The 72,089-nt window shown below is 40.1% G+C and overlaps 4 protein-coding genes and 1 long non-coding RNA gene across 7 annotated transcripts; 3 read left to right on the top strand and 2 right to left on the bottom strand.

Annotated features, from left to right (window-relative positions):
• The first annotated feature begins 2,461 nt into the window (after window positions 1-2,461).
• Window positions 2,462-8,111, top strand: LOC131140535 (uncharacterized). Its single transcript, XR_009132425.1, has 3 exons — window positions 2,462-2,944; window positions 7,279-7,339; window positions 7,468-8,111. It is a non-coding gene; the product is annotated as an uncharacterized LOC131140535 (long non-coding RNA).
• An 11,403-nt stretch (window positions 8,112-19,514) lies between these two features.
• On the bottom strand, window positions 19,515-38,981 carry wdr43 (WD repeat domain 43). Its single transcript, XM_058091044.1, has 18 exons — window positions 38,705-38,981; window positions 37,068-37,202; window positions 36,300-36,421; window positions 35,107-35,227; window positions 32,725-32,843; window positions 32,540-32,642; window positions 32,349-32,413; window positions 29,921-30,080; window positions 29,551-29,637; window positions 29,176-29,301; window positions 28,203-28,355; window positions 25,826-25,912; window positions 25,691-25,722; window positions 23,955-24,018; window positions 23,573-23,686; window positions 22,944-23,013; window positions 21,251-21,309; window positions 19,515-20,301 (listed from the first exon to the last, which is right to left on the bottom strand). The coding sequence occupies exons 1-18, from the start codon at window positions 38,909-38,911 to the stop codon at window positions 20,167-20,169; spliced, it is 1,959 nt and encodes a 652-aa protein (XP_057947027.1). The 5' UTR covers window positions 38,912-38,981; the 3' UTR covers window positions 19,515-20,166.
• Window positions 38,625-42,303, top strand: trmt61b (tRNA methyltransferase 61B). 2 transcript variants are annotated; one of them, XM_058091046.1, is made up of 7 exons: window positions 38,625-40,231; window positions 40,355-40,415; window positions 41,088-41,278; window positions 41,385-41,476; window positions 41,712-41,911; window positions 41,982-42,047; window positions 42,134-42,303. In XM_058091046.1, exons 1-7 carry the CDS (start codon window positions 39,497-39,499, stop codon window positions 42,166-42,168), a joined length of 1,380 nt encoding a protein of 459 aa, XP_057947029.1. In that variant the 5' UTR covers window positions 38,625-39,496; the 3' UTR covers window positions 42,169-42,303. The 2 variants fall into 2 exon arrangements, with proteins under 2 accessions (XP_057947029.1, XP_057947028.1); XM_058091045.1 differs by having other exon boundaries at window positions 38,631-40,231; window positions 40,355-40,457; window positions 42,134-42,296.
• On the bottom strand, window positions 42,200-45,919 carry spdya (speedy/RINGO cell cycle regulator family member A). Of its 2 annotated transcripts, none has more exons than XM_058091047.1 (7): window positions 45,347-45,495; window positions 44,732-45,000; window positions 44,574-44,632; window positions 44,421-44,506; window positions 43,652-43,823; window positions 43,188-43,530; window positions 42,200-43,067 (listed from the first exon to the last, which is right to left on the bottom strand). In XM_058091047.1, exons 1-7 carry the CDS (start codon window positions 45,427-45,429, stop codon window positions 42,919-42,921), a joined length of 1,161 nt encoding a protein of 386 aa, XP_057947030.1. In that variant the 5' UTR covers window positions 45,430-45,495; the 3' UTR covers window positions 42,200-42,918. The 2 variants fall into 2 exon arrangements, with proteins under 2 accessions (XP_057947030.1, XP_057947031.1); XM_058091048.1 differs by lacking the exon at window positions 45,347-45,495 and adding an exon at window positions 45,735-45,919 and having other exon boundaries at window positions 42,205-43,067.
• Window positions 45,920-47,931: 2,012 nt separating this feature from the next.
• Window positions 47,932-53,412, top strand: pcare1 (photoreceptor cilium actin regulator 1). Its single transcript, XM_058091418.1, has 2 exons — window positions 47,932-51,521; window positions 52,257-53,412. Exons 1-2 carry the CDS (start codon window positions 48,253-48,255, stop codon window positions 52,375-52,377), a joined length of 3,390 nt encoding a protein of 1,129 aa, XP_057947401.1. The 5' UTR covers window positions 47,932-48,252; the 3' UTR covers window positions 52,378-53,412.
• Window positions 53,413-72,089: the final 18,677 nt, after the last annotated feature.

Genomic DNA, 72,089 nt, shown 5'->3' on the forward strand with positions numbered 1-72,089 from the left:
CCTATTAAACCAAACTATCTCTGTTCTAAAGTCTTGCTCTTAAGTATTTATGTGTTCTATAACTCACCTCCAAATGCGACTTTAGCCTGGTTTTAAAATATACAACACAAGTTTTATATTGCTAGTAAACCAGTCTGTTGACCTGTGCACCCATTTACGACATGGACACTTTTCCGTACATTTTACACCACCCAAGGTTGTACATTTGGAGTGGTGGGCGCCTCACGCCAAGCCTCAATGACAATAAATACAATAAAAAGGCAGATGGCTACTTGTTAAAACAGCATGACAATTTGTATATTTCTAATAAATGATGCACCAAGTAGGAATACATTGCATACATGAATACATTGTGTTTTGTGGATGTTATGCATAAAGTTTTGCTGAGGTCAGTTACTTTCCCTCAGCCTATCATAGCAAAACCATCAGCAATATTATTTCTGATTATTTATCAACAATAACTCTAATTAGTTATAAATAATTGAACAAACCCTGATTTCACATTATTCAAGATTTATTCCCCCTGTTCTTACTTTGTGATGTACTCATGCGATTTGAATAGATGAAAAAAGTTTTAAAAATGAAATGAAATTAGTGAGTGTGGTGTGAATGGTTGTCTATATGTGCCCTGTGATTGGCTGGCAACCAGTCCAGGGTGTACCCCGCCTTTCGCCCGAAGACAGCTGGGATAATCCCCAGCATGCTAGGATAAGCGGTACAAAATGAATGAATGATAAAATTACATATATCATACAAAATGAAAATGTATAAATGCACACAAAAGCAGCTGATAATATTGCAACTGATTGTCTTTTTGCTCCTGACCGACTGATCCTAATGGGCACATTATGCACTCAAAGCTTCAAATATGGAAGCCAATGAACATAATAAGATTAACTTTATTTTTCTCTCCTTGCTCCATGCTGAATGAGCTCATCAAGCTTATCACCAGTATGCTCGTAAAGCTTGAAGCAGCCTTAGATCAAATAATTACAACCCCACAAAAACAGGAAGTAACAACAGTGGCATGCGAAGAGACCATTAATATGCATAGGGTATTTGCTATTTTTAATTTTGGTGTATATGTGGAGGAGACCTTTAACACATGTTCACAGTGGCTGATTTTTTTCCCTTGCTAGTCAGTGCCCCCTAGTGGACAATACATTTAAGTTTTCGCTCTCACGCCCACTGAATTCAACTACAAAGTACACTGACAACAAATCCGGCCCAATATATCCCCCATAATAATGGCTTGATTGTGTATTGGCTGCATTATCATTGTATTAGCACTTAATGATTTTACTCGTTGTACTCTGCTGCAACTGCAACTGCTGGCCGGAGCTGTAAAGAACAAGTGTAGAGCAACAAATGTGACTAATAAACTATTTTAATGTATCACTAACGGCAGAGGCTGGAGGTTACAACTCAAACTGAGTGCACAGTGTAGAATCTCATGCTGTTCAATGCACAGTGTATAATATTTTTATTAAATTATAAGGAAGTCATTAATTTTGTTTTGACCAGGACAATGGTTCAGTAAGAAGATAACACAATGTTATACAAGAATGCGTTCAAATATATGAAAAAAAAAAGGCAAACAGGTTTATTTTTTGGTTCAGTCTACAAGAAATGACATTAATGGTTTATTTTTTGATTAATTATCTGACTCCAGCTTCAGCAAGATATGCATAGTTTATTTTTTCCCAGCCTCTAATGCCATTTTTTATGTCCAAATGAAAGCCTGTTGTGTTGTTATATAGGACGCTACGCTCCTGGGAGCTCTATTCAACCAGTAATGCTACAACGTGACATTTTCTCAGCCACACGGGAGCTCTAGTACAAGAAATGGGCTTCTTCTTGCCACGCTTTCAGACTAAAGGGTGAGATTAGAATTTTGAAAAAGGATCACCAGGAGATCAATGATTCATCTCACTTTATTTCCACTATGCATAAGTCATGACCCAGGGGTTTCATTAGGCTCCTCTAAACTTTTACATCTTGTGCACTAATGCAGAAGTGTCTGATAGAATGAACACAAATGTTAAATGGGACTGTATGCAGCAGATTCTTCCAGCTGCCAAGTGGGCACCAACATTTGAACGTTCAAATAGCCAATGATATGCAGCGAAATTCATGGCTAGTGACGTACTGACATCTTCAGAAAACATATTTTTGTTATGTTGTCTGTGTTGGATCACAGAATTCAGATGCAAGCAGGGGCAATTAGGAGTCTTTTAATGTCCACACGTAGCAAAACAAACAAAGGTAAGGTATAAAAGGGATTAACTAAGGGCGCTGGTGGTAGCAGTTGGCTGCACACCAGGGAAGCAAACAGGTAAATGAAGAGAAGGTCTGGCTGGGGAGGCAGGGACAGCTGGACTTAGCCTGGCTCAAGGTGAGGCAGGAAGGAGCATGGATGTGGCGAGGATGCTGGTTGGAGAGCCATGATATATGACGGCTTCTGCAGTGGAGTGAGAAGAACCAGCAGCTCCCAGCTGCCTCCACCCAGCCTAAGTAGCAGGGCGGCCCAATTGGAATCAGGTGTGTCCAGCTGTCCCAGCTCTGGCCAAGCGTTAAATTGTGGAGAGCACCACAAGGCACAATTTATTTTCCTTTTCTGTGCATTCTAGAGTGTGAAAACAAGTTAATATGAGCAAGCTAACAATGGACGTCATGGGAAATACGCTAAAGCCATCATAAAATACAAAATTACATAACAGACTTCTATATTAACTAAGTTACAGCGATATTGTCATTGTAGCAGCTAACACAAAAAAACGCCTTGCTAGCGGTTTCTTGTCAGCGTCACTCACAGACAAAAGCGTGGATACCTAGATCTCAATTCCGCTACGAAGACTCAACAAGATGCTCGTTTGCTGTCAGCGAGGACTGGAGCACACTTCTCGTGCTGGAAGAAACAGCCATTCCAAGGACAGCGGACATTGTAAGTGTTGTCGCTGTTATTGACGGATGTAGCATGAGCTAAATGCTCGATGATAAATCAATGTGCAAGGAAAAAAAAATCAGTAATATTTTATTCATTCATTCATTCATTTTCTACCACTTATCCTCACGAGGGTTGCGGGTGTACTGGAGCCTATGGAGTTACAGGAGTTTACTGGAGTTTTGTAAGTCTGATCACTTCCTGGTGAGCTTGGCAGTTTGACTTGCTGCTGTCAAAGCAGAAAAAGTTCTTTTTTCCTCTCTATGGAAGGACAGCCGTGCCAAATACCTTCCAGCTCACACACACTCCTTTTTTATTTTGCCCACAACCATTTTGTGAGACATGAAGACACGCCTTTCTCTACTGTGTTCTAAAGATATAAAAACAGATAAAAAGAGGCTGATCATTAATTCACATAATGGGACACACCTATGCCACCAATAAAAACCGCTAAACAACTTCTTTGCTCAGTTTGAGATACACACCTGGACCAGAAGCTGCTGCTGGCTTTCTACCGGTTGCCGATAGAGAGTATATTAATATTCTATCTCAATGTGTGGTATGCAGGCTCCACAAGAACGCAGTACAGAGAGTTATAAAATCTGCCCAGAAGATCATTGGCTGCCCTCCGCCCACACTGGAACACCTGTTCACATCCTGCTGCCTCAGGAGATTAAATGCTATCACAGGAGACCCCACACACCCCACACACTATTCAACCTGTTGCCCTCTGGGAGACGCTTCAGATCAATTAAGTCCCGCACCAGTAGGCTGACAAACAGCTGCTTCCCTTGGATTATCCGTACTGCCAAAACAAACAGACTTATACACAGACACACTCGGTTCGGCATAATTTTGCACCTCACTTCACACTGCAGTATAACAATGTTAATAACAATAATAGCAATTTTGCTGTAGTGTGGTAACTATGCGGGTCACATTATGGAAATTGAGTGTTTTTAGCGTTGCATGTGTGAATTGTGGATGATGGGCAACATTATTTTACTGGCGACATGAACAACAACAGAAACTGGCAGGCGCCATGACCCAGTGCACTCAAAGATTGCACTCACTGCAACCACTCAATGTGATTAATCGGAGTGTAAATGTATAGTCATGTTATTTCAGGTCTACAGGGCTTTAGTCATGTTAAAACCAATGTTCAGAAAACAAAAAAAACAATCTTATCAACAATCTTACTTATTGGCGTCGGGTCTGGAACCAATTAACCATGATAAACGGTCAACTGTGGTGTGACCAGCCATGTTGTTTGGTCTAGAGACAGTGTCACTGAGGAAAAGACAGGAAGCAGAACTAGAGATAGCAAAGATGAGGATGCTGAGGTTCTCATTGGGAGTGACCAGGATGGATAGGATCAGGAAGGAGTACATCAGAGGGACATTACATGTTTAGAGGCCTTGGAGATAAAGTCAGAGAGGCCAGACTGAGATGGTTCGGACATGTCCAGAGGAGAGATAGTGAATATATTGGTAGAAGGATGCTGCCAGGTAGGAGGCGTAAACGAAGACCAAAGAGGAGGTTTATGGATGTAATGAAACAGGACATGAGGGTATTTGGTGGGAGAGAGACAGATGCAGGGTTGGATGGGGGAGATTGATTTGCTATGGCGACCCCTGAACGGAAATCCTAAAGAGAAAGAAGAAGAAATGGACCACTGTACAATCATTTACTTTGTCACCTATAACACAAAACTTTTACAGCATTTTTATAATAAATAAATAATAGAGAAATACATTTGGGAGAAAATCAGTTATCTTTTCACACAAACCAGAACAAAGCTGTAGCCCAAATACCGGGGTACAGTGTTTACATTCCCAAATGATCATCTTCATGTCACACATACTGCTGTACAGATCTAGAAGGTTCCTAGGTAGTACAGGAGATTAGTGGATAGACGCTCAATTCTTCATTTCAGAAGCTTTACACTCCGATTTATGGGTTTGCATGTTCAGTTCCCATGAAATTGTCATGGTGGCCCCAGGCATAGGGAAATTACAGGGGCACGATAAACCACGATTTTTTTGTTTGTTTGTTTTTTACTATTTTTTTAATGATGCTATTACTACTATTATGTTAAAATTACACAGAAGCCCACAACAAAGCCAGTTAAATAATACAATAGAGTCCTGTCTCTTTTGCACTGCACCTCAATCTGTTCAAATGTATCTGACTACAGGGTCACATGGCTCCAAGACCAATGACTCTAGTGGAATGACAATGTTTGAAAGATTCCAGCGGCCAGTAAGAAAATGGAATGTTTTATTTCCCCTGTATAAGTAATAGAGTAGTTCTAAACATTTGGTTTATAATATCAATTTATGTTTACATTCATTGAGTTATACTGTATTACCGTTAATACTTTAAATGAGTGTGTGTAAGCTGTATATAAATATACCACTTAGGGGCGTCAAATAAAGTCTTGCCTGGGGCAGCAAATTGACCAGGGCCGGCGCTGCTTATGCTAAATACGCAGTTGGCCTCTGTACTCTTAAGTGTCTAAACCCAAGTAAATGTTTGCCAATTCAACACTGTGCTATTTAAGTCTTCCTCATCAAAAATGAAATAGCCTGGATTGAAATTAATGCAGCAATCCCAGAATTTGATAATGTCCCAAAGTCAGTGTGATTATGGTGAATCTGATGCAATTTTTGACTGAAAATCAGACTTATTTCAGTAAAATATCCCCCATCCCTACATGTGTTGTAGAAACACATGTTGCTTTTATTTTTTGTATGTGTCCCTAGACACCCCTGCTCTAAAGGGTTTAAAGGACTCAAAACTGGATTTGTGAATGAGACCTCAGGACAGCTACGCGTCCTCAGATTAAGGGTGCAAAGAGTTGCCCTCGGAGATCTCACGTTCCTCGCTACACCCAAAAATAGGTCATGTCAAACACAGCTGTAGAGATAGAGTGCACAAAAATCCACTCTGGCCACTTCATCATTGTAGCCTAAAGCTGTTATGCACTTCAACACAATCACCCTGTCAAGCAATTCCTTCATTTTAACAAATCAATTAAGACACCCGACAGGTCGTATTGTGTAATGCCAACAGTCTTCCACTCTCCGGAAAATTACAAAAGATAATGCATTGCACTTGATAATGCAATGAGTGTTCACTTACCTGCCACCTGCACAATCCCATGACAAACAGACTGCACAAGAGCTGTGTAGAAAAATAAATAAATGGCTGCAAAAGCACTTCTCAGATTTCATTTTGAAATACAACAAAAGAAGAAACACAAAACGTTTTTTCAGGGTCAAAAACTATATCTATGACATACATACGTACTCTGTATTTTATTGTATATTTCATCTAACAAAAAATCAAATCACCAGTCAACAGAAAGGAAAAAACACAAAAAAATAGATTTTTTTTTCCATATTCGGACACTGGAAGTTGTCATTTAAAGGCAAAACTGCTGGCTTGTGAGTGGCAGATAGCAGATAAACCACAACAACAACAGAAGAGTGTCTTTGTGGGAGATTTCTGTATATGCCAGGCCTTCTTTTGCCATGTCTAAAATAGTTTCCGAGTATGGATCCAAAGACAAAGACGGTTTTAAGAGTCCATGTACCTTTTGGTTACAAAATATTCTTATATTAAAAGAATGCATCATTTGAATTTGATTTTGATATGCAAAAAATGTATTGAAACACAGGGCTTTCGTTTTCAGCGTAAAAACCAACATGAAAATAAGCAATAATAAGTAATAATACATTTGTCTCATAACTTATGCAGGTTGTATGCAAACTTGTGTTACATCAGTCACTTGTGCATGAGTGTTATTTTCCTTGAAATGTATTTTTTATCTTATTCCATGAAGTCATCATAAAACAGGCATGCTACTGACAATATGAATTTTGTTCATTTTCGGTTGGTAGGACGCAGACTTTTGTAACATCAACCGATTGACTGGGCACAACATTAGGTACACCAGGACACTAGCTGCATTAGCTTGTGATGGAGTGTCTCCATCATCAAGTGCGGGTGACACACACACAGCAGCACATACACGCATGCATACACTTTTACTCTGGTTCATACCTATACTCTATCGAGGAGGTAGCACGAGTGTACAGCCCGTCTAACATTACATCCATAGCATTCATTTCTGGTTGCAACAAAAGCAAAAGCATTCAAACTTACCCTGGCATGTCAGCAGTACACGTCACCTTAGCGGTGGCACTTCCATGACTTCCAGTCGGATTTTTCTATTTATATTTATTTAATGACAAAATACAGCTTTATTGGTTTTGTTATTGTGATATTTGTTTAGATATATTTTCTTTACATTTTTGCAACCAATCCAGGGTGTACCCTGCCTTTCGCCCAAAGGCAGCTGGGAGAGGCTCCAGCATGACCGCGACCCTTGTGAGTATAAACGGAATAGAAATGGATAGATGTTGTTGCAAACCTATAACCATTTTTTGTGGGGGTTTTTTTTTGTTAATTGATTGATTGTGGGGTTTTTTGTCTTCTTTCCCTTGCTTGTTCTGCAGCTCGCTTGTGTATCAGCCCACGAGTATTATCCACCCTCTGAATAAGCTTGCCAGCAATGTAGCCAGTCCTCCAGATGTGAGTCCAAGCTGCAAGGCTTCCAAAGTGGGGCTATGATTGTTGTGAAAACACCCTCAGGCTCATTGAGGGGCCAAAGTGGAAAACGTTTATGCATATTCCACATATCAAATACAAACCTCAAACCATTGTTTGTGTGGATGATGAAGTCTGGCTCTTGTCTGTCTCAGTGGAAATGATGGATACAGGATGGCTATAATTAAAAAAAAAAAAACAAGACTGTTGACCTGTTTCAGTCTTTTACTGATGGACTCCAAGACAGCTAAAAGACAGACAATATTGAAACAGCTCTTAAGTGTGTTTTAAATTATATTTCCTGCCACAATGTAGTCCAACATTGTTATATAAGAGTTGCCTTTAATTTTAGATGTGTTCTCTGTTCGGTGTTTTCAAATTTGGTGTGGCTGTGCGGCTGGACAATTAATTATGTAGCTCCGCTCTGTTTCTTAATTTCCCGTCTCACTGGTTGCAAGACATGAATTAATAACATCCTTTAATAAGCTATGTTTTTTTGTCTTGTTCCTGTCATATACCTATTAGTGAGGCATGCTTTGAATGACAGAGAGAGGATGCTGATGTTATGTGGCGTTGTATTCGTGTGCGGTCCACATTGAATTCAGAATGAATGGTTTTGGTTGCAGTAACACAGAACTGTGCATGGGTGTGCATCCGTGGGTGTGTATGTACACTCTTGCTGTATGCTTTACTTCCCCGTGGGTGTTGTTAGATGAGAAATAAATTATATACCTCATGCATAACACACATCCATGTCCAAAAAATTAGCAAAAGGGCACCCTACAGAGTGAAGAGCTCGACTAACGCCAAACAATCATGAACAAAGGTTGATTTGTTCGAAGATGTGTTGGTTGTACATTTTAATTGTAAGAAAAGTACAATTAAAAAATATGACTGGAAAATCTTCCCACAAATTGAGGCTAAACAATATTGTCTAGATTTTTTAGACCGAATAAATCACTAATCTTATGACAATTTATAATGCTAATAATGATAATAATAATAAGAATTAAAACTGCACAGCGATACTTCTTGACAATCAGAGGTGGACACGTCGGATACTTCAAGCAGGAAACACTTTCAATTCAATTTTAAGCTTACCATGATTGCCAACACAAATGTCTATTCTACGTATGAGTTGTGTTATGAAGCGATGATCGGTGGTGCTTTTAAAATGTGCTCTGCAAAAGCGTTTGGTGATTAAGGATGTAAACAAGTACAAGTATGTGCGTGTCGTGATCTAACAAATCTGAAGTAACTTGATGAAATGTAAAATTACTACAGCTTCTACTTGCCACTGTCCACACTAGTCATATTTGTTTCCCAGAATGGTTGACGACAGAAAAAAACAGCCACATGTCACTCGCTGATGCTGACCCAGAGAACCCTGAGGTCGGTTCCAATAATGCCTTACACACAACCACTTCCATATTACTGTATTATGATTCATGTCATAGTTCACAATTTGACAGATTTTCTCTAAATGCACTGTCGATAAGAACTCAGTCGCAAATTTGCATATTCCACATGCATGACCATGATCATGCTGGGCACAGCCCGGGCCTTCCAAGTGTGCTGGGGAAGGGGAGGTACATCATACCTGAGTACACATCAGTGCAGATCTGAGCATGTGCAGACAAAAAAGATTTTAGGTGTGAAGTGTGTTTAGGCATGTCGGTACGGCTCGCCAAGCGGAAGCTTATTTATTGGCAATAAGTTACATCGCCTGGATTGAAAGGAATCTAGCAATGCTGTCCTACAATCAGATAAGTGTCCCAAAGTCAGGGCGATTACATCAGTGAAATATTATGCAATTTCTGCAATAATGTCTTATTTAAAACATCAGCTTTGTCTCCACACTGCCCTTCCACTGCACTTGGGCTCGTCTCCATTCGACATACATTTACATCCTCCAGTTATATTATCGGATGACTCAGCAATTAGTTCCAGCCAAAGTGTGATTCATGTGTCAGACCTAGTGAGCAAAAATGATGGCATATCTCATCAGACTGCAATACATATATTTTTGATTGGTGAAAAACTATAGTATGTATGCACTGTCAGCATTTCATCAAAGGATTACTAATAAATATTATATACTCCTAGTATTGTCTACTACTCCTAGGATTTTACCGATTTTTGTTGTTTTTATACTTCTTAGTATTCATAGTCCTCAGGACTATGTCTGGCACATTTGTCGCACTGATTCACAGTCAGCTGCAGTACTCTTCCTCCTCGTTTGACACGATCAGCAGAGGTAGTCCAGGCCCCCGCACATGAATGACAGTAATGGGGTCGCTCCTTGCACGTTCTCAGTGATAATCAATCCTAATTTAAATAAAATGCAAAGAGTCCAAATGAATCAAAAGTCAAACCTCTGCAAGCTTACTCACCCAATAAAGACGTGCCTTTTAATTAATGCGATTGCTCCTATGCAATAAACAGTAATTAATGATAGCTCCCGCCATGCACATGTGGATGTACTATATATATTTTAGCTTTTTAAAACAGTGATATCACCCATTGACATCAAATACATTTCAACTTGTAAAAGACAAGACCTTGCCCTTGGAAAACACGTGTACTCGTCTTGCTGGAGCAGCAATTTGAGAGCCTTACATCTTCTCACTAAACTTATGGATATTTAAACGATTATAAAAAGTGTTCAGTTCATTAGAAAGGTCAAGATCCAGTTTGCCATTAAGAGAAAATGAACATTATTTGGAATGCATCCAGATCATTTCCTATACTCTCATTAGAAGGTGTAAATTACTGGCATTAGGAATGTTCATAACGTCCTTGCAGTTACTTTTGCCAAGCTTCATCCACCCTGGTAGTTTTCTGTGCACAGTCAGCACCTCACATAATTATTGTTGTGACAGTGTAAGTTCAGATATAATAATCCATATTCACCTACACAGACAGACGTTATGTTTTCTTTTGTGAAGTTCAAAGTTTATCGTGAGGACTCAGTTTTGGTTGAGACTGAAGAACATACCTCATACGTCAGAAAAGTTCACATAAAATGGGAACAACATGGATTGAAAATGGCGTAACAGCCTTACCCGTTTTAAATTATACGAATGTCATATTTGAGAAGCTGCTGACACAAGTTACACTTTAAATTCTGGTGTTAAACTTTAACCTTCTCAAAATATACAAAAATATGGCCATATTTCGGTCGAGTGGTTAGCGCGCAGACCTCACAGCTAGGAGACCCGAGTTCAATCCCACCCTTGGCCATCTCTGTGTGGAGTTTGCATGTTCTCCCCGTGCATGCATGGGTTTTCTCCGGGTACTCCGGTTTCCTCCCACATTCCAAAAACATGCTAGGTTAATTGGCGACTCCAAATTGTCCATAGGTGTGAATGTGAGTGTGAATGGTTGTTTGTCTATATGTGCCCTGTGATTGGCTGGCGACCAGTCCAGGGTGTACCCCACCTCACGCGTCCCTTGTGAGGATAATCGGTAGAAAATGAATGAATGAATGAATGAATGTCCATACTTTTTTTCTGTTTGTAGCAATTATGAGCCAATAAATCCATCAATGTTGACGGTCATCCTAGCGCTCACCTCAGCCGCTTTGGAGTGTGCAAATGAAGCGTGTGAGTTTATTTACGTGTGGTAAGTCTCTTCTGTTAAACACACACTCTTTCAATTCAATTCTTTTAGCACAATTTTTTGTATCAAAATGGGCTGTTTATAACAAAAAAAGACATTCTTTGCAACCGTGGCCACACCCCATGGATTCAAAATGATACAATCTTAATCACATGACATTTTTTGGTTCCACAGCAAGATTGATAGTCAAATCATACTCCTCCAAATTCAGTCATCAAATAGTGGACTGCTCTAAGCCGCTCCTAATAAATACACAGACTAATGAAAAAACGAGGCACAGCTGGACAGGACACAAGTGGAAGGCGGGAGTTGATTGGTGGAGACACAAGGGGTGGTACAACGGACCATGCCTGTGCCAAGTGGCACAGGGAAACCCATGTATTCAAATTACATCCAATCAAAAACACTTATAAAAGTATAAACACAAAACCAAAAATCCACTTTTAAAACTGAAAGGACTGCATATTTGTTTTCATTTACTCACTCGAACAGATGAATTATAATTCAGTCCAACCTGTTTCTGTGTTTATTTAATTAATACCCCTCTTATGCACACTTGAGCTTGATAACTGCAAGTAGCTAATCTCTTTTCCTAATGAACGTAAAGAGAGAGATCCAACTCAGTGTTTGCTTTTGAATGCTTTTGATGAATGACTCCTGTCCCACTGGCTCATGCCGTCATTAGTCTGACAACAGAGAGAAGTGAAGTACTAAAAGAGAAATGGAAAATTGATTTACCTCAATTGTGATCCGAGGAAAATACTTCATCGTGGTAATCCTACGCGACATTGCACAGAGCAATTAGAAAATTGCCAGTGTGTGTTTCCTGATGCACTCATGTTGAAAGACACCATTGTAATCATCTTTTATACCCTCTCTTCACTGCTACAGTATGCCAGTATTAGCGTAATGGTGAAAAAAGTTACCACCGCTGCAGTCTCATTTAGATATCACTGCAACGGACCTTTTGTGAAAAGCTCTTATGGTTGTATTACTGCAAGAACTGCATTTCATGACCCAGGAGGATAAATGAATATGTGTTCAGTACATCTCAGTAGAAACATCACTCCTTCACTTTAATTACACTTTAATCCCTCGCAATAATTAATAAACGATTGCTGTTTCATTACAAGTTATATGTGATATTCTGTTCAGGAGGCATCAGTAATTGATTATACATTATACTGTATATGTAGTCGGCGATGACTGGTGGAATGAAAAAAAAGTTCTCCTCCCGTTCCGTGTGGAAGTGGTAAGTTTTTTCCCCACTCCGTTTAAAAAACTTTCTTAAGTTTAGAACAAGTAAATTGATAGATTGATAAATTGAGAAACGAATTAGTGAGCTCAGTAGTTTGCTATGGTGGAATGTGGTGTAACCAAAGAATAATAGGAGTGTAAAGGTGACTATTGGTTTGTTATTTAATGCCTATGTTGTTTTAAAAAACACACACATCAGTGCAAGTTCTGAGGCTGAATTGACTATAGACGCCCGTGCTTCTGTTGCCACACACTCGTACTGACATCATATTGTTACTTTGTATATGTATGCTGTGCTGTAAGCTGTATTATTACACTTACATTTTATACTTTTATATAATTACAATATAACTTATCGCTGGCTTAGGATGATTGACGTGTTTTCTGCTGAAAAAAATGCCTATTTTCAAAAGAAAAAAATACAATTTAGAATGCTATTTTTTTTTAAATTCAAAAATCTGCAGGGATGCAAATGATATATCACAAATATGTAAGGGATCCACTGTATAATAGTTACACAACCGCCCAGATTGTAGAAATAAAGCCCAGGAATATGAAAGGATAAAAAGTGCATCCCTGGTATGATCATCTTCTCTGCCTACTGAGGGTCAACATAATACATTTGAACCATGCAGCACTGGCAGTGAGAAATGTTTGTATTATTGGGAATCCATTTTTTATATGCCTGGCCGACGTCTGGTCACCTCGTCTCTTTACGAGAGAGTGGGAATGACAGGTCTCGGTGGCATTTTCTTTGTTCAACTTTCACAGACACTCTATCATCCGTATGATTGACATCTCTATCCATACATTAATAAAATTCTGTGATTTATTCTGTGTGATTTATTCTACTCTTTCCTCTCATCTGTCTGTTTTATCACTTCTCCTGTGGGAGTTGGAAGACCAGAGCCCCAGATGTTAGATATGAGATCATCATATTTTGGATGGGTATTCTACATCTTTGATAAATTGTTACAGTAATTGATTGCAGCAAAGTAACAAAGTGTTATTGGACATGAGGTAACAACGTCAGTGACATGCTACCCAATCTCATTATGTCTCACACGGATGACATTCTGTTTTCATTACTTAGCCTTGAGTCACTAGCTGATTGCTAGCCATGAGTATCACAATAATGCCACAGTGTACCACTATTGCTTATCAGATCAGACATATCCTTGGGCTTTCTGGCTGTCTCGGGTCATTAAAAGAAGTAGTTGCCACAATAGTTACTATGTGCCACTGCTGGAAATATAGATGAATGAATCAAAGAGACACAGCAACAACTCTTGACAAAACCGATGGGAAACAATCATGCAGCGCTAAACAGATGGACGAAAGCCACAAAGAAGGAAAGGAAAGATCTTGTAATCGCTGAATTTGCCAAAATGGACAGGACAAATTACATGATCCCAGTGGTGAGCCAGCAACAACAAGGCAAATGGACCACAAAGAACCGATACACTTGGTATGACACAGAAGAACTCTGCCCCCTGTACAACTCCCTAAATCCAAACATGCACATCCTCTTGAGCTGCAAGTTCCGGTGGCTGAGATCATGGAGTCCTGCAAACAGGTAACAGGAACAACCCAGGCACAGCCCTGAAGTGGATCCAGTTCACCAGACCAAAGACCAAAACGCAGCGCTGTATCAAAATAGAACGGTCCCTTCTGTCAATGGGAGGCGAGTTGCAGTTAGCAACCGATCTCGACTGCTGAAGTTGCCAGCTCAAGTTCCTGGCAAAGATCACTTTGACAGTCCTGAGTCCAGACATTGTGCTCTGGTCAACTGCACAATAAAGACAAGTATGTGGAGATATTCCACCATCCCATGAAATATCAAGACATATGGGGAAAAGAAGGATCCTAGGCAGGCTGCAAAGCATGGTAGGTAGACGGCCCCACTGTAGCTCCCCCACCTAGAGATGTTATGGGGATAATGGAGCAAAACATTGATGGATAGTGGCCCGACTGATGAGCCTGCAGCCTGCACAATGGCACCATTGGCGGTGTAACAAGCACAAATACTAAGCAGGCAGCACCAACAAATGTGCTTGTGCCATACTGTATATCAGGTTATTTTATAACGGCTTATTTCTGTACAAGAACAATCTTTTTTTGGTTTTGTTTTCCATTGGGGGCGGCACGGCGGTCGAGTGGTTAGCGCGCAGACCTCACAGCTAGCAGACCAGGGTTCAATTCCACCCTCGGCCATCTCTGTGTGGAGTTTGCACGTTCTCCCCGTGCATGCGTGGGTTTTCTCCGGGTACTCCGGTTTCCTCCCACATTCCAAAAACATGCTAGGTTAATTGGCGACTCCAAATTGTCCATAGGTATGAATGTGAGTGTGAATGGTTGTTTGTCTATATGTGCCCTGTGATTGGCTGGCGACCAGCCTCTCGCCCGAAGACAGCTGGGATAGGCTCCAGCACCCCCCGCGACCCTTGTGAGGAAAAAGCGGTAGAAAATGAATGAATGAATGTTTTCCATAGGCTCCCCTCCAGATGAGAAAAATCACATAGGCAGAAAACAACTGAAGATTTAATAGATGATCAGAGACACACGAAAGAAAGCTGAAGATACTGTATGGTAAATGATTGATACATTTGTTGACTCCCAAAGGCCGGATTTCCACTGCAACTTCCAATTCCAAGTTAGCGCCCATATCCAATCCAATTTTTGACTGCAATATGCAGTAAGTGTGTTTACGGCCCCCTATGTATTTAAAGGGGATCTATGATGCTATTTCCACTTTTCTGACCTACAAATGTTTTTAGAATGCTGTATTTGCGTGTTAAACGGGGCCAAGGTTTCAGATAATGAGGTTTCCGCATTTCCGCCAACTTTGAGATGGCTCTGAAATCTCGGTTTCAGAGAGTTTTTTCTAACACTGTTACCCTGCGATGTCACAGTGAGCCAGACTCCCTTATATGGATGTTTCCACTCTGCTGCACTCTTTTGTAGGAGATTTCACCATATTAGCCCCATGTTTTTGATGTAAGTAAGCGGTGGTCTGTGTAGTATTACAGAGTGTTCACAGAGGGTGAGTCTATACCTGCATGCATGCAAAACACGGGTAGTCCGCAAAAAAACATGTAATGAATGTATTTCCACTGCCATGTCTGCACAAACCGGAATGAAACAGTCACTTACAATGTCTGCTCTCACTGAAATGCCGACTGATGGGTTGACTGTATCTTTCAGCACAAGACTACTTATGCTCCCTGTTGAACTGGTACATTCAATTCAAACTTACAGGCGATGCAGAAACTCCATTAGCTTACGTGACCTCTCGGTAGTGGCGTTATGCGTAGTGAGCGAAGGGCTGTGTCATGACGCCAGAAAAGTAGTTCTGTAAAAGTAGTGTTAGCTGTGAAAACGAATGTTGCTGTAGCTTGGTTAATATGCAGGTCATGTTATGAAAATGGAACATAGTTGGCGTTTTAACAGTTTTTTTGCGGGGCTTTATAGTCAAAATAAATTACGCGCCTTTTAATACTTGTTTATATATCTCATAAATAATAACATGATATTTAGTTTTCAAGCTGACAGTAACTATTGATTTATTGCTTACTAAGGTTGAATATTTACCGGTCCCAAATCAGTACTTGTGTCCAAACTGGTACCTATGTACACATTTTGTCTAAAAACAATGGCTTTTTATTTTGACAGAATTTTGTGACATGCAAGTTCAACAGAATAGTAATTACAATAATCCAATACCACAAATGCAATGATAACTGTCATACATTAAAATCTACAAAAAATTTCATAATTATAACAGAAAAACCAACAGTAATACAGGGAATGTCCAAAAGAACGACCAGTTTTTACGCTCTTATGAATGCACCACATTCAGGACTAGGAATGTTGTGTTGCTGTTGTGGAGCGGGACGGCGAAATGTATGTGCTGTGTTGGATTTGAGCACTGCTGTTGGTGTGTTAAGGTTCACTACTATTTACACTAGTATATTTGACAGTCCCCAAAGACAAGGTTAAACCCATTGAAGTTGGATGTACCGGACTGGGATTCACCTTTGCTCTCAAGTAGCATTGTTACAGTCCATTGGTCATAGAAGTACATCAAACTATGCCCTCTGCCCTCTTCATCTTCTGTGAGTTTCTCTAAAAAATTGGACAATGCTTGCAGCCGGAGCACTTTACCAAAAATCAACTGGGAACTCACAGTTATCTGGAGTTTAACTGACAGGTGTGTGGGTATAGTGAAGAAAATGTCACACTTGGGGAAACTGGTAGATCATCTTATTATATTGTGTACATCCAGGCAGCAAACTGAAGAATAAAATTATATTTTAAACCAGAAAGAGTTAAACTCATGCATGGACAGATAGTCCATAAAAATATCCAACAAAAAAATATGTATCACAATTTTTCTCAAATAAATATGAGATTTATTGCTTTCCTCCGGCACAGTGCCTGCAGCTTTCGAGACTGCGGTGATTCAACCTCTCTCCAAAAAAACAAACCTAGACCCACAGAGTATTTCTAATTATAGTCCAGTGTCTAACTTCCCATTTATTTTGAAAATCCTCGAAAAAATTGTAGCGCAACAGCTTAATGATCACATGGCCTCGAGCCTCTTCAGTCTTATTTTAGGTTGAACCCCTTTACTGAATCAGCCCTTGCAAAAGTGACAACCTTTCTTTTATCCATGCATCATGAGACCTCCACAATATTATTATTACTAGAGCTGCCTTCAATACCGTCGATCACACTATCGTACTGGAAAGCCTTAAAACGCTTATTGGTGCCACTAGTCCGGTACTTTCTTTGTTTATATGTGACCTCTGAGTACTGTGGTGTCACTTGCGGAGTTCCACAAGGATCAGTGCTTGGCCCTCTTCTGCTCAATATTTACATGCTGCCGCTTGGAGACATGACATCATTCACGAACATAAGATTAGCTTTCACTGTTATGCCAACGACACTCAGCTGTATGTGCTATTGAAGCTAATCGACCCACGTGACTGCTCTCATCAATGGAAACCTGTATCTTTTTAGTCTTGAACTGAAATTGTGATGCATTCCATTGTAACCTGATGCATGTTCAAATAAAATGTAACCACTAAACAAAACAGAGATGTTGATTATTGGCCCAGGTGATTATCGACAGCGCTATGGAAGCAATATTAAATCTCGTCAGACTCTGGTTGGATGAACGTCAAAAAGCATCATTTCCAGGGAAGCTATAGGGTCCATGGAGCTGAGCGGACTGACAGCAGTCAGAGTGAGCTGAGTTTCTTTACTTTCTTTCCCTTTTCCCTGTGGGATGCAGTCACGCAGATTTGAAGGGAGACAGCGGTCAGAGCAAATAAAACGTTTCTTCCATCGTAAATTATTTCTACAGCTATTGTCTCACTTTGTACATACTACAACATAATCCCAGTGTTATTGAGTTTTGTTCATTCATTGATTCATTATATCATATCACTGATGTGGGAGGAACAGCTACTAGTTAGTCCAGCCACACTAGCAGATAGTGTTGTTAAAATCATACTAAATGTATGGTATACCCCATACTTCCCCTGTTTCAAAGACCAGCAGCGCCACTGGCACTCTGGTACCACTTTGGTCATGGGATTCAAGCCATTTCCTTAATGCCCTCCTCAACTATTTTCAAAGGGTTTGTTAATATTCTCTGTTCAGGCATTTGAATAGCCCGAGCTGTGAACCACCTCGAGGCACTCTTCTTTTCTTCAGTTTTTCTCCTTTTCCGAATTACATCAAAAGATTCATGTTAGAAGCCACGACACACGGCGTGCTCTCAGTGCTAATAAAAGTTCTTGTTTGTACTTCATAAGCTTCTCTCACCTATGTTACAAAGAAAAGCACACTTTTTTTATTTTCTCTTTTACATTTTCATGAGATGTGCATTGAATTATACACACATCTGATATGTATGGACAGCCGTCAATGCATTATTCTGGCTGCTAATCACATGGTGTTCATTCACATAGTTATGGCTAATTACTGTGTATGATAGCAGTGGCTGTGAGAAACCAGCCGCACAGAGCAGTCCTGACCACCATCTCTGTTAATGAGCTCACACCCTATCTGGCTATTATCTGTGCTCTCTTGGCCAAGGGAAATTTGTCACGTTCAAGTCTCGTGGGTCCTTTATTGATGACACTGGGGCAGCTGTCCTTCATTGCAGAGACAATACGGGGAAATCTCACAACAAATTGGGGATTTCAGAATGATATGCAAAACTGCTTTTGCAAACTTACATTAGGGTGCAAGAGGAATATAATGGAGGCTGATTTGATCATCTTTCCTGGGATTTGTTAAAAGGGCAGAGGTTGACCTTAACTGGCAAAAGTGCTTTCTTCCATAGATGAGAACGAGCACCAGGGGAACTGACGACCTCATCATTGCTGACGCACTTGCTTGCTCGCCGTTTCACACACAGACTCAAAACTGTAATTCAGCTGTGCTTCATTGTTCTCACAAATAAAACCACTGAAATGTTTCCACTTGCCATACATAAATTGATCTGGATCTTTGGCATGGTTTAACACATTGATACAACATTCTAACTACATTTATAGGTCAGAAAAGTGGAAAAAGCATAATAGATCCCCCTTTATTACTAAAGTACACTCGCAAATCAAAATTTTGATTCTGCAGTCATTTTAAGTAATGTACAGTGGAAAGATGGTTAGCACCAATCTGTTCCAGATGGCCCGGCTCAGCCCATTCTCTAACCAAGTCAATGCAACTCCAATTATTTACAAAGGAATTTTGGTGTCAGTCACAGTCTTAAATACAATTTATGAATTTTTGTTTTTCTTTAAATAAAGGTGGTATTCACAATTATATATCAGGTCCAAGTAAAACGTGGTAAATTTCCTTTAGTGCAAGATGCTTTCAAATTACTCACATCCTCACTGGCACAGTGGTTCATTTTTGGAAAGCCATTTATTCAGCTATTTGAGCACTTTGTTTGCTGCAGAGTCAGGGTTTAAAGAGACTGACATTGTTGCAACTTCATTGTCATTTAAAAAGAAAGCTGCCACCATGAAACCTGGGGGGGGGAAAAGCCATCAAGAGACTTGACTTACAAGAGATTGTTTAATCCCAAGAACTTCAAGGGGAATAGTTGTAGAGGGAAGAGCTTGTACAAACACTTCACTGTACATAGAAATTTACATTGTGTGTAGGGACACGATGTATGGTCTTACTTAGCAAGTCCACCTCTGGAATGTGTAGTATTCTGTACAACATCCCGGCCCCAAAAATCGTGTGCAATTTAGTCTACATGGAGTAGTCAGTCAACCAATTGGAAGGCGCCAACAAGTCTACTGCACAGCAGAATATTGTATATTAAACAGATGACAGAACATTTGAAATAGACTACCCTGTGGGGCGGTGGGGGATTTTTCTTTCCCCCAGTCCTTTCAAATGTAAACTCATCAGGCCATTGAGATCTGGGACACAGACTACAACTGGCACCTTGATTTTAATGTCACAGAATCAGTTGCCCCCTTCCGGCTCAGGATCAGTCTCTTCCTCAGCCTGAGAAAGACCAGGAGCACACGTTCACCGTCGATGGTAGAACGGCTGGCGAGGCTGAGGCCAAACTGCTGTAATTCCAATACATCCCTTGATTTTGTAAAACCATATCTTGTTCATATAATAAAATCAAAGGCAAGAAAATAAAATGAAAGCATATATAACTCTTTCAGGTCCATTTTGTGTATGACTTGTTCTCATTCTTCTTCACTCTCATTTCCATTCTCCATGTCTTCCTCCCTGTTGGCTTTAGAACCTCCCCTGCTCTTGGGATTCTCCTCACCCTCGTCAATTTGCTCTTCCTTGTGATCCTCCACCTCTTCCTCCCAGTTCTAATGAGGAAGAATACAAAGCATGTCAGTGTCATATCCAAAGTAAGAAACATCTTTACAATACCTGGCAATTAACAAAGCCCCAACATAAATATACTAATAAAAATAGGAATGTGTGAATGACCACCTCACACGTTCCTGAATGCAAAAAAAAAAAAACTGATTTCATTTCTTCTAACATACTTATACAATATAATATGCACCAATAGTTCTGTCTTCACAAATGATCACACCGACACCGGAATAGGTACCCTTTTCTTTATAAATGGAATATTCTTTGTAGTTAGAGCATAGAAAACCTGGCTTATGACATGAATACATGTTTTAACATGACATGAAATAACACCCCTACAGTCACCTTTACCCTCTATTGCCCAATAGAGTAAAAATAATTGGAGACCATAAGCCATTTAAGAAGGCGGTAAAACTCATGTCCATATGCGTTTCAATAAATGTGTTCTGCAAAAGTAGCCCGTGTAATTATGATTAATTATTGTGCCTGTTGTGAGATCACACCTAGAATAAAAGCCTGCTCTGACAAGCCTGGTGCTTGTGTGTTTCACCTACTGACACCAAATGACCAGTGCAGAACAATGCATATGAGCCTTTAATGTCTTACTTAGTTACTTAGTATTTTAGCTCATTTAGCATTTTTTTGCATCAATATGCTTCATTGGGGCAAACAATAATTTTGCAGAATTACGCACATTTGTAACAATTTACTTGCTGGAATACGTATGACGTATATGTGTGTTTGCATTTTTATCGTGAGTTTAAGGTACACACTGAATGCTAACATACCAATTGTATAATTAATACTTCTAGTGATACACTTATCAAAAATGAATCCATAATCTGTCCCCCGTTTACACTCCATGGGATAAAGCAAATGGTAATTTAATTGTTGCTACTTTTCAACATACACCATGGCCAGTCTCAGAGAACTTACATCAGAGTCCTCATCGGGAAGGCCTTCATCCCCAGACGCCTCATCTTCATCGGAAGATTCTGTTTTTCGCAAGAGGAGAACACGTTTTATTCAAATGGAGCACCTGTGGAATGGAATGTGGTAATCTTCCGCCATCTTCCATGCAGACTTTCACAATGACAAATTACAAGCCCATCCAAAATGTTGGGCATGGTTATCAGAAATGTATTTTTCAGTTATGCTACATCTAACTCTTCATTCCCCCTTATACGCCACCCATGTCCAATAGCAGTTGCTCATGCATTCATTTTCTATGCTGCTTAAGCATTAGGCTCGTGGGGGCATGCTGGAGCCTATCTTAGCTGATTTTGGAGAAGAGGCGGGGTACACGTGGACTGATTGCTGGCCAATTGCAGGGCACACAACCATCCACACTCACATTCATACCGATGGAGAAGTTATAGTGAACCAAACATGCATATTTTTGGAATGTGATTCAAACCCAGATGTTCCAATTCTCTTCACTGTGGGGCCAACATGCTACCCACTAGTCCGCGGTGCGGCCTCACTAGCCCATATGGTGTCAGCTAATTTCACTCATAATCAGTATGCGAATCAGCAGCACAAAACCCTGGTTGGAGCATCCCTAGTATTCTTGCTTTGACCATTAAATTAAATGCACAAAAAACCCCACTCACTTCTGTTGTCTGAAATGCACAGGGTAAATGTTGTCTGTGAGTACTATGTGAACTGTGCATTCTACTTCATCACTCATGTAACTGGAGCACTAAGATGCATTCTGCTGGTGTGCTTTGGCATCTGCCAAAAGGACACAGGCAAATGACGGAAATCCGTCTTAGCAACTAAAAACTTCGAGCCCTGGATTACTGAAATTGCTTCCAAAAACCATCATCACAAGCCCTGACATTTCTGGAGCATCAAAGACGTCTATGTAATGCACTTACCAACAAAGGCAGCAGTAATTACAATTTTAGTTTACATTTGATAAGTGATAAAGAATCAAAAGTTGTCTCTATTGACATTTCCTTGTACAAGCTGCATTCATGCGTGTTGGTGACACTTCAGGTAATGGCTCTGTGGCAGCTTGGGGGGGGGGGGGGCTCCTACATCACATATAGGGGTGTCAAAACTTAAAATCTGTCCAACGTTCTTTTCCAAATTGTTTTATATGGTAGAGTTATGAAAAACAACAACAGGCTTTGTAGCTCTGCTCAAAAGTAGAGGTGGATACGTACTAGTCATGTTGCCAGGCTACAGGGGGATGTTGGCGTGTCGTGCATAGCCAAAAGGGCGTGCGTGGTGAGCAACATTGCCAACGCGAATCTTCATAAACTCCATGGAAATAGCTTAAGGTGACTTAATAAAATTAATGTATCTAAAAATAGTGAAGTTTTGCACTACCAGCATTAAACTTAAGCAACAACGCAACCAGTTGCAAATGCGGCACATAACAGAGGCATTAGCTGCGTTAAAAAAATGTTCTCACACTTTTAACTTCTGTTCAGCACTTTGCTCAAGGGCTGCTGCTTTTGAAAGGCCCTACAGAAAAAACACTTGGCTTTGCAATGGGGTGATTCACGCCACACAAATTCAAACATTCACAACCAGCGACTAAAACTCTGACCTTACAAAGGTGAAAAAACGCAAAGAATAAACATACAGAGACTGAAAAACAAGGACAAAAAGCACTTACCCTCTTCATACACCAACTTGGCAGTGTGGTCAACTTCAGATACCTTGTTGCTGCTGGTGCTTGTCGCCACCTAGTGGTGTACAAGAAAATCTGCTGAAGCACAGAAGGCTTTTGGGAACCATTCAATGTTTCCCCTGCCATTATATTAACCCTCCTCCCTGACCCAAGGAGAGCAACTTAACTTAATTACATTTTCTATATAGTGCCAGATTACAACCAAAAAGCTCCCCTGGGTTTCCTCAGGTCGGATAAACAAACAATAGAGAGCATTTTAATTTGTTTTTTTCGGAGGCATGCAACACTGACATGGAAATGTGTTTAGAGGCCGAGTAAACAACAGTCTGTATGTAGTTCAGTGTTGTAGAATTAATCATGCAAATAGATTTAATACACAAAAAGTAGGTCAGACCACCATGTTATGGTCTTGCAGGGATTCAAGAAAGCTAAGACTGTTTCCTTTAGTATTTGATTCGGATTTCTATAAAAAGACCCTTTCAAATCCCAAATGTTTGGGGTTTCAAAAACTGTTACGCATGTTGTGGGTGGTATTAAACCCCACTCCACCACTTGCTTTCCCAATAAACTGCAAGGAGAATATGCTGAACATTGCCATATTTGTTAAATCTGACCTGTGTAACAAGGAGGTATAGTTTTCCATGTAGCTTGGTCAGCTTGTGGAACATCTTCACTCTGCTCTCAATCAGGTGATAAAGCAGTCCGAGTTGGGAAACCAGGTTAGGCAGCTGTCAAATATACAAAAGAATTAGTCAGGCTGGGATGAAAATGCCCACAACAAGACAAATTGTCCGAAGAGACTTGCAAGTGCAACCTCAAACAAATTTATTAAAATGTGATTTGTTTTTTTGTTTACTCTGTGCACAAATTTTTGGCAGTGTTTCCTTCTGTTTACACATTGGAGGGTGGAGTTGCTGATTAGGAAAAATACTGAACTTTGTGTGTAGGAACACTGTACCAAATAAGCTACAACTGACAAGATCTGCTTGGACTCACCGATGACAGGTATGATGTGTGGTACATGAGCACTGCTTTGAGCCACCGGACCATTACAACTGCCCTGGAAAAAAAATAAAGAAAAATGGCAACTGCTTAACTCTTCAGGCAAAAAAAATCAGTGCTTGAAATGTATCGTATTGCGTTCCAGAGAGCAAGTCACATCAGTCAAGAAATATGTCAGAGGAAAAACATGTCAGTTGCATTTACCGGTATTTATGATCAAAATATCAGTTATTTTATTTTATTTTTTTAATCGTGCCATGGCGCCACTCCAAACAAATTCACAAGAGAGGACAACAAAGCCAAAGAGGGCAATGTTTACACCAACAGGGAGAAAAAAAACCAACTACTCAAAAGCAATGTTAAGTATGTGGATCCAACACAATCTTAGAGGTTTAATAAATGCCAAAATGTTGTCAGACACTTAATGCATAACATGATGCCTGGATGCATCCTGGTGTGTAGAAATGAATCAAGCAGCCACATTTAAACACTAAAATTCATTTTACACCACAAACAAATTAAAATTAACTGAAAACACTTCTGTATTTAGTCAGCTAGTGACTGGCACAGTTGCTGCAATCTCCAACATGGATATAATTAGTATCCTAATTAAACTCTGCTGTCTAAATATGACATTCCTCAATCCACAACTGTGTCAGAATTACAGTAATCCCTCGTTTAACAGTCATTTGGTTCCAGACCCAACCATGATGAGTTTACACCTTTACAGTCATATTACCCAATATAATTAGAAATCTTTGACATAAATAAGACATTACATAGACTCACACATTAGCATTTACAGCATCCTTGGTGCAGTGGCTATTGTCTGTTTTCTGATATGCCCCCCCGTGGCAAAGAAATGTTTTTACGCCCCCTGATTTGAAATATTACTATACTAAACTGATATTTAGCTGTACTGTACAGATTGAACTCAAAACTGAAACCAGCAAAATCCAACAAAAATTCTATGTACAGTTGTCCTTTTCCATGATGGGGCTCCAATTTCACGGCTTCACTGTATTCATTCATTCATTCATTTTCTACTGCTTTTTCCTCACGAGGGTCGCGGGGGTGCTGGAGCCTATCCCAGCTGTCTTCGGGCGAGAGGCGGGGTACACCCTGGACTGGTCGCCAGCCAGGACTGGTCACAGGGCACATATAGACAAACAACCATTCACACTCACATTCATACCTATGGACAATTTGGAGTCGCCAATTAACCTAGCATGTTTTTGGAATGTGGGAGGAAACCGGAGTACCCGGAGAAAACCCACGCATGCACAGGGATAACATGCAAACTCCACACAGAGCTGGGGGGTCAAGGGTGAGGTCTGCGCGCTAAGCACTCGACTGAAATATGGCCATATTTTTGTATATTCCGCCGTGCCACCCGCTTCACTGTATTATGGTTTTCAAAAATATATAAATCAGGGTTGGGCGATATATATTTTTTTATTTATCAGCTTATTTACTTTGATTATGTGTACTGTATATTGGGTAATACGAGTGCCAAGGTGACTATAGAGGCGTTCATGTCTCAAGAGCATTAATGTAAAAAAAAAAAAAGGGGGGGGGGGGGGAACTACTGATCACAGTCTGGCCTGGAACAAATTAACCACAATAAATGACGGATTATTGGATACATATAGTTGCATGCATACCAAAAGTCTTAGCCAAACTATGAAAAAAATCTAGTCCAAAAAAATACAGTTAAAGCTTGTACTTACGTAAATGGGTGACCTTGGAGCCTTCTGGTGATCTGCATGGAGAAAATGGTTGATTAAATGACTCCTAACCAACCCAGTGTCACTACAAAATATACGTAAAGAGGCTTTACAATGTGACAACAAGCTGACACTCACCTCTTCTACCAGTGGTAGAACAGCTGGCAGGGGTAACCGGGCAACTGTTTTCTTTATCACCATGTCTTTATGTGTCTGAAAAACTTTCTGTGAAAGGCAAGAAGAAAAATGTAAATACCTGTTAGATGTAGTTTCACATAGGCTTCTCTTGGCACATGGCAAGATCGCGTGACCACAGCAGACTGATCGCTGTAACTATCATCTCACTTCTGGTCTTGCATATGTGTTATCACAACCTTTGGCATGTCTAGGATTGATTGAGCAGCACATAGTTCTGTGTTCCACATCAAGAAATGTGTCATTAAGTCACACCACATGGGGGTGGGTGGCATGGGGCAAACTTAGGTAAGAAAACATCTTGACATTTGGACTGCTCCTTTCGTTTCGTTTAGTGGACAAGACCATGCAATTGTGAATAATTCTTCCTAGTATATAAAACTGTCAAACTTGTGCTGTCATGTCTTAAATTATTTGGACGCATTTAAATAATGAACAAAAAGCGAAAACACCTTTAAGTTAGTCCTTCCAGATCGATCTGCGGTCAACACTGCCAGCGATGCAAGTGGGACCAAAAATAAGGTAAGCGGAAAACCATAAAAATAATTATATATGTGTGTATATATATTATAAGTTTATACATACATACACAATATAATATAATATAATAAGCACAATACTTATAAGTCGGCTCCAAAAATATTTTTATCCATGGAAACTTTTTTGCACAGATCCACGAGCAGTTGAGCAATTGTGAAAGAAAATTGTGTTCAGCGATGAAAGAGCATACATGTTTCTTCAAATCAAACACGATCGGTCTGAAACAAAAACTACTAAAATAGCACTGTGAACATGAACCCCCCCACTAACTTAAAAAGGTACCAAATACCACCGAGATGTGCATACAATTCTACACAAGTTCCCAAGCCTTACTTAACCGTTTAAAGCCAATGTGAATGTTACACTGTAAACAGCCTTAATGTTAGCGAGCTAATGCTAACAGAGGCAACTGGACAAATGCTTTAAGCCCTGTAATGTTATTATTGTTTGTGTCATGTCTTGTATGAGTGTTTGAAAACTGTCCTGTGCGTTTTTTCCCCCCTGTGTGGTTGTGTTATTGTCTGTGTGTTAAAATGGTGGAGGAGAGGATTTGGAAATCTAGTTTTAAACAAGAAAGTTGTAGTTGTGAAATCCAAAAGGCATTTACATGCGATAACTGGCTTAAACAAAAATTGCAAAAGTTGCAAAAAGCACAAATGGGAATATGGACATTAGAGGGTCCTTTGACAAGTTGGTGAGATGAAAAGGCAAGAAAACTCACCAAAGTAAGAAAAAAACAAACAAAAAATTCTGCAATTCCATCTTCATAAATATTCCCCAGGAGGATAATTTTTTGCAGCTGTGACAGCTGAGGGAGATAAAAATGGAAGGGACTGTTTTGGGTTATGACTTATCTGCTTTACGGCCTTGAATCTATGTCAGTGAGTTTGCGCACTTTACATGTCTGGAAAAACTGCTGAGCCAAAGGGGATCCCAGCACCCACCATCAACATTCAATTAGGATGCGTTTGAATCAACACAGATGAAGACTCATGTGGGTGAGTTGTCTGCACTCATTGGCAGTATAAATGCTTTAAAGGACGAATTTGAAGAGACCCTGACACTTCATCTGCCATCGCCAATACATATACACGCCCACATAGTGACGTACACACACCCAAGCAAGACTCCTGAACCAGCCAAAGTGACCCAAGACCCATTACTTTTACACTGACTCAGCTTACTCCCCAGCAGCAGCATTGTATGAGTCTCAGGCCCCAGGAAGGTAGTTAATGGCATAGGGTCATTAATGGCTCAGGTCCCCAAGAGGCTCGCTCTCTGATAGCTGATGGAAACAATGGAGCTGATTTAGCTGCCAAGAAAGTATCTGGATATGACATCTAACTCAGGTGAGTGACATTTCACGATTCATGCTCCGAAGCGCTTTATCACACTCAGGGAAAGTGGCAGCACTATCTTCTCTCCTTCAGCCTGTGTGAAGCGCTTCAGTCAATCGGACATTGTTCAGGTCGCAGTCTTACTGACTTGGCCAACTCTACAGGCACCCGGCGCTATTGGCCATCTGCAAATATGCAACATGGTAAAAGGCTGAGCTAGGTAAAAGAACGTCTGCCTTGGACTTGCTCCTGCACTTGTGTAAAAGATGAGTCCCCACAGCTTTGTATCATTCTTGGTATATAAACTGAAAATTGAGCTCGCAATAAAGATGAACCAAAAACGACAAACTTGACAATAAATTGGAGTGACAAGAACTTTCAACAGTAAGCAAACAATACTTGAAATAATGGATTTCCCCCTATAAAACATGAGGGATACTTACACTTAAGATGTTGCCGTCACTGCTCTCAAGGCCCTGCACCAGCAACACTGCAAAATTGTCCGTCTGTAAAGAGGGCATCCCCTTTGCAGCTCCTTTCACAGTGGAGGCTGCAGACTGTAGATCAATTTCGCCAAGCCGTTCTGCAATTGACATCTAGAGATGGAGAAAAACGTTTGCTAAATGAGATGTGGATATAAATTCAGTGAGTGAAGCATAACTACAGGGTTTCCGCTACATCCAATGGATTGTGGCGCAGTGCCACAGTACATTAAAACCACCACACCATGGAAATGAAAGTTTTGTTAACATCAAAGAAATGTTAAATAACGGAATGGAGATATATGGCATTACTTGTGCTTCACACACGGACATTCCTTCTTATAATGACAGCATTTAATTAATCTTATGTAGCAAAGTCCACCGCGGAGCGCAACTCGATTTGTTTATGTTTGTCATTTATACTGGTATAATCATTTTCTTATCATTGGAAGACTCTGCTGGTATGATGGTGTATAAAAAAATATCACCTAACCCTATATAACCCATATAATGTTTCACACAGTGTTTTCCACGTATATATTAGGAGGTAAATGAAAAACAACCCTAACGTTGACATTACAGACAGTAAATTTAAATATAAAAAAAATCCTGCCACAGTGCAGGCTCCTGTGCAGCTCACCACCATGGCTTAAAAAAATCCTTATGAACCATTCATAATCAAAACCCACATGCAAAGAAAAACAACACAGATAATGTTGATATAGCTACTAAATTGAGATCTCTCCATATTGTAGCATAAGATGCACGGGTAAAACACTGCAGATGTTATCGCAAAGAAGCTTTAGTGTCTGGCAGTGGCTTGTTTACTTGTGCCCAAAGAGATTACATTCACAAAGACAATAAGATGGCACTTTTCTCAAGGCAAATCAAAATTCTGGTATGTGTTATTCATGATTAGGGACACTCAACAAACCTCTTTCGTGTCTGAGTCTTTTTTTCTTTTCTCCGATGACAGTGAAGTTCCCTTAACTGGAGCTTGATGACCAGGAAGCCCTGGGACCAGAACTTTGCTCTTGTCATTGACAATCGGAGTTTTCACCTATAATAGGAAATAAATTAGTCAAGCAATTTTTTTTTTCTTACACGTGTAGAGATTGAATTCCTTTTTGGACCTGATTGGTCCTAAACTTGAACTACAATAATTGTTTCAACAATATTTACAGCACTAAAACCTCTGTTACTCTCCAAAACAGACAGCAACAAAAAAATACAGCATACTACAGGTGCAACAAAGGTCAGCATCGACAGAGAACCAACTTAGGTGGTACTTAAACACCATGACTATTACCTTAGAAACAGTGGATGCAATGGGAAGGGACAGTGCAGTCTGAATATTTCGGCTCAAACAGACGTGTCTTTCTGCGGTGTCAATATTCTGTAGCAAAGATAGGTTGGTGGAAAATCATCAAACACAACAAAAACTTGAACACTACTTCTGGGGAAGCTACCAGAACAGTAAATAATTTTTATATATGAACAATGAATCGGATACTGATGAGACATTCATTATATAAAACATAACAGTCAAAGACATTACCAAGAGCTGAAATACCATTCTAATTTGATTCTGTATTGCATTACTGATATTTCTAATATGAAAAATCACATCTTCTATTCTATATTTGGCTAAGAAAAGTCAGAGCCAGCTGTGTGCTCACCACTCTCTCCATTACAGGCTGTAGGTAGTTGCCGTAAGCGAGCATCACAGTCCGTGAATCAGGACCCAAGGTAGCCGCAAGGAGGGGGATTGGCATTGGGGAGTCTTGGTTGTCTGACATCTGCACTGTGCACGAAGCTGAGAGAGGCTTCTTACAGTGACTGCAAGGAAAATAGTTTGGCAGATCAGTTAGTGTGAAGTAGACCAATCGAAGAAACTCACTAGTATCAGAGCTCTACATTAAAAAACTAAATGACTTGCCCATAGGGAATCCTTAAGGTGAGAACTACTTGCCCGAACTTGCCCCATGTAAAATGAAAAGACTGCCATAATGATATCATGTAATTTTTTATGGCATCACATGAGAATCTCAAATAAAGATGAAATGAGAGTACTACCATACTGCCTTACACATGGTATTCGTAGTAAGCAGTGATATTTCTAAGTTGTGCACCACAATGAAACATTATTGAATAGACACATTTGTGTACTGGTAAAGTGTTTTTAATCCAGAAAAAAAGATCAATGGTCAAACAATAATTTGTGAAGCAAACGTGAGGGAAATACAGAGAAATGGAAGCGCTAGATTTTGTAGCTTGTGCAAAGTCAGCACTTGACCACTTCAAATTGTCACAGCAATGTGATTCACTCACCTGTGCCATCATTTGATTTGCTGCCGCTAATAAACTACTTGTTTAGGAGGCACTGGTTCATCACTTTTTGCTGTTTCCTTCAGAATTAGACGATGTTGGCAGTGCCGCCATGATGGATGTTTTCGTAGTCAAACGATCGCTGATTGGTTGATCGCGAACAACGGGTGTGGGTAAAACGCGGACTGTGGTCTGCGGACCGCGGTCTAAATAAACGATTTTGATTGGTCCATTTCAAGATTTGCAAGGATTGCTCTGCAAATTACCACCGGAATTACGCAGTCCGTGTTTTACCAACACCCAACAAGAACCGCTTTAAAAAAAACTCTTGGCAGTATGGCATGCTAAAGTGCACTTGCCCGACGGGAATATCACTGATTGGATTTACTTGCCCGAATTTTGTTTTAACTTGCCCCGGGCCATCGGTACATCGTTATTGTCGAGCCCTGAGTATGAACACATTAGCTATATTTGTAAACATTAAGGTTTTGCTTTTAAAAGATTCCTTCATTTATGGGCATAAGCCCATACAGCATCCTGAGCATACTCTTGCTGCTGTGCAATGCAAATTTCCCCCACTGAGGGACGAATAAAGGCATATCTTATCTTATTTTATAAATGGTCTAAATGGTATGGTATGTTGGCGTTGAAATTTTGGTATAGCTGCACTGGAGATTATTCACCCTCAATTGCAAATAAATTGATTTTGCAAATCTACAAACAAGATTGTAATATTAGATGTGTTGTTGTTTGTTGGTTTACTGCAAATTCCTGAAAGTTTCTAGGCAGATAATGAGGGTCGGTCATTCTGAATGCAAAAATACATGCTGAATATCAACAGCCTCACCTTGCGTCCTAAGAAATGGATTAAAACAATAAGTCCTGCTGCACAACTTGTGTCAGGCTTATTTATGCAGCCCAAATCATGTGAAAATAATTGGAGACATGGGGGTGCTATGTTGATAAAGTAAGATTATAGCGTGATAGATTTGGCACATATAGTAATGTAAACCCAAAAGCAGAGGACAGTGTTAATTAACACTTATTGCATGAATGCAAAAATGCAGTTTGGTCTGTCCTGCTCAACTTAAAACAAATTCTGTGTCCAGATTGCAGGAGTCTCCTACTATTATCGCCATAAGAGCTGTCAACTATATTATATGGTGATATTATGACCCCTGTCATCATACGGCTGGCCACACAGTGTATTTATGTTCATGAAACAACAGCACACAAATCATGTTTGATGACAAAACATAATTACCACTGTATAATAAGAGGGCAAAATTGTTAAATTACACTTAAAGTTAGGACATACCCCACTAACGTGATATCCATTTGTGGTTTCCCTGCGGGACAAAACCAAGCTCCAAACCAAGTGAAAAACAAACATCGCATTAAAAACAAAATATCGCTGTAGTAGTCTGAATACCAGATGCTCGACAGATAACTAGCTAGCTGCTAACGAGTTGCCGCCAGTGCAAACTACAGCCAGTGACAGCCAGGCAAAAGACGCAAGAATAGTGGTATGACACTAGGTTGGGGAAAAGTGATCAAACATGCTGGTATTGATTGGTGTAGCCTGTGTCAATGTCATACGGGACGTGTAATTTTGTTGGCAACTCAACGTGACACAGCAGACATGTAGGATTTGCAGTTTTTGTGATCAGCTTAGAAAGCGTTGAGCGGCACATGTTTTTTACGGAAATGGAATTACATTACTCAGTGGCTGATCGATCGGAGCATCCCTCATGAATATCGTTTGTTCTCAGAGCTTACCCATTTAGGAAGTGCTCAAAAAGATGCAGCTGTCCATCTTTACACACCACTGCAAGCCGTACCGCCTGTCCAAGAGAAAGAACAAAACATTTTTATTGTCAACACTTTCCTACATCTATGTAGAAATCCTATAATGCATCACGATTTCTAAAACACAAAGTGGTTGTGCATTACTAGGAAATTTCCCTGACCTCTTCCTTGCTTTTAGATGTGACAACATCAATGTGTTTAGGTTCGTCTGTGAGTGTGAACGACACTACAGAGTTCTTGTCCTTTCCATCCTCACGTACTTGCCTGCAGCGAAACAATTTTTTACATCATTACCACATCACTTGTAGTTGTATACGACCTCAATTGGTAATGTCTGTACACTCACCATACACTGAGCAGTCGATCGCCAGCGGCACCAGACAGAAAATAGAGGCCGTTGGTGTCAGGGGGCCGTGTTGTGGCAAAGCGCAGGGTTGTCACGGCTGTGGAGTGGCCAGTGAATTTCTGGCAGAAAAATGCAGAGCAATGTTATCACCTGGTGGAACAGCGACAGCATATTAAAATTGCTTGTGAAAAGTCAGAATATGCTATGATTCACATGTGACAATATACAGGAGTATTGCAATACAAATCTTACAAGGTCCACAAATACATTTTTCAGTAAGACAAATGGTATAACCTCAACAGACACCTCAACAGAAATTGTAAAAACAATGTACAGTTTATATATGCTACTGTATAAATAAGACAAGTATAGACATGCTGTATATGAAACGAATACATTATACGGAAAATAAAATTCTCTTTAATTTGCAGTTGTGATGAGACTATGGGGCTGGAGCTCTTTAATATAGTGGGAGGTTAAACACGACTCAGGATAGAACCACTAATTTAATGTTTCTGCAATAACCTAGCAATGGGCTATGCATTACTGTTTTGACTTGTAATATTTCATTGATTGTTTGCTTGATTGAGATATTTATTTTATTCATTAAATGTTTGGCGCTTTTGAAAGCATGCACACGATCGTAGTTGTATACTGCTCGGCAAGTTTGTTGTCTTCTGCTTCTCAGGCTCTGTCCACAAGGAAACATTACCATTTTTAGGCAATTGGAAAAAAGCAATTTAGTATCCACACCGTTCTGGATTAGTCAATAGTTGCATCCAGATTGGAAAGGATCAACAGACACAGACATGTAAACAGAATCACGTGAGAAGCTAAATTATACAAAAACAGGGAATGCATGCCAAGTCAGTCGTCATTGTCTTGTTTAGACTGATGAAGTGGAATTACTTATTACGTTTGACAAACTTTTTGATTCATAATCATGAGAATTAACGATCAATTATCGATTTAATCATTAAGAAATGTCAGAGAAAAAATGATTAAAAATATCACAGGAAGTCTGTTTTTTCTCAATTAAGAATTTATTTCAAGAACCTTTAATCCAACAATCCTCTTGCACAATTTAGGCTACAGTTTAAACGTGCAACTGTTAAACAATACAACGCGAGGCGTCGATCTGAAATTCCTCACAAAATAAAAGCCAGTGACAGTACTATTTTCTCAAACAAATACAATTCCGCCTCTGACAATTTAAAAAAAGCAGAATAAATAAAAATAATTTAAGAATTTTAATCCACGTCTTGCGCAATTTACAATTTAAATCTGCAACTGTTAATAGAAATAGGCCTAAGCGGAGGCGTCGGGACAACAATATCTAGTAAGAGCCAATAGGCTATTCTCTAAAACAAACTAAATAGTACATACTAACTAATAGGCATTTAATCAAAGAACAAAGTAGACTCGTAGCTGACCTTTTTTTTTGCCTGTCACAGCTGTGGGTGGGAGATCCCACATAATACATTATAGGCCTATAGGTTGACATGAAGGCGACGGTGGCAACTGTCCTGAGCTATAATTTACTTAACCTACTGGTTTTTGTTGAGAAAAATAAGCATTTTAACATGTTTGGGGGTGAGACGTCAGCCGAGCGACTGTCAGTCCAGCAGCTGAAAAGACACGCTCTGATGGGACAAAGTCGCGGGGATGTAGAGGTGCTGTCTGGCTAACTTGGCCAGCCTGGGGAACTTTGTCGTTCACCTTCCAGCTCGAAATGGTCCCACGCTACAACTCGCCATGCAGGCTTTATGTTTTCTACCTTCAGATACGGCAGCAGGGCAGAAGTCAGATTGCAGGTTTTCTCTGCTGTCCTTGGGCTATATCGCCCCCCGCTGGTGGGATATTTTACTCCCGCCACATAGTGAAATTCATAACATTGCTTTCTCGATGCACACTACACAAACTCTGTTTAACACTGTCGAAAGAAAATTACATGATCGACAATTCTTAATGATCATGAACGATTGATCGTGCCCATCCCTACTGGAGCATATGAACTAGCATGAGTCATGCCATTAGAAATATTCAGATATTCTCTTAGCGTGTCGGCTTGTCACTTATGGTCACGAGACAGCGACGTCATCTTTCCAGAAAGTGGCGGTTTGGTTGTCTACATGGCGACAACCCATGAAGCTTCTTTTGAAAAAAAAAAAAAAAAAAAACATTTCAGGGAACCCAGAACACAGTTACCGGATGTATGAAAGGCTGAAATGATAAAATACTTTGCCATTTAGACAAGAAACCTTTGTGTGGACAGTCCTTCAATCACCTGTATATGTCCTAGCTTATCTGAACATCAGTTTCTTACATCTTTTTTATGGATGTCTGTGTCATGCTCAGAAGTGTAGATGCCATGAAACTTACTCTGTAAACCTCTTTTGTGCCCAAGTCCCACATCTTGATGATTTGTCCAGCAGAAAGCAGCAGTTTACCATCTGGGCTGACGCACAAACTGGTCACTGCGGCACGGTCTGCCTTCCATTTACTGTGTAGACAGAGCAACATTTGTTGTGTTTAATATTATTTGGCTTTGCATGCATTTGCTCTTCTGTTAGTGTGACTGTGAAGGACAAGTGAGACAATGTCATCTGCACTTGCTACCACAGAATCTTCCTGCTGATTGAGACCTCGATTAGGCTTAAGGTTTTTTTTCAGTAATTTGTTCAAGTTTTTGGCAGTTGAAAAAAGCGGCAGATGAAAAGTAGCAGCAATCTGACAAGTCCTCTCCAGGAGTGGACATGCTGTTGCTCCAGACTAGATTGACACCACAGCAAATTTCTGCATGTTTACACAAAGTAGTACAGTAAAGAGTTTACAAAGGCGCTAAAGTATGTCTGCCCAAACCTGAGAGTAGTGTTGTACTAAACTCACCATTAATGTAAAGCGGACTGTACTGTCAAAAGACAGACAGAAGGAAAAAACAGTCAATCATTTAGCCTGACAAGCTCTACCACAAATGTACAAGGAAGCTTTTTAGTTGCTAAGCTAAAATTTCTTCTTAAACCTGGTACTCATATTTCCTCCTTTTATTAGTTGGTGATTTGAGCATAGCAACACTAAATGAGTCTGTATGCTCTGGATTCAAAGTAGCACCATAATACGGAGTTACTGCTTATTCTTCTTCATCCAACGCAGACAAAGTAGCCTGTTTTAATGTCGGATGCCCTTTGCCGCCTTGAGTCCACAGGTGGGGGAGAGCCAGTGCTGGCAGGGAGAAGACGCCCGCTCTGACCGGGAAAGGTGCACAAATGTCGGACATGGCCTGGAGAAACCTCCCTTTCTGGCGGAGAAAGGATACTATGCCGCTGTGTGTACACAGTCATACATACTTTATATTCATCTACAGGATAACATCACAGCATTCTATATTTTGTTTCATATTGTTTGACATTTTCTATTGTCCATTTAATGTGCTTTTATTTCTGTGCATTTACGTCCACGGATATGACATTCATGCCATTAGAGGAGGAAGAAGAAAAGACGTACACCTGTGGCACCTGTGCTTGTAATTAAGGAAGATGTAGTCACCCATGCAATTCGATTGTCACAACACTGACCTCCGTGTCTTGCCTGTCTGCAGGTCCCATTCCACAATATTTGTATCATCTGAGCCACTATAAAATAAACTCTCTTCAGGATGCCAATGGACACAATTCACTCCTCTACTATGACCTCCATCCTAAAAAGAAGAACAGAGAAGAGTTTGGTGAAGGACAAAATGGAATAGAAGTCGGAACATGTAAGAACAAGACAAGAATATCTTTCTAAAATGCATTTATAAGTTCAGCTTTACATGCTGTATAAACATGAAATCATTAGGGGGTACATACGGTATTCAGAATCAGATTCTATATTTGGTACAGATGCCTAGCGTTTTCCCCCCGCAGTACACATTGTGTTTCTCGGTTATCAAATACAAGCAGCCACAAAAGACAATGCACATTGCACAGCAAGGCATATCCAGCCATGCACGGCACCTCCACAAGCATGAGCAGTGTGCAGAAAAGCGTCCGCAAAAGGCGAGGCTTAGATGCAGCACCTCCACAAGTGTGCAGCCAAGTGAAAGTCAAGTCTCAGGATAGTGCGTGATAGTGAGTCCTCTGTCATTGGGGAACACTATGCTTTCCCGTGACATATGCAAAGACATCACTTATCACTTATGTTTCATTTGAAACATCCTTTAAAGCTGTGGACTTAAAACCGAGATATGTACTGAACCATGTTGATGGCATACCATTACACCATAAATTATTCCAAACTTAATAGTAAAATTTTGAAGAAAAAAAAAAGACCACACAGACACACATTTTTAGTCTAAAACTCACCAAGGTGCAGTGCAGCGCTCCCCTAGCTGTACTGTAAATCAGCACTGTGCCTGCTGCTGTGCCCATCGCCAAGAGGTCTGCCTTCTCCTCCAGCTGCCCTGCCTCGGATTTCCTCTTCTTCCTCTGAGGCCCCTCCTGAAAAACATCCCACTTGTCATATTAAACTGCATTGAGCGAGAGAGATAGATATCTCCATATTTTGGATATAGAGGTTCATTCTTGACCACAAAAATGTTTCATTGAAGAGATTCTGACTCCATGTCAATGTGCCTTTCAGCAAGGTATCACCTCAACAGCACACTTAACTCGTTACATCTCCCCATGACACAAGTCGTGTTTTTGGAATCCAAGTGTGAATGTGTATTAGGGCCCTATGATTTTCGCGGATTGCACGAAATTGCAGAAAGAATGGCACTATTGGCCAATAAAAACAGGATTTTATGTCCAAAGCGGAATCTCACTGAACGTGACATAATGGCAATCATCTTGAGAAGGAATGTTCATGTGGTGGAATCATCACAAAAACTAACCCGTCCCCTTCTGAACTAAATATGTCAAAGCGGTAGAGAAAAAAAACTTAGAAACACCTCTCTTACTAGCTTGTGGGTTTAACTTTGTTTAGCAGATCATACTGGTGTGGCTCTGTTTCTTTTCTACATCGAGCACAAACATGGACATGACAGTTTTGTAGCAAAGTGTGCGGAGGGTGACATCCCATTAGAAAAGTTGGCAAGGCTTCACACAATTACTGGGCAAAATTGGCCAATGATGTATTGCATTAATAAATGTAAAGATTGTTGCATTAATTTATGGGCATGCTATTCACCAACTCAGAAAGCTGTAAAATAAGCGTAAACGGTAAAACACTGATTTAAAAAATAAAACAATTTGGGAAATCAACTTTTTTTTAATCAATAATATACCATATATTCCAGCATGCAAAAATAAGCACGTAAACATAATTTCAAGTGACCATATTGATTGACTAATAGACTGAATACTGGTTATAGTACGAGGATTGGCGGATCCATCATACATACCAATGGGGAAACTCCGTTGTCTTTGCCCACTATAGTACTAATGCAAAGCAAGTTGACGACATGTGACGACACAAATAGAATAATGAGGATCGATAGTTGAGGTCTAAAATTGTTAATTTGATGTATTCATCCACTACGTCCTGATTGTCGTAGTCTTTGATCCCTAGCCTATCACTCGTGTCATAATGGAATAAGTTGTTCATGAGTCAACTTACAAAAACTGGTTCTTTACATTTTAATTTTATATTAACGGTTGGAAGTATTTTGAGACATGGTAGTTGTATTGCACCATATAGTTACTGCATAACGCTAAAAGGTTGGGTCGAGTGTAACATAACCATGTGGGAGCCAACATGTGCGTTCTGCGCAGATGATGAGGCTAGCCAGTAGCTAACGTGACTCTATTCATAGCTAAGACACACAAGAAAAACGTCCTCGTGACAGGTATGAAATTGGTTATAAGCCATAATATGCGTTCCTTGGCACAATGATACTTATTATATTTCGGTACAATATGGTATAAGGCCAGTTTAGCCTAACTAGTTTAGGCCGCGCTAGCCATACAGCTAACTGAAGCGCCATCATAGCCTCACGTACCTTGACTGTCCGGCATGGTCCCCAATGTATGCATGTACAAGTGGCACTCAAATGAGCTGAAGGCACGTATTCTTGGTGAAGTGTTTTACTGTCTGTGTTCCAAATTCGAAGTCTGCCGTCCTGAGCACACACTGCCAGGTACTGTCGTGATTTTGGTGAAAAGACGCACGGTAGCTGCAGCGAAGCGCTGCCACCTACAGCCGCCATTTCTGAAGAGTTGCTTGCGTCTGCGTGCGTGGTTTACGCGAACCACGTGTGGAAGATTGTGCACATGCGCAGATTTGCGTCAAGCGTATCCACCACCGATTGGTTGCTACCAGACAACAAAAAACTCCCATGTTGCTTACGCTTGCTACATTCGCACACGACTACGCGTGTGTCTTCATCGAGCTATGTGTATTTTCATGCATTTATTAATACACTAAAACATTCGTTTTGTGTGGGGTCTAAATTTAGTCGTGACCAAAATAAATTGCCAGGAATTTATATATTTTTTTATTTAGGTTTGACGAGTGTTTTGACTCTTGCGCTCTCTACTGGAAAGGTTGAACTATGACAGCCGTCGCTTGTTATGACGTCATATACCTGCGCTTTCAAGCATGGTGATCCCTTCGCGATGTAAACAGGATTCGAGGAAATGGATGTGTCAATGGGCTTATTTACCCTCCGATAACTGAGATTTCAGCCAGGTATATAGTTCTATTTACTTTGAACTAATTTACACAGTGGTGTTTTTTCTGATTCATCGGATAGACGATATCTCTCGACCTTGTCTCAAATAAACGTGAACTAATGGCCGTGCAAATGGCTAGTGCTGGACATCTTATTTTGCATAGACTGACGCGTATTGTCTCATCTACCCCAGGGCATTACAGGCACAAGGACATTTTTAGAAATCTCAATTCAAGTAGACTGGACGTACAACGTTTTTCGACAGGATGTTTGAACTCAAATCAGGATGCTCGACACAACTCTGATCCATCACTCTTGAATACCAAACAATCACTACTGTGTAAAAAGAGATCTCTCTCTGCGCTTGAGAGAGTCAGTAGCCTGCTCCCCCAGGATGCATTGAGCCCTGAGGTGATGCAGCTGAGAGAACAGATCCAGCCACCTGAAGAGGATGCATACATGCAAAAAGAGCAAAGCCATGCTGATGCTCTGTCCACATTGTCCACACAAGCTCAAATCACTGATTTGGACGCAAGAGATGAATTGCTGTTGAAAGAATTCGATTCAAATTCACAGGGTCCTACACTTCCACAAGAGACAACACTTGCGTATGGGGAGCTGCTCATAGCGGAGTATCGTAAGAACAGGGATGTGGGGTTCAGGAAGATGTTCCAGCTTCAGACAGGAGGACGTCTGCAGAGCAGCTGGGGGATTGTCCTACATGACTATGTAGCTGGGCAACCTGCAGGTCATTTTCAGAGGACAAGCCGTCAGGTTCCCCTCTACATACGGCGTGCCAGTTTGGATGATTATGTGCTGAATATGAAGAGGGGTCCTGCAATCTGCTACCCAAAGGTATATGGAACAAAAACCTCAACGTTTGACTGAGTTTCTTGGTAATATTCTGTAACTATTTTATTTGTTTCAAGTTGGGGGGTCAAACTGTTAACAGCTATGGTATCTGCTTCTACTGTTTAGGATGCCAGCACTATGCTGATGATGATGGACGTCACAGAGGGAGACTGTGTGCTGGAGTCGGGTACTGGTTCTGGGGCCATGTCTTTGTTTTTATCCCGAGCAGGTCTGCGCCCTCCATACTGTCATCATTGCATGCTGGATTGAGTGTCGAACACATTTATTAGGCCTATATTTGATTTAAAAAATATTCCAAAATACAACTATTAAATGTTATCCAATAATTTTCAAATGAACTGTGCAATCTGTTTTAACTCATCCAGAGTTCCTAATGTTGGAACTCCCTCTGCACAGTTGTCAAACTTTCACCGTTTTTATAGCGTTTACTTGCTCAACATCACTGTCACGCTGTGCTGCAACTTGCTCATGTCTGCCAATACTCACTTTGAAAAGTCATGTTTTTTTTGGATCACCCTTTACAATGGTTGGTCTTGACAAGGCCAAGGCCTTGTGATGTCTTATTTATCATGATTGACTGCAGCTTTGTCACATAAAATAATTTGCTTGACAGTGCTCATAGGGTCGACCAATACAGAACAATAGAAAAGTCTAAGGAACTTTGTGACGATCTAAGAATTGGTTGGGAAAGTGTTTTTCAGCCATTTATAACTTCTGAATCGTATGTACATTTGATGTGTCACCACAACTCGCATGCTGTATTTTACAGCCAGTATATTTAGTGAAATGCTTATCTGCAGGGAAACCAACTCACTCACTGTGAATGGGTTTTCCTCAGTGGGCTGCAGGGGTAGCGTGTTGAGCATCGATGTCAGGGAGGATCACCTCAAAAATGCCATGCTCAACTATCAGCGCTGGAGGGCCTCGTGGCGAGCACGGCGCGGAGAGGAGTGGCCCGACAACATTCAGTACCATAACGCTGACCTATGCACGGCTTCATCTCTTTTGGCCTGTAAGGGATTCAATGCGGTCAGTGTTTTAAAGTTGCATGCATGCAGCAAAGCAAAGAGATCCAGCATCGTGTGTGTTTGATTTGGTGACAGCAGTTGTACTGATTGGATTTTTTGTATTGCAGGTTGCACTTGATCTTATAAACCCACACCTTGTTTTACCAATGGTGATTCCACATCTGCACCCTGGAGCTGTATGTGCCGTCTACCTTGCCAAGTGAGTATCCATGCATTATACTGTGTATGGGCATCCATACAAATATCTGTCAATGATTATCAATCATATCAATTATCGTTCCATGCTAAATGACAGACAAGAGACCATGGACCAGTGCCTGTGTTTATGAACCTGTTTTGTGAGGCACTTTTCCTCCAAAGCACTTTGTTCTTAATTTTATCCTGTAATATATATATATTTTTGTTTTGTTTTTCCCTCCTTGCTCATCCTCTAGTATAACACAAGTCATAGACCTGCTAGAAGGGATTCGATGCTCAGCACTCCCTTTACTGTGTGAACGCATCGTGGAGGTTCCAATCCGGGACTGGCTAGTGAGCCCAGCCCTTCTTAAAAATGGGAAGTACTGCTTGAGGAAGGCTTCACTTGTCAATGAAGACCAGAGAGAAGCGGACACGCCAGATAAGGCTGAACAAGGTGATAATAAGTGTATTTGAATGTATATAATGAAAATCAAGTTGAAATTGTAACTGTATTTACTCCAAAGAAAATCCGGCCTTTGGGAGTGTTCCTTACATTGCCAGACCTCACCCAGAGCAATTTAGTCACACAGGTCTGATAAAATGTTGACACATTTGACATTTTATACTACATTTGACATTTTATAGTTTTTAAAAAAGTGTTGTCTTACAATTTCAGCGTTCCTGGTGAAACTGAGGAAGTTTGTGAGTTAGCCGCTGAGCTGCAAGGAGAAGATTGACACTTGATTCATATTCGTTTGTAAAGTATATGGAAAATAAATCTGATCTGAGGATCAAAAAGCTGAATGAATGTATTACAAAAATCAAAGAGTACATTTCACTGAATTATAATGTGACTTCCAAAAATTCTCCAACTTTATTTTGGTTCAGATCCCAATTTCACAGCTTTATCCATCCATCTTCAATGCCGCTTGTCCTTACCAGGGTCATGGGGGTGGTACGCTGGAGCCTAGGGCTCGCCTGGGCGAGAGGCAGGGTACACCCTGGACTGGTTGCCAAACAATCACACCCATATAGACAAACAACCATTCACATTCATAGCTTTGGACGATTTAGATTCTCCCATTAACCTTAATGCCAAAACATTTACGTTTATGCAATGTGGGAGGGAACGAGAGTTTCAAAGCTTCATCAATAAGGCTTGTGGAGTATGTACTTTTTGCATTACTTTTCTAGTACGACTATGTACAAGTATTGCCAAACAATGAAATGAAAGATAGTATTTGACAATTTATGAGGAAGCAGTTAATAGTATAGACACAGGCAACAGTCCAAAACACAAACATACAGTTCTATGACACTAATTGAGTTTATGTGGCATAACTTAAACTCCATCACATATAAATATATAAATATCAAGAACAGTGTGGAATAAATATGCCTCTCGTGTTTATCCCATTGGCTCATTATTACACCCACTAAAGACTAATGGGGTGTTGTTGGTTAAGGCATCTTCTTCAGGGTATGAGTGCCCACAGGGTGGGAGACTGAAAAAGGAAGTTGTGAACACTGCTGATGTGGTGAGATGTTCTTATCGTCATTGATCCAGTTCATGGAAGAGTCATACACAGAGGAGCTGGACAATTCATTGCCTACCAGAGAGATCCACAGAATGTCAGTGAAAACAACACCATTTGGTCATTCACTAGTTTCAGTTTACCTGAGTGAAGTTCAACACAATTACTGACAGTGGATCTAAGCATCGTACCTACCAGGTACTATACAGCTGCAGGAGGAATGCTGAGGATTTTTGTTTTTGATTCTCTCCCTGCAAGCGGCTGGGACCCTGGGTGGCGTTTTCTCCAAATTCAGCTGATAGCCAAGTGGGAGTGTCGGGCAGGAGCTTTGCACAGATGACATTATGGGGGTAGAAGAGGAATGGATCTGATGATCAAATCTTTTCTGGTGGTTGCAGTGTGTGCAGGGGATTGGAGAGGCCGCAGGCCCTCGTGGAAGACGTGCTTTGTCTCTTTGGTCATAATGGCGCTGAGCGCCACTGTGGTGCTCTGAGCGCTCTCGCTTCCACACAAAGTGAGAGGGCATGATGGCCATCACCTGTAGGAAAAGACGACATCAGATAAATGGAAACAAAAGATAAGACTCAAAAAAAAAAAAAAGTCAGTCATTGAGCCTCGAGGATTACTTAAAACAACAAAACAAAATTATATTTGTGTACCTCTTCACAGCAGCGTCTACTGACTGCTGCTCTGAACTCAATGCGAGCCCAAAGTTTGTCCCTCTGCTTGAGGAAAAGAGGAAACGTCTTCTTCCAGTTCTTACCCAATGCCCATGGAAAAATCTCATATTTACTTTCCTCTTCTTCTTCCTCCATGGTGTTTGCAAGGTACCTACAGTATAATGTGAGTAAAATGTAAGCACGATGGCATATACTGTAGTTCATAAAATAAAATCACGAGATCAAATAGAGTGGATACTATATACTGAATAAAATAATTTAATGACATCCAATTAAGTACTAAAAAATTAGATCTTAAAAACATAAAATTCAGTTTTGATTGATACTGTATTACTGGAATCTACTGTAACTGTAATATTTGCTGTGATAAAGAACTGCTAAACCTGACAGATTTTAGACTGCAAATAGACTACATAACACCACTATGGGGAAACGGATGAGGAGTAAGGGAAATAAATGTAACACATGTTGGAGATTGGCAGCTGAGTAAACAAATCTTATTTAGTTTAATGTTATCTGTTCTTTGAAAATACTATGGATAACATAAGCTGGCCAGTGGTGGTCTTATATTTTTATAGTGAAAAAACTGTGTCATTTGGAGCCAAAGTATGATAAAAACTTAACGTTTGGACTGAAATTTAGCCGATTAAAAAAAAAAGTGTTTAACTTGGCCTAACAAGGTAACTAAAATGTTGGAGATGTTGGACAACTCAGTACAATGTATACTGATCAAATAATGTAAGCTTACAGGGCAATGAAAAAGTTGTTCTTGTTGTATTCTGCAATAGAGAAGCGGGATCTTTTGAAGTAGACAAATACCATGGCAAGGAGATACTGAAAATGTAAAAAGACATGAGTTGAATCATCAGCACCAATATTGTTCATAGAGGTTGAGCCTCACCTTGTCCGTCATTTTACAGCAACAGTCCATCCACAAAAAGTCTTGGATTAGGTCATCGTCTGAAACATGGTGTAACATGATTAAATATGAGATTTAAATATTTCAGTCATTTTGAGGGGAGACTGCTCGAATGATGCAATGGAATAGCAATTCTTCACCAAAAAGTTTGAAGTATGATGTCATTTCCTGCCGCTGAATTACAATGGTTGGTGGCGGTGTCATTCTAAAATAATATATATCATTCCAGCAGCAGCTCTTCTCTGGTGGACCCCGTTGTTCCTGGGTGCTGGTTCTTTTGAGCCGGGGTCCTGTCCTGCCCAGTAAGGGGTTCTTTATGGCAGCTACCCCACAGGTGGTGGGAGCTCGGCACCTCTGAGTTGTTGGTTTCATCATGCTCATGCCTGGGTCTTGTGAGGTGAATGCCACTCTGATGTGTTCAAATAAGGAGAGGAAATCTGTCAAGTCATGTTAAACTTTGTCACATGTAAAAATACATTCTGTTAATTGGAATGTTCCCACTATCCACAAAAAATACTGAACACACTTGTCTAGATTGCTGTCCGCACAAAGTAGTACCAAGCTAATAGTATACAGCACTGCCTACAGTCCTGCATGGTGGAGGCAATGTCATTGTTTGTGTCTGCATGTATGCTGCCGGGACTAAGGAGTAGTACAAAAAAAGTTTGGGAAGCACTGCCCTAAGTGCTTGATAATAATGGTGCCTACACAAGTAATGAGAAACTCAATTCATTTTACTGACTCCAGTCACTCACCGTTGTGAATTGTGCGCGCATGCGCCGAAACTTGAACGAGTTAAACGTGTGAGTCCAGACTGTGAGGAAAAAAACCCACACATACCACTTATAAACAATTCGTTCGTAACGCACACTTTAGCCCACACGATTATTAATGTGAGGGGTGCACACACTTTAAGCGAAATTGTATGCCTGGTACTTTCCACAATTTGCTGTATAAACTTCACAGCTTTGAAACAACACTCATATTTGGTATTGAAAATCTATGGACAACACTATTGCTAATAACACGCTAAATCCGGTTTCGCCACGGATTGTCCGCTAGCTTCTAATTAGAAGCTAGCGTTAGCCTGAAGCTATAACCAAAAGTTTAAAGTGTGCCATACACCGTGAAGGAGCTACATACCCCCCAATTGTCGGTTATAGCCCCTGTGAAGAGGTCAGAGAGTTGCCAGTTCGTTGACCAAATCCAGACAGAAACTCCTTCATCTGCCACTTCCCTCCAAACAAATGTACAATAAAGGCGCATGTGTGCGCGCCATACAGCCAGCCAGGAGGCGAGCACGAGAGCGTGTAGTCGTAGTTGCGTTCATGGTCGTGGATAAAATGTGTACATGGCTTGCCGTTTGTTTCTGGGGAAAACTTTACATAAATCTAACGAAGTAAGAATCACAGCTCTAGATTCATTTCCCAGAATGATCGACAGAATAAACCAAACTGTATGTGTACAGTATATACATAATTTACAAAACGACCCATACTATCAAAAACTTTACAGATGTCATAAGCATAACCCACATTGTTGTTATTTTGAGTGTTGAGTGAATTTTTTGTTCAGTTTTATTTTATACATTGCAGCATGGCTGTTTTGTAACTGGCCCATGGCACATTATAAAAATACAATTTAACTAAAGAAAAAAAACTCACTTTACAAGAATAAATACAAAATATTAGGTCAATAAAGTCATAATATTAAGATATATGAGATATCTATGCCGCTTATCCTCACTATGGTCGCGGGGTATGCTGGGGCCTATCTCAGCTGTCTTTGGGCGAGAAGCAGGGTATACCCTGGACTGGTCGCCAGCCAATCACAGGGCACATATAGACAAACAACCATTCACACTCACATTCATACCTATGGACAATTTGGAGTCGCCAATTAACCTAACATGTTTTTGGAATGTGGGAGGAAACCGGAGTACCCGGAGAAAACCCACACATTGATGGGGGGAACATGCAAACTCCACACAGAGATGCCCAAGCCGAGATTCGAACCCAGGTGTTGCCACATGGCCAATATGCTAACCACTCTTCCACCGTGAGGCCCAAGAAGAAATATTTGTAAAAAAAAATAAGCAAAACGTGTAATGCAATAAGTGTTACACACAGTTGTTCATTTAAACAAATAACTGCCACTTAAAACGGATGCTTGAAGGCAGCAAAATTAGAGGACTCTCTTAAGATAACTGTCTGATACCAAATGTTACTGTCTTTGAAAGAGAGGACATTTTGACCAAAAGTAGTTTGTCTCTGGTACGTGACAATTACTTTGGCCAAAAGGACCAGCCATACAATAACTTAGAGTATCTGTGTAAAAAAAACAAAACATCCTTTGATCAAACATCACAGCAGCTTTGTCAGTTAATGATCTGATAAATTGACACCTTAGCTTTGCGTTTTATGTGGACAAACTATTGTAATATCTACTAGCAATAATTATTTTATTTTATTTTTAGAATATGCAAAATGCCAAAATAAAAAAAAACTGTCAAACAAAAAAATACTGTGGGCTGAAATTGGCCTCTGGGCTTGCACTTTGGTGTAAGGTTGAGCTGGTGCTAGATAACTTCAGGGGAGGTGCAGTGGCTTGGTAAAAATAATGATAAGATAACTTAAATCATGTCAAAGGGGAAATTAATGCCTCTATTAATGCTTCAATGGTTCTTATAATGATTCCTATAACAGAGTCTGAGGTGAGCAGAAAACCCCTCAAAATATGCTCCAGAAATTCAGTTTTTCAGGTAGGATGGAGGCAACTATAACTACTGTATATCCTTAACTATGTTTTTATTTACAGATGACCACTTCCATAACATATATGTTATCGTTATCGTTGGTCAGCTTGATCACACACTATTGGCAGACCAAACAGTTACATTTTCCCTAGGAGAACCAAGAAGTAGGCAGGGAAACGACTTCTATTATCTTAGTCACAACGTCATTCACTGCCTTCTATATGCCTGACACTACTGAGCCCTGCACAAAAGAACCACACACCTTCCCACGCTACTCTATGTATGCACCGATGTGTAATAAGAGTGACACCAACAACTCTCTTTGTATGATTGACACACTGAAATTAAACTGATTACAACTGAAATGTGATTAAAGTTTAATGAATTAAGATTGAGTTGATTTAATTGATTTTGCTGTGGCAGTGCTCCACTGTGAAAGATATTTTTGTGCTCACTATAAAAAGACACCTGAGGCCAGCCCTCATTACCCAAATGAGCTTATGTGCTTACAAGTAGGTGAGTTTTATATGCTTTAACGTGACATATGTACATGCCGAGGGGTTCACTGAAAGCCTCACTAATCCTTTCAGCTGCTTGTCCTTTGTCAGATACTCAGGGATGAGTTTTAGAGTACAGCCACGCTACAAGACCTATCAATAAACATGACCAGCAATTGTTGGATTTATTTTTCCAATCGTTGACCCTTTTGACAAATATGGATTCAACAACATTTTGGTTTGACTTCGTCTTCATGGAAAGAGAAGACATCAATTTCAGCTGCTTTTGTCATCTCAAGGTAACAGATACAGCTGGTGGCTAAGGGCCTTGGATATCTTTGCATTATCCACCCCACCACATACTGTTTTGAAGGTGTCGGGATGACAGACTTGTAAGCTTTGGAGGAAAATGGGTTGTTCACCGTCCAAAGGTAATAATCTGGGGACTTTGGGCTCCTTGAGGAGGGGAAGAATGTTGCCCCCTGTACCTCAAGAAAAACCGAGAGCAGTCCATTTTATCGACGGAGCCAATCATATTTCTGCTGGAGCTACTGATGGAGATACTAAAGACAGGAAGACAAGTGGACAAAAACAATTATTTCAAAAGGATGAACATTTGCCAGCAACACAAGGAGATACCCATGTCACAGCTCCTACTCCAGAGATATTAAACCCAAATAAAACGAAGAGTCACAAAATAGACAACAACATGATACAGAAAACAGAAAAACATGGGGACAAGCAGGATGTAACTGAGAGAAAGGCAGGCAAAAAAACAAAGAGACATTCAAGAGGTATGAAAGTGCTGAAAAAGAAAGATAAGGAGATGCAGAAAATTGATTTCCCGGAACCTCTGGTAAAAGCTCACCAAGCTGCTTATGCCTTTTTAAATCCCAGCATAAACAAATATGATGGTGTACTTGGACTGCTGGAACAAGCAATGCAAACTCAAGCATTTCTACAGCCAATGGTTTCTTTTCTGGCTTTGCGCTATGAGGAAATAATTCAGGTACTGGAAGAAATTGTTGATGAAGGAGAAAAAATGCTTAAAGAAAACGGAGAACATCTTGCTTGGCCAAGTCAAATGAAAAACCTCTCATCCTCTGCACCTCTAAAATCAGGCTCTGCTATTGAACCCCCACCGGATTTGTTGCAGCAGCTGCTTCAATACACCACACAGAGAATGCAGAATGTGAACCAGACTGTTGGAGGAATTGGAGACTCTGCCCTGGAGGAGGCAGCGGAATACTTTTCTTCTGTCTCAGAACTTTTAGAGGAGAAATTGAAAGTCAAACGTGAAGTTGAGACGAGGATAATGCGACTCTCATCTCGCATTGAATTGGCATCTCTTCGCAAACTTGGGCCAGAGGACTCTGCTCTCTTCAGCGAGGACAGTGGTATTGGAGCTGAGAGTGAATCCCTTGCTGGATCGGAAAGGCGCCATAGGCGTGTGAGTTGTGAATCTAGTGCAACAAGCAGGACTACTCCAGTTAGTCCTATGGCATATTCCTCAATGACAGGTGTCAGGAAAAAGCATGCATGTCCAAGTCCAAGTGTTTCCCTTACTTCTCTGAACTCTTTAGCTTCTATGTGCACAATGATGGCAAATGCACAGGGGGAGTCATTATTAGGCTCAGTCTCCTTCGATGATGGTGAGGAAGATGATGATGGCAATAATATGGTTGGAGACATTGGAAATAGACAAAATTCAGAACAAAAAAAAAATCCCTCAAGACGTAAAGAGAATCCGACAAATGTAGAAATGACTATCAGAATGAAAAATACTTTAAGTGGTAAAGTACAGTTTCACCAACCAACAAGCACAGGTGCCAAGTCAAAGGTTGCAGGCTGCCCAAAAGCAGTTGGTGGCCAATTGACTGATGAAAAGGGACTATCTCTAAAAAGATCCCAAACAGTTAGAAGAGCAGTAGTTAAAGCAGCTTCAGTGGTTAAAGAGAGACGTTCGCGTTCTGTCGAATCTCTGCGTAGCAAAGGTGAAGATCCTGATTTGCTTGAACTGGAAAGGTCTCAGAAAAATTTAAGTCAGAAGTTGCAGAAAATTGCCAAAAACAAAGAAAACATGAAGGGAAATGCAAAGACTACATCATCTAAACAAAATCACAGAACCTCACCAGCAGACTCTCCAAAAATATCTCGTAAGCACCCGTCTTTGGAGAAAGATGGCAATCTACGAGACAGGGCAGCGCTTTCAAAGCACATCACCAAATGCCAGGAATCTGCCAATAATATAAAGGAAGATGATAACCAGAAAGATAAGACAACATCGATGTACCCTGTTAAAGCCACTCCACCTCCAAGCCCCCCTGTATCACCAAGACCATCTTCAGGCCTGTATAGAGGCAGGAATTCGGTCAAAAAACTCATTGATACTTTCAGTCAAGGAATAGAAGAATTGGACAGTCCTGATGTTCTCGGGCCACTTCGGGGTGTGCGGAAATGTGGTGTTCCAGTGTTGCCAGGTTTAGGGAATGTCACATCTTTTCTTAGCATTGGGAAAACCAATTCCAGACCTGATAGAACTCAGAAGACTGATTATATTGATTTGGATAGTCTACCTCCACCGCCTCTAGAGGTGTTAATGGACAATTCATTTGAAAGTGCCCAAAGTCATGCAGATGATGGGACAACAAAACTCGTAAAATCACCTGTGGTAAAACGGACTGGACTGTCTCAGCGACTACGAGCCTCAGTTCAATCTGTACCCGTGCTGCCAAGCAAAGGAGGCGTGCCACAATGTATGAAGGTAATTTGCCCAGCTAAAGTTGATCATCAGGTTGCAACAAACCAGACAAATGTCAGTCAACCAGATGTTCAAGAAGACCTTGCCTCAGTAAATGATTCCACATTGTTGCTGCAAATCAGAAAAAACAGATACCTAAAACACTCCTCAGACTCACTGTTGGGGAAATCATTAAAAAATGATGATGCAACAGGTCAATCTACCGGTCAACGGGACTCAACAAATGTACATGAGGATGACAACCTCTCGATGCCTGAAGTAAACACAACATTGTCTGAAGTGCCTCCCTCATATGCAGCCAGTAGTCATTCACTTGCCACTCCACCGCTGTCCAAAGGACGAATGTTGCCATCCACACCTTCTACTCCAAGGACTTCTCATCGAAGACTTCCTAGTCCCCACAATTTAAAAAAAACGCCAACTCCGCCCTCTTCAGCCAGTCCTCCAGTTTACAGAAAACTCACAACTCCACCAGAAAGTCACAAGAGACTTCCCAGCCCGCCTATTATGAAGCAGAACACTTTAAACTCAAATGTTTCCTCCTCATACCCTTTAAAAGCACCATCGCCACCTGCTTCACCAAAAGTACAAAGATGGACAAGAGAGAGCAGCACCGAAGACTCCACTCGATTGATCAGTAATGCACGTTCCGTCTTCTGCCCAGTTTCTCCATCCTTGTTTGAGGCCCAGCCTTGCACAGCTCCCCAAACGACTCAAGCATGGGCCTCTGCTGAAGGTTCTTCTCTGTCACATACTTGTGGGAATCGAGGCAAGTTTCTTGTGTTCATCCCAGGACCCCGACCTTTTATTCAAAGAAGCCATTCAGAGAGAAGACCAAGTTTAAACCTTCCACCTCAATCACCAGGCTTCTTGGGGGCTGAGACCTGCGGAAGTGAGCCATCAATTTGCACACAGGGGTGAGTTTTGACTGTTCTTTTGATAAACCGTAAATCCCAAATCTGAACGAGTGATTTTGCAGAGTCCAGTATTTTCAGGAGTTCAGGTTTCTCACAGCCGGGAGTCTTTGGGTTCAAATCGAGCTTTGACCTATCTGTGAAGACTTTGCATGTTGTCCCCTTGCTTGCTTGCTTAGTGAGCAGAGAAGTAGAAATACATGGAGCAAAGAGACGTAGCAAAAATGAAGAAGCATTTAATTACTGAAGAACTGACCGAGCATTTACAGTAGCGGTTGGTTAGCTTTATTTACTCAAACACAACTTCAAAGACAAACAAAAGGCATCCCTCAAAATAGACCCTTTTTCCACCACTGAAATAATAATAATAATAATAACCTGTGCTGAAATAATAATAATAATCAGTGCAATTCACACACACACAAAATGTTATGAACATAACAAGGTGCAACGTGTTGAGATTTTTTTGCCACAAGAGGGTGCCTAATTCCAAGTCTGACTCTACTTACAAATTCTAATGCAATCAGAGTAGTTAGATGAAAAATGACAAGTTCCTATAAAAAACAAAATAAAACAAACAAATGACCAAAAATGACAATGGTGGCATATTTTAAGATTAATTCAACTCCTGCCAAAACATTGCAAAGACTACCAGGGAGACAATGTCTTCCCATTCACAAATTTTACACCATGTTGCAATCAATAATTATACATGTTTTCCTTGTACTTATGTTATAGACTAGATGATAACCCAAGAGGAGAAGAATCATGGGGTAGCCAGTCCAACCTGAGAGCAACGTCACGCTCTGCATCCCACCCGGATTTGTGTGTTGTTGGACAGGCCTTGCACAGAGACTAAATGGGCCAATGACCAGTGGACCAGTGGGATTATGGATTAACAGGTTTTAGAAAGGATTTAAGGTGTGATGCTTCACTGGTAAGAGAGGAGTCTTTCTATTCGCCTTGTGGTTTTACAACACATTGGCAATGTTTGTATAAGAAGACGTAAGATGATGTCTGCATATGTATTAACTGGGAGTTCATGTTTACATGCATTTGTACATGATTATTTATTTTTAACAAATGCAAAATAACAATGTTTGCCGTTACATGACCTGTCTGTGTTCTAATGGAAAACTTTAGAACCAACACTCAGATATGAAAATTCAGTGACTAATTTAGGAATTTAAGATATTTCCATCTTCAATATATTCTTTTGGGCTATCAGGCTTTATGTAGTTCTACCTGCAAGGTTTTTTTAAAGGATAGACTCAATTATAATGTTTGGATATGCAATGAGGGAATTGTTCCTTTAGCAGAAAACCACTGTTTTGATGGATCAACATACTGTATATTATATATTCAATTCATAATCAATGCTTCTTTTTATTATTTTCTGTTTAACATTTTTTGTACAGTGTAATAAATTGTATACAAACAATGTTCCCTGCTATTGCATTTCATATTAATTCTGCTCAGTCCATCCATTTTAAATACTGTTTACTATACCACTCCTCTATACGACACCACTATTCCAATAAGTAACATTTGTGTCACGCATCGGTACTGACCCCACAGCAGAGACAGATTACAATGAACAAAAAACTACAGCAACATTCGATCGCCAAAACATGGAAAAGACAAAGTCAAAGCCATCAGGTGTACAATTTAGAAATTTGGTGGCTATAAACTAAGTGCTGGGTGAATTTTAGTGCTCCAAAATGATAGCAGAAAATGGAAAGTGTTCACAGGTGACCAAGAATAGCAGGTTGGAATGACCAGAATAAAACATTTTTCACAATTATTCTTAGTAAAAATCTATATTGACTCTGTGACACCTTTTTATTTGAATGTGACTAAAGAATTATACAGAAATACAATAGCGTCTGTTTTAGTTTGGTGTTATTTCTTAACCAAACCCCACATTCACATTAAAACATCCCAATCTAAGCTTTCAATGTTTGTTTTTTTTACACCAAAGCAGGGCTACAGCAAATACAAATATCCAATGCATCTCTCTTTATCCCATTTAAACAGCCTGACTTCTTTGGCTTCCAGCTATTGATCTCTGTGGTCCACCGGGACAGATGAAAAAACAGCACCCACCAGCTGCCATGGATGCCTCTTATCAAGGCACCATGCCTAACGCTGGTCTGGACATGGCAGCTTTCAGATAATACTATCTGACAACCGTCTGTGCGCAGTAGCCTCTAACGTCCAGGTGTGTTTCAACATGGACTGCACTGCTGCACCTGCTGAAAAATGGTAAAACAGGAGGAATAAACATATCTACAATTATTTTGGAAGATTGTTTACATTTCATTTTATGGATGAAAACAAAACATGCAAGTCATATTCATTCACAACATCCTAGTGTTCATTTTCGCATAGAAAGCCTGTATACAACCTTCTGAATAATTTTTTTTAAACATTATTAGAGCCCTCTAGACACAAAGTAAAACCCGTAGTCACCTTTACACTTGTGTTACGCATTACAGGAGAAATAATCACAAAAATGACACATAAAAAAGATTTTCAGCACTTAGGAACTGGTGGACGCTTCGTTACGAGTTTTCAGTGTTTTTTTCCCCACATGGCTACATGCCCCCAAAAATTGAAAGTGACTGCATGCAACCAGTCTCTGGTCAGGCCCATTTGTCCTGATGTAGGCAACACCATGACATGTGGACATAACATTATGTCCAGTCATGAGTGAAAATATTGCCTTTGGAATTTGGATGCCAGATGGATCGAAGAGAAGATGGGAGGACACTACTGTATGTTGGACACTAAATTACACAAGGGACAGTATCTCCAGCACTGGGAAAAACAGCCTTGCAGTCAATCTCAATGCAGAGGGCCATCAAGAAGGGGGTTCTATAACCAGTGGCAATCTCATATCTCCACAACCTAGGTCACGTGTCAATGGAGGGACAAGACGAACAGGTTCTTCAGTGGGTGATTTAATTGATGACCTCCTTCAATTTAAAATTATCTGCTTTAGTGACCGGCTGGAAAGAAAACCTGCAGTGTCTCTGTCCTCCATTGCACAAGTTTGACACCCCTGGTCTAGGACAAAACTCCAAACACAGTAAGAATGTAAAAATGATGTATCGACATTTCAATTCAGACTGCATCAAATGTGCCAATTGTCATGACGAGCGATTACCAAGTACACACACAGGGTGTTTGACCACTTTACACACCATATTTCTACAGCTCCATTTCTCCTGTGAGGAAAACGCTTTCCAAAGTAATAATGTATAATTGTGTATACATTAGAGGTATCATGAGACACCCGGCTCACAAGACAAGATGAGACCATAAATAAGACTGGGTCCATAAGAAACAGACAAGACAATATTACAACATTACTTTTAAGAAAAGCGCAATGAAAAAATAACTGGACAAACAAACTTTTTTTGCTTAACCGAATCAAAATAAAAAACAAGGCAGTAGCATTTTGAACCATTGTCCTACAAATTGATGCTAAACTATATTACCGAGACCAAATAACCTCATGTTATGATAATAGGCGACAATGATTTATGTAATAATACTAAAATAAAATAAAATAAAATAAAATAAAATAAAATAAAATAAAATAAAATAAAATAAAATAAAATAAAATAAAATAAAATAAAATAAAATAAAATAAAATAAAATAAAATAAAATAAAATAAAATAAAAATCATGTCATATCATATGTCTATATGTGCCCTGTGATTGGCTGGCGACCAGTCCAGGGTGTACCCCGCCTCTCGCCCTAAGACAGCTGGGATAGGCTCCAGCACCCTCCGCAATCCTCGTGAGGATACGCGGTAGAAAATGAATATAATATAATATAATATAATATAATATAATATAATATAATATAATATAATATAATATAATATAATATAATATAATATAATATAATATAATATAATATAATATAATGTCCATATAACCATTCACACAATTATATTTGTGTTCATATCTATGGACAATTTCCTTATTTATGAATCAAATATTTAGCGCACACCTAATGTGTTTAAAACCTTTTTTTAAACATTGTTAGAGCCCTCTAGACCTGAAATAACACCCCTAGAGTCACGTAAACACTCAAATTACTCAATATAGTTGACATAATCATAGAAAATAAGAGATTTAAGACACAATATACATATGCACATCAGCGTTGCCAGGTCTGTGACTGTGGCCGTGTTTTTTGTAAAGCTTGAAAATTCCAAAATTCCCTGCCTCTTCTAATTACAAGCTATTGAACAAATACCAGTGACATGACAAGCAGGTAGTAATAGAATTCAGAGTGGAGAAATCATCACAGGAACATCTAAGGAGTTAGGTTTTTAAGATTCAAGAGGCCATCACACCTCAGCTCTAATCCATGAAGACAAATCGTCTGTTTATGTTGTATAAGCCAACCTATTAGCTCAGAGTGTGTGCATACATTTCTGGGCTTTGTACCAACCAGATGAAGGCTAGAGTCCCATCCCAGTTCTGGCATGCTCTGCATTTCAATAATTCCATTAGCATTCAAGGTCTGTAAACTCTGCTGGACAAAAACAGACAAACTAAAACCATGCTATACACAATGTATCTAATTAATTTTATTTACACGTGTCTTTTAGGATAATAGCTCCAGTGACAATTAAGTAATTAGGCTTAGCTGTGGAGCTGCATTGTGTTCATTTTGTCAACATAGTCATGGAGCGTGATGTGGTCTTGCATGAAAAATGTATGCAGTACAATCTTTGTACACTGGATGGCAGTGTTAGCAAGTCTATTTTCCCAAAGCAGTCATTGAGTCCCTGTTAATATTTAAAGTAATTTACAATCTCTGCACTCGCATACTATTGCAGTTGCAATAACAATTAAAAAAAATAACAATAATAACTTGTATATAAACCTCCATAATCAAAAATTTGAATCTTTGATATTATCAAGTCTTCTCTGGACTCTAACGGGAGAGATGCAGGTCAGAGATTTGTAGATAGATGTGTGTACATGGCTTCATTAAACAGGATGTGAAACAAAGATTGTTACATTGTTTACAAACACTATTGGCAGCAACTCTGCCGCGCTCCCACATAGTGTTGGGGGAGCCTTTGTGAAAGGTCAGATAAGCAGCTGTGATATTGTTCTGCTCACTAAATGTCACAATGTCTTAGGGTTCTATCTGATTGACAAGGGACCTTATCTGCTGGGATTATACTAGTGGAGAACAGTATTTAGGGTCAGTCGTACTGGTGGAGTAGTCAGTTATATACTATCAATAAACTAACATTTCTTCAATAATATTGAGAGGTGCAATATGGTTCATAGTATGGGATTTTTTTTGTGTTTCCTTTGTCAAAAGTTGTGAAATGCGCCACCCTTTTATCGGAATAACAACAGTAGTAAACAGGTACCAATGCTGTCTGTTGACTGTTTAATACAAGGGATGTCCAGTAATATCAGCTGACCAATACATATATCATCAAATCTAAGGCGTTAGTAACGCGTTAGTGCACATGCTCATTCACACCCACAGTTCATCTTCAGTGCCTTAACACCGCCTATCTGATGACCGATAATGTTATCAATTTTGAAATTACTTATCAAATCATCATACAGTCCATTCGTCATTCTTTGTTATTGCTACATTTGCTGTTATTACATGTAATTTCCACTGTGTTGGACTTTGACCTGCTGAGCTTGTGACTCTGTCAAATTACCCCGGCAGTGTGCAGTGTAAGCAGCACAGTGACAATTTAGCCTTCACTTGACCCACACAAGCCGTGTTTGACAGACAGGGCCCCGTGGCTGCCTTAACTGCTTTCTTCACTGGATCATAACCAAAGTCTGAGAAACATCCTGTCGTCAAAGGCCTCACATTTGAAACAGTACAGCCAGTTTAAATGAGGAACATTGTCACAGATTGTGAAGAAACAAGAACGTATCGAACTAGAGTTTAAACCAACAACCTAACTAGTCATACTTGATTTTACATATTGTCTGCTAGTACCAGTAATACGCGGAGCATTTGTCTGGTGAAAAATAAAAAAACAAAAAACAAAAAAAATACTAAGGAAATTACTAAGAAAATATCTATTGTGTTGTGAATTGATTGCAGGATTAGCCACTGTAGACTGCATTGAGTAGTGCATTTTATTTATTCATTCATTCATTCATTTTCTACTGCTTATCCTCACAAGGGTCGCGGGGTTGCTGGAGCCTACCCCGGCTGTCTTCGGGCGCGAGGCGGTGTACACCCTGGACTGGTCGCCAGCCAATCACAGGGCACATATAGACAAACAACCATTCACACTCACATTCATACCTATGGACAGTTTGGAGTTGCCAATTAACCTAGCATGTTTTTGGAATGTGGGAGGAAACCGGAGTACCCGGAGAAAACCCATGCATGTACGAGGAGATCATGCAAACTCCAAAAAAAAAATCTGTTATTTTTGGTTATTTTAAATACATATGTTTCACTTTCATGGTGTTATGTTATATGGTTTTAGTGACTGTTTTGATTTGACTTTTTTTCAATAGATATTTTTTTTCAAAGATATTTCAAAATAACATATTTTAGAGTTGTAATTATAATACCATGAAACTGTCGAACCATGGCATTTTTGCCCAAGGTTATAATGCCATCAGAATCTCATACAACCTTAGATTCAATATGAATACATTTAATATTTTTGTAGTTTGAGCATACAAAACCTGTTTATGACCTTCTAAAAATTATTTTTACCATAATTAGATTTGAAGTAAAACCCTTACTGTCATGTTTACACTCCTATTATTGCTCAACTCAATGCACAGGCTACGGAATCACTGCAAGGACAAAAGAGACGGCTGTGGCTTTAAACATAGCATGCTACCAAGCTAACTAGTTTGCCTCAAATTATTTATTGTGAAGTTAGGAAAGGGTTTCAAACGGGGTGGTGAAGAAGGAGTAAGAAGTAAGTCAGTAAGAAGTCAAAAACGGAATGGGAGAACTTCTTTTCACTATGTAATGTCGGACATGCCTTGGCTGACTCCAGTGACTCCAGTGCAGTGAGAAGGTAATCTAATCTAATGTCATCCCATCAATGTAATATTACTGATGGCTGACTAGAATACAGTGTTTCAACTGCGATCAAGCGAGGGACCACTGTAGTCGTTTATTAGTTTTACATACCACATTCTTCCAGTGCAAAACTGGGACTTAAAAAGAACTTTGTTCTGAAAAACAGTTTGTAAATGAGGGCCAATGACTTTTGTCACCTGGAACTATAGTCCTGTGGACAAATTAGCCTTCATCTATGACTCCTGCATCTGGTCCTCTCAGGCTTGATGTAGCTGTCAGCCCATTAGTGATACTTCTGTCCCTTCACCTTGTCACCATTAAAGCAATAACCCCTGCGCTCTCATGGCATAATTTCCATTTGTGCAATGTGCATTTAGACCTCGAAGAGAAATGATAAAAATCCATGCAGAAGTAGGAAGCACTGCATTGCAGCAAAACCAATTTCATCCAAAAATCATGTGTCATAGTAAGTCAACTGGTTTCATGTTTAATCCCATTCTCAATCCCTTTTCAGATTACATTTTCCCATAGCAGAAATTCAGTTTGGTTGCTGTAACAACTGTATGAAAACAATGGGCTCTATTTTCGTAGATGTCTATTTTGGTAAACCGTTGACCACATCCACGCCTCCATCCCTCTCACCGGCGCAAGCCGGACAGAGGGAGGCGAGAAGGCGTGAGGGGGTTTAACACAGCCAAATTCAATCTTAACCAATCAATTGAATGCTTCTCATTACCTTTAAATGCTCAGGGCCCACTGGACTGCACAACAGAGGCAACAATGCGCAATGTCACTTTAAACACAGCAGCAGGTTAATCCAGGCGCCGTGTTTGTGATCCACCTGCATTCATGCTCTGTTGTTGTCAAATTCGAGAACCTATCTCAGCATATCGTCCTCATCCTCCTTGCATGTACGCCATCTTTTCAGATCACAATAACAATTGAAAACAATTGAAAAGATTGGGACTGGCTCAACGCTAGGGCAAGGGGGGGGGGGGGGGGCAACGACCCCCTAAATAAATGGCTTTGTCATGAGATTGTGCTACTGTGCCAAGCTGAAAATGTGGACACCTACCCTGGTGCGCCGCAATGCCCATCTTGGTCTACCAAATGACCAAATTGGCTGCGCACAGTGGTGCGCTCGACAAAATTAGCACTGCGTGGGGTGCGCCACAAAATTAGAGCCCAATTCAATAATCTTTCCAACCATCTGTTACATGATTTATAAATAATCAAATATGCTCTCCAGCTAATTGCTGACTTTGGCTGACTTCTGTTGGATGCTGTGAAGGTCATGCAGTGTGCTTTAATACAGCTGAAAACAGCTGAGTTGCCGCTGCAGTGGAAATAAAGTCCATCCAAGCAAAGGAAGAAGAAATCAAGAAAGGATTTTGTTGGTGTGACTCTCTGTAACATATTCCTGTCTATCGAGGCCTCTATCAATAATACCATGTAAAAAACTAATCCTGTCTTTCAAATTTTCATCAAAAAGGTTAAAATGTCTTGATGATTTTCACTTTATGGAATCTTAGTTGGTGGAGGGTGAAAAGTGACTATTTACAGCCACAGTGCCACGGGTGGATTTCTTTATTTTTGCATAACTCTACCAAGTCGTAGAGATGGCTAAAGCAGTTGGAGCTCAGTTTGGCACTACTTTCAATGAAATATGGTGACTTTAAACCATTTGGTCGGTCAGGCAGTAAAGGGGATAATACTGCTTATACTGTATATTCAACAGTGAAATAATAATATTTTTTGCTGGCCATATTATGCAAAAGTATATATATCTTTCAAAATGTGATGGAGGTGTCAATTAACAAAGCGCAACTTAATGATGAGCTCTTAAATAACTGCCTTTATATGCTCTGAATGTCTGAATTTCTGATCTCTGACTTGTTATCCTTTTACACACCAGTTTTACCGCCATCACTTATGCATCCTCACAGTATGGATGATTATATATACCTTCAGGGCTAATAAGATATAAACAAGACCGCAGGAGCCATGTGCAGAGTGTTTTGTTCCTCCTGTCTACATCGACAGAGTGAAACCCTGAAGAGCAAATGCCTGTCAAAGGAAAATTGGGGATGCAGGTTGTCAGGGAACCATTGAGACATTGCAGGGCAGGTGGAACTGAGCGGCTTTAAAGCTGGGCATGCAGGGGAGAGAGCTAAACACTCACAGGTACAAGGATCACTCATGTAAACACGATGGCATCGAGATGAGAGGTTTTGTATGCACTGTAGAAATGGAAACGTGACCATTCAAAAGCCAGTTAGATGTGACGGCAAACTGATTTATCGTTTTCAAAATCCTTACAGAAAATACTGTTCCACTCCAGTTCAGTATGAATAACATGCCCACTCTATCTGTTGGGCAACGCCTCACTTGGCCCCAATACATTTCTTGATCTAGCAACCCAGTAATTGGCCTCTTGGCCCTTAGTAAAACTTCTTCCTATTTAAGAGTACTATATGTAAAATGACAATAAATGGCATTCAGATTCTGATCTGATTCTGATTCTATACCGCTTATCCTCAGTTGGGTCGCAGGGGTATGCTGTAGCCTATCCCAGATGACTTAGTAGATGACTTAGTAGATGGGCTGGTTGGCCTGATCGCCAGCCAATCACAGGGCACTTACAGACAAATCATTCACACTCACATTCATACCTTTGGAGTCACCAACTAACCTAACATGCATGTTTTTGGAATGTGTACCCAGACAAAGCCCCACACATGGCAGACATGGTTGTTCTGAATATCGATACCGTGCTTTTTCACTGATATCGCCCAATACCGATCAGTATACATACATATACTGTAAATACACACACAGTATGCTTACTGTATTGTATGTATGTATTTTTCCTTTTCAATATGGCAGTTATACAGTTTCAGCAGTGCAATGCCCGAATGACTGCGCTGGCTGGTCTGGCTGGTCTGGCTGGCTGGGCTTTGTGTATGATGGTTTACCAGGTTTGTTGGTGTGTGTGTGTCCTCTGAATGGAGTACCGCCCAGAGCCCTGGCTGGGATGCCAGATAATCCCACAGTTGAGATGGGAAATATTAGTTAGAGATAACATGCTTCATGTCTCAGAAAAGGACTGCCAAGCACTGACAAAAGGAGCTGCCAAATGAGTTCTGGTGTGATTTCACTTGAACAACTTCTGGCAGACATAGAGATGTATCTGGCAGTACATACCTTTACATGTTTATATCGTGCAGAAAACTTCCTCAGGGGAATTTTCATTACATTTTATATATTTTTCCATAGCTAAAAAAACTTTGTCAGCCCATGAATTAGAGTGAGAGAACAATTAGAGTGAGAATTTAGTATCTCGGAGAAAGTGATGGACCGTGGCGAAAGCTAACAAGAAGCAGTGTCACGCCCTTGACCCCGACACAATATGAAGCACCGAGGTTGACGCGCCTCCGCAGGAGGACAGCTGCAACACTAGCCAGAGGAGTGTCAGACGTCAGCTCAATTCTAGATCGTAGTTGCTGAAATTCGATGTTGGTCAAGCTCAAATAATGCTTTTTGCTTCTATTTTCAGGTCTACTGAGCTCTCGTCACTTGTGGCTCTGCTTCCTGATGCTTCCTGATTATTATTATTTATTTTATATGTTCACTTGAAAGAGCTGGCTCCCACTGATCACTTCAAATAGCCGTCTCGTTCTGAAACGACCTGTCACTAATGGCATCCTGTGTTGCCTCGCTTGCTTCTTGAAAAACCACTGGCTTTCTCGTCCACTAGGATCCTCCATGTTTGGACTTCATCAGTTGGACTTTGGACTTAATTCCCGTGCTGCTTCCTCAGTTCCTGAAGTGTGACAGAACTGCTATATTTGCAATATACAAAACTAAGTTCATTCATTCATTCATTTTCTATCACTTATCCTCACAAAGGTCGCAGGGGGTGCTGGAGCCTATCCTAGCTGTCTTCGGGCGAGAGGTGGGGTACACCCTGGACTGGTCGCCAGCCAATCACAGGGCACATATAGACAAACAACCATTCACACTCACATTCATACCTATGGACAATTTGGAGTCGCCAATTAACCAAGCATGTTTTTGGAAAGTCGGAGGAAACCGGAGTACCCGGAGAAAACCCATGCATGTACGAGGAGATCATGCAAACTCCACATAGAGATGGCCGAGGGTGGAATTGAACTCGGGTCTCCTAGCTGTGAGACCTACACGCTGACCACTTGGTCGCCGTGCAGCCTCCAAAACTAAGTTATGGCATTAAATAGATCTTCTGGCACAATAAAGCATACAGGCTATCCATACTATATGCTTATACAGTAATGACGGTGAGCTTCATTGATAGTTCAAACCCTTTCTACTTTAGGATTGGTGTCTTTATTCTAAAAAAAACTATACTACACACCAATAGATTGTGACTTTCTCTAGTTTGTTATCTCAATTTGTTATCTCGATTCAATGATTTTATGAATTGAATTAGAAATATAGACAGTATAAGGGTGATTTCTCATCTTTACAGTATGTGTGTCTCGTTTTAAACATCATGATTTATCTTACATTCAATTTCAGCTTTCTGCTTTTTGCCATCCGCTAGCAATTCAGAATGTTTCTGCAAGATGCTTACTAAGTTCAAAAGATGTCTTGCATCACCCCTTTCTTTGCCCTCTCCCTGTTGCTTACAGAATCCAATTTAGGAGTCACCGAGCACTGGGTGGTCAAACCATTTCTTATGACCTTTATGCACTGCTTTGCTTTGCTGCTCCCTTTGGTCTAATCATCTTAATTTATTTTCTTCCCTTGCACTCAGCACATGACCCGAAATGCTCGTATCGTAGCTGTCAGAAGTTTGAGCAGTGTTCGAGAGACAGGAATAAGGTATGTGGAAAGGTGTTGCGATGGGTCAGCCACATGTCCTGAACAGAAATTAATGACCTCTGTAAGATAGTGTGTAGACTGTAGAAATAAGCACATTTGTCAAAATAGTAGGTTGTTGTTTTGATAAAACATTGCGCCTCCACATCCAGGATAGGCTTCATTATATCCGCGATTCCAAAGATTATGTATATAAATTGGATAAAGTAACTAACATGTTGAAATATTAAATATTTTACAAGATTGGTCTTGGACCAGGAATTCCAAGATAAAGGGCTAAATTACATCTGGATCCCCACAGTCATGGATAAAAGTCAGAATACAATTCATCCAATGACATGGCACGTTGAGTTGATCGGTATAAGGTGATTATTTTGTTGTTGTTTTTTTCTGAATAACTATTAATCCTAGCTTCTAATCAGCATTAAAGCATCTGTGAATTTCATAATACATGACAAGCATGGAATGGTGTGGAACCTGCTTAGCACCATAACAAGTTAAAGCAATGCGTAACTGCTGAATTACTGTCTATCCATTCTCAGACTGGGGTCAGGAAGACCTTGCGGGGACTGTTGAGTCATGAGAGCCAGCCAATGGGTGATATGGCATGTCGTCTGCACATAGATAGTATTAGCACATACAGTAGATTGATTGCAGAACTGGGCTGTGGGTGTGGGATGATATGTGAGGGGTTGTCAAGGTGTTTAACCCTTTACCACATTTTAAGGCAATCTAGTAACAATACTGTGTCATACGTTAATACTGCATGTACAGCTTTTTAAAGGCATTTAACAAGTTAATACTGCATGTATAGCTTTTTAAAGGCATTTGTAAAGTGAATATATTGTGTCTGAAAACAAAGATTGCAGCTTTCATTACCTGAAGTAGCCCCACACACACCTGACTCGTGCCAAAAGACAGCACATGTAGCATAGTTAACACAGTTGGTTCTGGACCACCATGCTTTTCCCCATTGCATTTGAGGATTAATGAACACTCCTTCAGCCCTGGGGGTATGTCATTTAAGGAAAGCACTAGAGGGGAACCGTGAGCTCAGCCCCAAATTTACTCACCACCACTTTTCCCTCATATCTCCCTCATGCTGCCATGGGTAAATTGCAGTTTTCGTGGAAAAGGGTAAAAAAAAAAAAGTAAGTTAAGTTTTTTTCCTCACATACACGGCTGAGAAGACAACGTCAAGACAGGTGATTGCTTAGCTTGTGTGTGGCAGTAATTCCGTTGCCATCAGTCAAACATAATTTAGTTTAACCATCGACTCTAATGCTGAAAGAGTTAAAAATTAGTTTAAAAACTCACTTCCTAATGGATGTTAGTTGAAAATCTGCAAATTCAAGCAAATTCTACCCATTTCTGGTCTAAATTAAGCATTTTCAAACATAAAAATGGTAGAAATTATTATGAGATGTTATTTCATGTCTAGGGGGCACTGATGATGTTAAAACTGTATTTATATGCTCTAAGTACAAAAATATGAGATTTATGAGATGAGATAAGCCGATGAGAATACATACTTCATATCGTATGCCGTGGCTCTTGGCTGAAAAATGTGACCTCATTAGTTGGCATCATACTTTCAGCTGCCGTCAGGTTGCGTTTCCATTATGCATGACGTCTTTGATCTGACATCTGATGTGATGTGACAATTAATACAAAAATGGACATGCTGGTTCAGACCGTTACATTAAATAATGGTTGTTGATTCCACTGAAATGTGCCCGATGCCTGCCTATGAGATTTTGGTGAAGTGTGTGCACTGTACGCCTGTCAGCCAATTTACCGCTGCGCAGGGTGCGCTTTGCCTGGACCAAGGAGCTGTCAAAATGCCACGCCCATTTTGGCGCAGCTCAGTGTACCAACTTGGCTGCGCACAGTGGTGCGCTAGACAAAATTACCACTGTGAGGGGTGCGCCACACTCCGCCACCTTGCGCTGCACCATGAAATTATAGCCCAATATGTCAATCGAGCTAAAATACACCACACAAGTCTATTTAACACTAGTCTCTGTAATAGTAGAAGAACATTTGAATCACACTTTAAATTACGTTGTTATGAGTGATGAGGAACTGTGTTCACAGACATCGTGTAATTTAAAATTAAAAAAAACAAACAAATTCCAGCATACTTAACTGTAGCAAATTGTTCTGAATTGATCTGAATTAACCTTTTAGGCCTTCAAAATTTTCCTTCAAAAGGTTATACAGTATGTTGAAAATGGTTAGACATAAAGGCATACTGAAAACAAGACAACATCATCAGTAAAGTTTGTGATGGGATTAAATTCACTCATCTAATGTGCATATTATGATGTCACCAGGCTCAGAATTGGTCAGATCCTTGTCTCCACGATGTCAACAAAGCTAATCAAAATGTCGGCTCTTGTTGTCATGCCCTTCTTTGCCTCTCACTCAAACACAGCCATCATCATCATTTACAGCGGAATATTGAACTGCCTTCTGCACTATTAGAAGAGCGGTGCATTCTCCCTAAATGCATGTTTTTTTTTTTACACCCCCACTCCGTACCCACCACCGCCATAGCAGTGTTTTGACCCCTTTTTCTACACTTTTAGGAGAAACATATACATTTTTTCCACTCCTGCAACTCAGAACATGGTGCGCCGTTCGCATCCATGAGTTTCGAAGAACATCAAATTCATGTTTTCATGCTCTTTATGTTAATGTTCTTTATCTTCCTGTTTATTTACACACACGTTATTAAGCCATTTTTGTGACGTTGAATGCATCATGTTCTTGTAATGAGAATGAAAAAGACAAGATGAAGTACAGACTTGTGTGTTGGAGATACATACAATATATGGTGTTGGAATTGTACTGCAGTGTGTGTTCAGGTCAGAATGAAGTTATAAAACAGTGTCAGGCTCTATGTGACTACGTGAGGACACTCCACTTCATACTATGTGCTCCACTGTGTGTTTAACGTCTGACCCGAGGCGTGCTTGCTCTAGTGGGCATGAGTTAATTACACTAAAAAGAATTAACGTAATTAATAAAATAAATTACTTACCACCATTAATGGGATTTGAAGACACCCCAATTACCTAGTACACTGCTGTAGCTCATTTCACATAGTCTGATTTATATACTGTATATACATAGATATTCTGGATGTATGAATTTCTTGCCTGATGACTTAGCTGATGTGATACTTGAATTGCTCCACTGAAGCACTAATAAAGGCTTATTCAATTCAGTCGACTGACAAGTGAAATTAGCTCCCATTCAGGGGGGATTTGGCAACTCAAAATTAGACCAAAACGTGATCCATTTCCATAGAGTATGCAGACAAAAAATACAGAAAGTTTATAATGATTAACAGTAAACTTAAACCTTGATTAATCCGATGAGATGACGTGGCTTCAGGAGCACAGGATTTCAGTTGAAATCTTGCTGTAGACAAAAATCAATTGTAATTCAGTTGTAATTGGTGGAAGAAAAAAATCCTATTCAGTCCTGCCAAACAACTGAAGGGGAAAAAAGGCATGGCTCAGTGTCAGTGTACTACAGTAATCCAAGCCAAAGTCATTAACGTAGCACATCACATCAATATAGACAGCAATTACAGCAAAGGTGTCCAAATTGCAGCCCTTGGGCCATCATTGGCACTCGGCATATTTAAAATTAAAATACATTAGCACATTAAACATGAGCTATTACACTAATTTTGGCGTGAGGTACTGATTCTTTGCGATTGCTGCTAACTGCTCGCCAGCCATAATTTGTCACATAATCTATCACATTTAACAAGAGGGTAAGATGTCAATGTTTTGTACTGATAGCTTACAATATCTTGACCTACATTAAATTGGTTTTAGCATCTTTAATGCACAAATCAAAGTGGCACGCTGTTGCCACTATTTTTACGGAATGTGGTCATCGTGGAAAAGGTTTGGACAACCCTTCATTAGCAGCAGCAGCTTGGTGCTGTAGTAATGGTGGAGTCATCATTGATTACTAAGGGAATCAGTTAAAATCACAACAGTCAGTAAAGAAATGCTACTTAAGAAAATATGTAAATTATCAAAATGTCACACAAGAAACAAAGAAAGCAAACTATATTTTTCATCAGTGTTCCAGCATTTAGCTTCTGTATGAATATATTGTTAGTGATTCCAAAGCCAAGGAGAAATGAGGAGGGCTCTGAACATTAAATCATTGCAATGTAATAATATTTCTCAACATTTGGTCCAGTTGATTACCTTTTAGAATAAAACCATTATCAACTCGGGGGTCTTTTATTTCATTAAATCATATTTCTGCAATAATTCACATAACCTACAAAAGAACATGCAGGAAACCAGTACAGTACCAGGGAGTAGTGATAATAATCATGATTTTTGTTGTGATTGAGTCTGTGATTAATTAAACCCTGAAGAAAATGGTTCAGGTTTTCGGTTTGGAATGGTGTGGTGACCAGGTACACAAGCCACAACTGTATTTTGTGATACCTGTCATTATTATACAGTGGTGTGGAAAAATTAATGAATGAATGAATGAATGTCACAGAGCAGAGGTCTACCTTCAGTTGGCTCAGCATCTCCTGCAGGAATGACACATATGCAGGATTAATAGACACAACTATGAACTATAGAATATAGAATAGTTTCCTGGTGAAAACGGTTGGGTTAACGGGCATGTTTTCCTGTTTTGCTTCTCCCAGTCAGAGGATTTTTCTCTCAACCTGAATTTTGGCGTGAGGTACTGATTCTTTGCGATTGCTGCTAACTGCTCGCCAGCCAACCTAACTGTCACTAACGGGGACACTTCCAAGCAATTAACTAGCAGCGGAATGCCTCGCAAGAGCAATACAAGACAACAGGAACAGTCTGGACAGGCAGAAAAATCCCTGGAAACACATTTGTGAGATGATGGATGAAGAAGAAATAACATCATAAGGTACATTCTGGAGAGTAATGATAGATGAGGAGACAACAGTCTCAAACAAAGAAAAGAAATCGTACACATGTGGTGAGAGAATATGGAGCAAGGAAACCAGATAATAAAGGATGTCAAAAGATAATAGAAAGAAGATGAAAAGGAATTTACAAGTCGAAAAAGGGGTTCCCAAACCAAAAGAAATACTTACTCTCAGAGGTAGGAAAGAATAAATTTCTACAACTTTTTGGACATGTTGAATTGAGTAAATATAACCATGTGATGCATGTGTGCAACTTAAACAAATGACAAAGAAGATAGCAAAAGACTGCTCTCAAATACCATAAGGAGACAGGTCAAAAGATAAATCAGCTCTCAAGATTGAGAACGAAAAGAAGGAACAAGACATAGCGCAAATGAAGTGTAGAATGAATGAGATGGAACAAAGTGATGTTAGAAAAGTGACAATGAATTGTGCCACCACTTCTTCATATTACACCATGCCCAGGGGACTCAGTAACAGAACAATTGTTTTTGTGACATTTGCAACAAAGTGTTGTATGTTTACTTCTTTGGGAATTGACTGCAATACTGGCCTTAATGTTTCTACCCCCCATATTGACTGTTAAAAATGAGCAGATTGCCCTAAAGCCTGCTTAAAATTATGGGTTTCAAAAGTGCCCTCATAAATGTCTAAAAACATAAACTCTTGAAGCTACATTGAGGTGGGGAGCAAATTTTCCTCTAGTTCAGATGTTTTTTTTTGTGCATTCTTTCTGCAAAGAATAAAATTCAGTCATGCAGAGGGCTCTAACAACCCTGATCGCAAATGTGTCCCCTTAGTCTTTAATGGAGGCCAGGGACAACCAGAGAATGAATCAGTAAACTAACATGCAAGTCGGTGGGAAGCATTGCAGACAGAAATATCACATTGCCTGGCTCAGACCGAAGAACTAATAGAGCCCTCCAAATCCCATTACCATCGTAATGGAACGAATTACATGGGAGGAGAGAAGATAGGTACGCAAGAGGGGGAGAAAGATAGGGGGACACGGCGCTCTCTTTCCAAGTCCTTCCTCTTGTCTGAGGCAACACACACACACATACAAACACACATTCCTCTATCCTATTTCCACGGCAACAGAAACCTCTAGGGCAACACAGCATGTCATATAACTGCCTCCCTTGAGAAGAAAGATTCCTGGAAAAGAGGTGGTTTCTTATCTAACTTAAGACTTGAATATTGATCTCCTGAACCCACACAAGAATAAGGTAATAGAGGACTTCATACAGTACATACAATGTAGTTTGAGAAACATTGTATATTCACCAGTGGCTTCGATAACAACTCAATTTGTGGTCTGCTTATCAGCAATATCAGCGAACATGCAAAAAAACATCCATTACATAATGATCACAGTGTAAGTTGAAGTCAGTCACGTTTCTGGGATGTCAAACTGTCCAGTTTGGAACAAACAACAACTGATTATGAATCAATTTAATCAACAACAGGCGCATGGGAGAGGCAAATTGCGAGACAACCCCTGTTACAATGATTTGCAGGTGGCAGCCACAGACCATTTCCATTTTTCTCATTTTTGGCTGATACTGCCTAGTTTTGCATTATTTCAGAATCTTTGCCCGTAGTGGGATAGCATGAGGCGATATCCGCAGCCCACAGGCATTGCTCAGATCCCGCAGCTGCCTTTGTACAGTTTGTACACAGGATAATATGACTTTTGGCCATGGGCTGAATGCCACAGAGAAACAACACACTGAGAAAGACAACATTCACTCTCACATTCACACCTATGGTCATTGAGTGTCTATCGATCTCAAGCTGGCTGCATAAAGTCAGCTGTTCGACTTTCGCCGACTGCCTGAAAAGCATTATGTGTTTTTCATTGACTGCCTGAAAGGCATTGCACGTTTTAACATGACACAGAAATCCCTTGTTGTCTGTATTCCGACCAACTCTTTGAGAAGCAACAGCAAGAAAGACCGTTGTTTGTTGTCAGCAGTTTTTTTGAAGAATGAAAGTGTGTGTGAATGAAAAACAACAAAGCAGTTTCCTCCCTTAACGCATTACCCTATTTGCAAACAAATGTGTCCAGTGCGAATTCGGCTGCTTTGTGTTGTAGCATTCATTGCTAGTCCAAGACCAAAGCCTTAGTGCCTTGTGAAGACTGTTGTGTCTTCACACACACATAAAACCCATCTCACCCATCATATCAGTGATGCGTGGTGATATTCATGGCTGGTAAGGCACTGTTGGAGTCACATTTGCAATTGTAAGAACTCAAAAGAGTATCTTGTTCCCGAAGCATTTTAGGCCGCTGACCCAGCATTTGATCAGGAAATGCTCAAATTCAGTAATTTGTCCTTAAAAAATGTTTTTTTTAATCATTGGATGAGTGAAGCCCTGAAATTCAAAAAGTAATTGTTCTTTAAATACATTTTCAGTGCAAAACAAATTAACAGAATGTTAAGTCTGCCTTCAAAAGGTAGCAGCTGTACCATTACACCTCCAGGGACTGACAACTGAGTCAGGTGAATTCTGCCTTTTTATTCTCTTATTCTGCTGCGCACTGTTCATCATTTCTCTCCTGCCTCGGGCTGACTCGATGCTCAATGCCTCGCAGCAACACGTGCTCTGCGTGTAGGGACGGGCGGCTCTGGCCTTACTAATGTTCAGAAAACAATTTTTGGATATTCTTTAGGGAAAATCATTCTTTAACTTTCCATAGTTTTTTAACACAAGACTCTCAGACCTTTTCAGCATTTAATTTATTATCAAAAAGTGATATTGTACATGCATATCTAATTGTTTAGAAAAATAGAGATAGTAAAGGTCAAAGAAAAGGTTGGGGAAGATGGTAGGTTGAAGAAAATTAACACTTAGGGTGTAGGAATAAATAAAAGACCAGGCCAGGAAGTCAGCAGTGACATTCAAGCCACAAATTAGATTCATTTGGAAAGGACACGGACAGCACACTGGAGCGTGTGGTTAGGGTGTCTGCATCACACTGGCTTAAATGTTTGTGCATAGCTTGCATGTTCTCCCCGTGTTTGTGTTGGTTTGCTCCTCATACTCCCGTTTTCTCCCACAGCCCAAAGACAAAGGAGCAAACACCCCTCAGTTTGGTGAGAGAAGAATGTATTCTTATTCTTACAGTTACTCGTTTTTATCGCTTATCCCTAATAATAGCGGTGACTGGTGGCCAACTTAAAAAATGTCAGCCATCTTGAAATTTGGACTGGACACTGAGTCATTTTCAAAAAGTGGCTAATTATATTTCAATGAAAAAATAGCATTTATCTGCTCCACTAGAAGCAGTACATTAACAAACATGTATAAATGTCACTTTTGATTAGAATCATTCAGAATGGACACTACACCTTTTACTTCCTTTCACAGACTGAAATAAATAAAACTGGTAAACAGTCCATTGATGGTATGTAATTAACATTTACTTTTTACTGCTCAGCCATTACAGATACAAGAAACACAATGATGAGGCTAAATGAGCTCACCACATTCCAGATAGCAGTGATATGTGGTACCCATAATATCATTTCTGATCCGATACTGGGTATCGCTGGTATTGGCCATATTGATTGGCTAGAAATCGATATTGATCACCCTTATGCCATCCAATCAAAACATTTTGTTGAACAGTTCAGACATTATGCAACTTTGCTGGTAATGGGCAAATGGTCCAAAGGGCATGAAA

This window comes from Doryrhamphus excisus, chromosome 13 (assembly GCF_030265055.1).
Source record: "Doryrhamphus excisus isolate RoL2022-K1 chromosome 13, RoL_Dexc_1.0, whole genome shotgun sequence".
Lineage (NCBI taxonomy): Eukaryota > Metazoa > Chordata > Actinopteri > Syngnathiformes > Syngnathidae > Doryrhamphus > Doryrhamphus excisus.

Coding starts and splice junctions, on each gene's coding strand:
- trmt61b (XM_058091045.1), top strand. CDS start 39,497: ATGGCCGTGCAAATGGCTAGTGCTGGACATCTTATTTTGCATAGACTG. Junction 41,279..41,384: donor CCTGTAAGGGATTCAATGCG/GTCAGTGTTTTA, acceptor TTTGTATTGCAG/GTTGCACTTGATCTTATAAA. Junction 41,477..41,711: donor TGTGCCGTCTACCTTGCCAA/GTGAGTATCCAT, acceptor CTCATCCTCTAG/TATAACACAAGTCATAGACC.
- spdya (XM_058091047.1), bottom strand. CDS start 45,429: ATGTGTGGGTTTTTTTCCTCACAGTCTGGACTCACACGTTTAACTCGT. Junction 44,633..44,731: donor ATCATACTTCAAACTTTTTG/GTGAAGAATTGC, acceptor ACCATGTTTCAG/ACGATGACCTAATCCAAGAC. Junction 43,824..44,420: donor AACAACTTTTTCATTGCCCT/GTAAGCTTACAT, acceptor ATTATACTGTAG/GTACCTTGCAAACACCATGG.
- pcare1 (XM_058091418.1), top strand. CDS start 48,253: ATGGGTTGTTCACCGTCCAAAGGTAATAATCTGGGGACTTTGGGCTCC. Junction 51,522..52,256: donor CCATCAATTTGCACACAGGG/GTGAGTTTTGAC, acceptor CTTATGTTATAG/ACTAGATGATAACCCAAGAG.
- wdr43 (XM_058091044.1), bottom strand. CDS start 38,911: ATGGCGGCTGTAGGTGGCAGCGCTTCGCTGCAGCTACCGTGCGTCTTT. Junction 35,228..36,299: donor CAGACAGGCAAGACACGGAG/GTCAGTGTTGTG, acceptor CTGTCTACACAG/TAAATGGAAGGCAGACCGTG. Junction 23,687..23,954: donor ACACATCATACCTGTCATCG/GTGAGTCCAAGC, acceptor TATATTTGACAG/CTGCCTAACCTGGTTTCCCA.